The sequence below is a fragment of the Ambystoma mexicanum genome, chromosome 6p (genome assembly GCF_040938575.1).
Source record: "Ambystoma mexicanum isolate Mex_15411 chromosome 6p, UKY_AmexF1_1, whole genome shotgun sequence".
NCBI lineage: Eukaryota > Metazoa > Chordata > Amphibia > Caudata > Ambystomatidae > Ambystoma > Ambystoma mexicanum.
Window position 1 is genome coordinate 917036085 of NC_090935.1, and position 72089 is coordinate 917108173.

Genomic DNA, 72089 nt, shown 5'->3' on the forward strand with positions numbered 1-72089 from the left:
TTTCACTTTTGCAAAGCCAACATTGTTGACTTTGGCAATATCTTTTTCTATTTTGGAGGTAGATTATTCCATATCAAATAAGGAAATATACAAAACAATCATGCATCAATTATAGGTGTTGGAGCATTGGTTCCAAGGAAATAGGTTCTACCTGCAGCTCTTTTGATCACATGGTGTTCAAAGAGTTTGGCCTTCTGAGTTTAATCCGTTAAGTGTTTTGGTATAGCACCAAATATCATCTTGTGACTTTATTTGCATGCTTGCCATTTCTACCTAATATGCAAATAGAATGTTATCAGCATAGCAAGCAACAGAAGGGAATCAAGTCTTTGTTCCATTAGAAAAGAGTGAGAAGGACTGCTTGAGGTCTGGGTAAGGGGTGGGTTGGTGGTTGAAGATCAATCACTGGTGTAGTGCTAAACATGTGCAGTCATACTAATATAAAGATGGGGTAAATGTATAAAGATACTATCCAGTTCAGTGGCTAAAATACCAGCTATAGTTTTAGGACCTTATGCAGGGAGACAACCAGGACCTGCTGCCACTAGTACTTCCTCTGAGCCCAGTGGAAACAGAGGTGGTGGCGTTGGTTACAAGTAGAACTTCAGGGGTAAAGGCGCTATATAAATAACACATCATTATCATTATCATTATCAGTATCAATGGGTAAGTGGTGAAGTTGGGATTTGAGTCATCTGTAATTTGGGCAGTGATGGCATCTTTTCCAGCTCTAGTTAGTTCAAATATTTGCCAAGGTTTTCGTTATAAGAGCAAAATCATTAATACTCAGTTATATGGAACTGAGTATAAAAGTACACAAATCACATTATAAACCAAACTGAAAATATGTAACACTTTGAACAAGAAGACAATGGTGGTAATGTTTGCCTTTCCTGAATGCAAGTGCACAATTACCAGCATGTCAAGTAATGTAATCTAAAATAAATCTCCTTATTTTGCTCCAATGCGATTTTGCCTGCTGTCCATTGATAGGTGTACTGTGGGAACGGATATGTTTTAATGATGCAATGATACTTATCAAATGATTCTTTACTTTACTGTATTATATTTATAATGCACGCCACTGACCACGGGGCTTGATGGCCTTAAGGGTCTTCTCCAACAGTACTTACCCCACACTAGTGTACCCCAGGATTCTTCTCACTGGGATGTTTCCCCATGTTGCACCACTGCTAAAATGTCAGCACTGTTATACCATATAAGATACCCAATTGGGTGGCTACTGCCTGTCATCTTATTAACACACTTAAATTCAACTTTCTATCTAATAATACACATATTTACTATCTACATACAGCAATTGAACACCCCCTCCCAACATTAACTAAACATATCAGAATTCTACATCTCACATACCAACTTTATAACAGTCACAACTAAAGCATCCTCACACTGTGGGCACAGGAGCCTCTCAACAGGATACGAATACCTATTGTGTTCACAACATAAATCGCCTACAAACACTCTGGCATGCAGTACCTAGGTAGTTTTGACCTGCACACAGCAACAAAAGAGCAAAGCTATCTTACATTTCCCCCCTGTCCCTTGTAGTGGTGTGAGATACACAGAACACAAGGGGCACTGAAAAGGAAGTCCTGCAACTTTATAACCCAATAGGCTGGATTGGGAGAATGCCTGAAGGTCCCAGGTGTTTTAACTAAGTTCAAGAGGGAGAGCTTTGCACGAGTTCTACCCCCTCCCCTGTCTGGGATTTTACCATGACTATTACCAGCAAGCATTTCCTGAGTCATGGCAGGGCTGCTGCCATGCTGAGGTTATTGACACTCACCAGCCAGGGGCTGCCCTCCAGGGCTGGTGCCTTCACCAGACTCTGGCGGGATTTATCTTCTGCTCGCTAGCTCCTGCCAGAGACTCTAATATATCCAAAAGGGATAGATGCGTGAGTCCTTCCTTGTTCTGCTTTCCCCCAGGGGCTGGGATAAAGTCTCCAACAGACTCTTGGCAGCTTGTACTCCTTGCACTCTGAATGAATGAGGGACTGGGCCATAACTCTCAGTTAGCTGTGGCTTCTCCTGTTCTACTTCTATGGCTCTCTGTGTGAACCTTTTCCATGGATCAACACCCAAACTCTGCCAGACCATGCTCCCTCCTCACCCTTTTTAAAGGGATCAGGACTTCCTAAGTGGCCTAACCCTGTGGAAGTTAATTGGGCGATTTCAATTTCCTCCATGAACTATGTATGGGGGAGCGAATCGGACTGTCTAGTCCCATGGGGCTGAATGTGGCCAGCTGATCTGGTGTTGCCCCCATCATTGGCATTCTCTGGTGCGTCAGCGCCCTTTTCTCCTGGCGCACTTTCGACGATAGCTGCGTCGTTATCTCTGTTTTGCCCACAGGCAATAGTGGGTGCAATGGAAAGGGCTGCAGGTGTATTTGGCGTTGCCACATACTGTACTGCAGGCGCAGCTTGGATGGTGGTGTCTGTGTCGTCGTGCAACATCACCGTGGTAGATGCTTGTCTGTCCTGTGATTGCCTTGTCCAATGGTCTTGTGCAGTCCCCCTTGCCGTTGGCTGTTGTGCCGAGTCACTGTCGGTTAATGTGCCTGTGGGAGAATGTAGGGCATGCCGTTAGTCATGTGACAGGATGTGAATGGGGCAGCCACATGCAATGCACTCCTCATACTAGGTCCACTTTCAAGTACACACATTGATGGGTGATGCACTCAGGTGTGTAGATCACGGATTGCACACAGTTGCACGCCGTCTGCCTATCAAGGTTGGTGTTGTCACATGGGGGTGTCGTGTGTGGTAGGGTCAATGGTGGATGTGTTGTGTGCCTCTGGGCCCTGGCTGGGGGGGGGGGGTCAATGGTGGATGTGTTGTGTGCCTCTGGGCCCTGGCTTTGGGGGTGGGGGTCAATGGTGGATGTGTTGTGTGCCTCTGGGCCCTGGCTGGGGGGTGGGTGTCAATGGTGGATGTGTTGTGTGCCTCTGGGCCCTGGCTGGAGGGGGGGTGGATAATTGTGGATATGTTGTGTGCCTCTGGGCCCTGGCTGAGGGGGTCAATGGTGGATGTGTTGTGTGCATCTGGGCCCTGGCAAGGAGGGGGGGTCAATGGTGGATGTGTTGTGTGCCTCTGGGCCCTGGCTGGGGGGAGGGGTCACTATGGTGGATGTGTTGTGTGCCTCTTGGCCCTGTGTGGGGGGGTCAATGGTGGATGTGTTGTGTGCCTCTGGGCCCTGGCGGGAATGGGGGGGGGCAATGGTGGATGTGTTGTGTGCCTCTGGGAACTGGCAGGGGGTTTTCCATTATTCGATTTCATGGCTTTGCACTCTGTATACTTACCGGCCTCGCCAGTTGTGCCAGCTCCGATCTCTGATTGACCGACTCCCTCAATCCCCTCAAGGTGCATGATGCTGCTGCACCTTTCCTCCCAGGTCTGGAGCTTCAGTAGGGAATGTGGTCCCCCTCCTGTGCCAGTGCTGTGCTTCCTGTATGCTGCCATCAGGTTATGGACATGCAGACGCAGATCGTCCCACCACTTGTGGCAGTCCTTCACCGTGTGCACTGTGACACCAACTGCTGTGCATTTCTATGCAGCAGCTGACCAGATCTCCTTATGCTTCTGCTGTGTGCTGCGCCTTTGATCTGCACTGAACAGCAGCGCTGCATTGTCCACAATGTGCTCCACGAGCACTATCAGTTCCGCCTGGCTGTAACTGGGTTTGCGCTGGCGGGTGGCTGGAATCCTTGATGCCATCTCAGTTGTTGTTAGTCAGCAGTCACAGGAGCTGTAGGTCTTGTGGTTACTGAGGCTTGCAGTGGATTGTGGTTTAAGTAATGGCCGCAGCTCTCTTTCCGGTTTTCGCAATCACAGTTTTTCTGGCACTGGTATTTCCATATCCAGTACGAACATGGCAGAAACGGTGTACACTGTGCACGGTGCATCCGTCTCCTTGGGTGTTTCCGTTACGTCAGTGACACCGTTTCCGCAATGGTCTGGGGCGCGCGACCAACACCTTACTTCCGCATGCTTGCGGACGTGGAAACGGTGTCACCGCCTTCACTGTAAAACCGGATTCCGAACAGTTGAACTTGTAGTGGGGGCCACTTTCTTTTGGGAAGTGGTCACATAGCACTAACTCAATTTGTCGAAAAACCACCCTGGCAACTTTCAGTTTAATTCAGACCCTCCTTGTGTGTTAGTTTGGCCACCACTTGCCCACATGTATTAAGTGTATCCCCATGCCTGGCCTCTTTATCAATAAATGTCCACCAAGTGACAGGCTGGACAGGTGGGGAGATCTGTGAGACTCGGATGGACAGGGGTGCCCGTAAGTAGTGTGAAGACCACCCGCAGGTGGTAGTTGGAGAATCCCCCAGAGTTTCCCCCTTCTACGCAGCCTCCTATTTCAGAAGGACACAAACTAGAATGAAGTCAGAAAATCTCCCCATCAGCCAAATGCCCTCGCCATGCACGTTAGTACAGATAAGGCCACCAGAGTGTTTTGGCAGCAGGGAGTCATGGGAACTGGAAACCTTGCTTATTCAAACTTTAAGACAATGATCACTCACTGTTACAGAGTGAGGAGCTGTGCAAATGCCATGGCAGTTCCTCTTGACCTCAAAATGGCAGACCAGGGTTTTAAGCCCACAGCCAACTTTCTAACAATCAATCAAGTGGTTACTAGAACCCAAGAGGAAGAAAAGCCCTGGCACCTGAAAATACTAATAAGGGGCTTTGAATTAAATGGAGACAGTTGCCAAAAAGAATCCAGGACAATCACATAGTTCAGCTGCTGATGTCCTCTTCAATGAGAGTGACGATGGATATGATTGAGGCCCTGTCAAGCCGGTAAAATGTATGTATCTGACTTGCGGTCAGGTTCCAGGGTGATGCCCTGATGTGGGGTATTGCTAGCTGCCTGCGGGGTGGCACCTGCTGTACATTGATGTTTTGGATAGCCACTGCGTTCCTGATTTGCCTCCTGCGCCTAAACCGCCTCCTACTCTGTCTCAGTGCTGCTTCAATGTACACTGCTGCTTGCAGGTTCCCTATCCCAATTGCTGCTAGGGCAGCTGACAGCATGTTTGTGTTGGAAGGTGGCTTGGGTTTGGCCTTTTTGTAGGCTCCCAGTGGCCTATGATCTGCAGCTGGCCTGATTGTGCACACCTGAGGCCTGTTTCAGCTCACCTGGCACTGTTTAATGCCTTATCTCGGTGCCGGCGGTACCGGCAAAGTGTTCACAGTGTTTCCATCATGGTTATGATGGTATTTCTGTGTCTGTGCTACTCGTAATGTACCCGGTGTTGCGCAATGCCGGTGATAGGGGGTGCGCCGCCAAGTCGTCCCGCTGTTTACATGCACGGGGTTACCGGGTGCGTTGACACAGCGGGGGCTGCTTTGTGGTGATGGTGTTTCCGGCATCGCGGGTCAGAATGAGCCGGTTCAGTAAACAATGCTGGTAAGGGTTTACCGGCATTGTTAAGTCCGGACCGGCTGATTTGTAATGAGGGCCAGTGCACAAACCTTTCTTTTAGTCCTTCTTATTTCAGGTTTCTGAGGTGTTCCTCAACGGTTTCCCAACACTTCCGGGGGTCTCATTCCCTTTGTTCTCAGTCCTCGGTTTTAAGGGTTATCCCGTGCTGTTTTACACATTTAAAGAGCCTCCCTTCTGGCCTCAGATTTGGATTGTAACATGTCTGACAGACTTTGCAATTTGGCATGTAAGTGGTGGGTTTTCAAAGTAAGCAGCAGAGCCGCAGGGTGACAGAAGGCTGCCCTAAAGCTCGGACTGGCTTATTACTATGTCCCTCACTGCCTCCGTCTTCTCCAGGGTTTTGCTCCTTCAGACAACTGCCCCAATATCGCTTTCTTTCCCTGCATCTCTCCTGAATTCTTGTGCCATTAAAGCTTTTCATTATGGTGTCTGTCTTCCTAGGTATATCCCCTTTAGTTTCAGAGTGCGCTGACACTTCTTTAACAATATTCCACTCCACATCTCTCTCTACCAACTCCTTCCCTCCTCTCCCAGTCCTCTAATGGTCCTCACTTCACTTCTTCATTTCCTTTGACTACCTCCTCCTCCAGCTCCTTCATGTTACCCAATGTTTTCACTTCATGCTTCTATGTCAAAATCTTTTCCATCAATCTTCTCTTTCCTCTATATCAATAGAATCCAGCTGTCTACTCTCTCTCCCACCTTCGTCACCCCTTTTGGCCCATTCTCTACCCCTTTGGCTATCTTGTATGTGTCAACCAGAATTCTGTAGTTCATTACCCTCACATTCACCTTCTGATACTTCCATTCCCCAATCCCCTAGGTATTTCTTCTCCCAGCTCGCTGGGTCTCTTAACTGGCCACCTTCAGAGTCTGTTTTTCTCCAGGCTCCTGTGTCTTGCCTGCAGACTCCTGTCTCCCCTATACTCCAGCCCTCTGAGCCCCTTTTCCAGCATCCTGTCTCCTGCTCACCCCATGCTTCAGGTGCTCTGCCTCCTGTTCTCAGCTAAAGCTCCTGTTCAAGCTTCTTCTCCAGTTTATTTTGTTCATCTTTCCAGCCCACTCAGAATTAACTCTTCCTCTGAACTTCAACACAAACCGAGAATTCGGATTTTTAAAGGGGTTTGGCCCTGCTTCTAGCCTCTATCCAGAGTAAGGGGACTCGGGTAAATGGGGTGAGGATTGGCTCTTGCAATGGTTTACAGCCCTAGTGCAGGAATTGGCATTGGCGTGTCCATCCTTTTCTGTGGTCCTCCCTCTGCCTGCCGCACCCTGCTCCTACTTCCAGCCTCTCTCTGGGATAATGGAGCTTAAGTGATGATGTGTGCTGTAGGGAATTTGGGAGTTGTAATTCTCTGGGTCTGGGCAGGTCTGTAGGGTCTGCTGCACGGCAGCTTCAAGAACCACATTCACCTTCTTGAACTTCCCAACTGCCTCTTCCTCTTTAGGTCACTGGTATAGGAACTGGCTTGCGAATGCTACCCCTAAGGATGGCTGACATTTTGAGGTGGACTTGGAGCTGGCTAGTTCCTCTTTCTGGTTGCCATGCTCTGTCGCGCTCCTCACGGCGGACTGACCCAGCCTATTTGGTCTCAACTATGTGAGTTTGAAGGCTTTGTATGGGGAATAGCTGACTGTCTCTGTTATTCCCCGACCTAGATCAGGTTCCCCTCTTTCTCTGGGTAGATTTAGAAGTGTTTTAGTACTAACAGAAGGGGCGCACAGCGTGCAGGTGCTGCTGACTACATGGGACCCAGGTTCCTCGATTCTCTTAAAGATGCAGGATGTCAGGCCCATCCCCCTGTGGTCAGTGCTCCACACACAGATGCTCTGGGACGCACAAAGGACACATGGGCCAAGCTTGCAAGAGCCTGGACACAGGGAGATCCACGAACCACAACTTCCAGCACACCCTGCATGATCCTGGTGGCCATAATGCCAGCAAGGCTATTTTAACCACTCCCCAACCTGAGATCCGTGCTTAGGGTTGCTTCCTGTCACTAGCCTTACCTCGACCACAGCACACTCTGCCCTCTTCAGTCTCCATTTGTTGACCTTGCCGCAGGCCTCTTGCCTCTGCTTATTACCCAAGCCAGTGAAGTAACTGGACCTACAAGGAATGTTAAACGAATAATGTTATCAGTTATAAATATCACAGTTTATTATGCGGCACACGCCAGCCAGGGAATTCTTTCCTCTACAGTGAATGTGGTGCACAATAAAATGCTTTTTTTTTTAGTATTCTACAGATTCCTTTTCAGTAGGCTTCCAACCCGTCTCACACCCAACCTCCACCAGCACCCGGTGTCCCAATGGACTAGGAACCAGGCTGGTGTTTATTAATAAGATATTTTATTAATTTATTATTCAATGTACATGAGAATAATCAATATCTAGCATCCACAAACATTGTGGCAACACAAATGCAATATCCTATCTAAAGCGACCAAGTTGAAATAGACTGTTACCCTCAGTTTTGTTTTAATTACAAAACAGGAAAATAATTACACACAAAGTAATAGCACCTATAGTTAAGCACTCCTCCCTGCAACACTCACCCCCAAAAATCAATTGGACTCGATTGCTTTGAATGGAAGGCTGTGGCAAGGAGTAGGAATATAGGGGGAAATCGGTTTTGGGGTGAACCCCACCACCACAATATGGGAAGCCAGCAAAGAAAGGGAAAATCTGTTTTTGGAGCAAAATGGAAGTATGGGGTTTAGATTATTTCTCACAGCTTCTAGGGGACAGAATAGACGAACATTCGTACTGCTTACACTTAGGAGACAGGCAAGGTTTTAGCGAATACTAATCAGCACAGCAAGGAAAATAGAAATAAAGTAGGAAAATCGTTTTTTGGGAGATAGCAAATGCTAAGAGAAAATACAGTGGCAAATGGAAATTCGTTTACACTGAGGTTTACAATCACAGGTACGTTCTGGGAAAGGGTTTTAGCTCACAAAAATCAAATCGGTTTTGGTTCAGGCTGACAGATGCAAAGAGGAATGACACTGACAAATGAAAATTCGCTTAGCAGGGCATAATTTAAACACAGGGACAAATTTGTTTTTCAGCTCACAAGATGATTGATTCTTTTGGGCAACACTTTAATGACTATAACAATTAACAACAACACTGGGAAAAAGATTGTTGCTTTCGAACTCCACCAATCCTGATCCTGTGAAATTCAATGGGGGAATTCATTGATTTACTTACAACAATACTAAGGATGTATACAGACAAATGAGGGGCTTTTCAATAGGAATATGCTAACATACACAGGCAAGCACGAGATTCTTCTATGGGGAGATGGCTGAACTACACTCTCACTTGGGGTTATCAATGGGGACATATTGGATGCACTGCTACACAAATGAAGGGCTTATGTAATGTAGGGCTGGGGCTATTGCTACTTACATAGCAAGCCCTTGTTTAAGGACCAGGAAAGCCAGATGCATTTCAGGACACTCTGGGCAGAGAGGGCAGGGGGTCTGGTCACTCTGCTCTCAAAGATGACAAGTTTCAGCAGCCTTCTCTCTGTCCTCCTTTTTCTGTCTTCCCCTGTTGTTGTGTGTCTCTCCTGAGTCCTAGTACAGTCCCCCTTATATAGCAGAAATGACATCACTAATTTTACAATCTACAGGAATTACCCTACAATAATCCCTTCTGCTAGGATTGGACAGTTACCTTCTCTCTCTCCGCCCCCAGCCAGGATTGGTTTAGGGGTTGAGAGCACCATTTGTCTTACATTTGTCACTCTCCTTTGTTCTCTTTTCAACTTTTTGGCAAAAACTAGTTATGTATGACAGCTTCATAATTATACTAGCAACTACCATATGAAACATATATTCTGCTTTAGCTGATTATGGGGAATTAGATAATCTGACCACCAAATCCATACAATGTAGCATGGCCATGTGTCACATTTTTGATGTTTTCATAAAATGTACAACAGTTATGAATATGTAATTATCAAGCACATTCCTAATTTCACTTTTCACCTTTTCACCCATTCTCACATTTTTAACATGTTCAGATCTGCCAGAAACCTAGTTTAACTGGCCATTACAGTTCCCAGAGTCACAGGTAGGTGCATTTTATATCCCCAAAACCACTTGGAAACTACATGAAAAATGGCATAAAAACGAAAACAAATTGCTGCGCAAAATGCATGGCTGCTTCATCCCCACCGCCATCTGTTCACCTGGGTGAGCCTGTAACCAGAGATTTGTATGAGTCTCTTTGAGTTAGTGTGGGCTCTTTGAAGTGGGTGGAACAAGGACTCATGCCTTTTAGTCATGCTTCAACCCAGGATGGCCTGCTCCTGAAGACCCTGCTTTTCTGCCAGCAAGTCTGCAGAATAGTGAATTATGACGCCTTCAGCAGCATCACATTTTATTGTGGGGTTATAAGATGGGAGCTGTGACATCCAGCTGGAGTGGGGCTTTTCATTGTGACATGTTTGCACCCAGCCAGAACAGGTTTTTCCTGAAGTAAGTGTCTCTTCAACTCTCACTGGAGTTTTATGGGTGAAACATCTATACATTGCTTTGGTCAACCCACACACCCTGTTCTGCTTTCCTGACATTTTTCTGTGAGCAGTGATATCTTTTTCCATTGTGGCTTTTTAAGGCGGCTTTATTTTTGTCTCGGGAGGATAGCTCAGCGGCAACATGCTCGCCTTGGAAGCAAGACGACACGCAGCAACACAGGTTCGATCCCCAGGTCCGCGCTTAGAAACCTCTGGGTATTAAGCGCGTTATAAATAACCTATCATATCTATCATATGTATTTGCAAACACATGTACACGCCGTTTTTGCTTCCAATGTTTAAAAAAATCCTGCTTTCCATGTCACAGGATTCTTTGATTCCTCCTTCTTTTGTGAATTAAACTGCTGCTTGTCCATTGATAATGATAGGTAGGTCCCTTTCCCCATGGTTCTTTCAGTTTATATGAACAACAAAAGAAAAAGCCAGGCCGTTTTTGTTGCAGTGTTTAAATTCCTGCGATTCATGTGACAGGGAAAGCAAAAGCCAGGCCGTTTTTGGTTGCAATGTTTAAATGGCTGCTATTCATGTGAAAGGAACTTCTGTTTGGGGCCTTTAAATGCACCCCACATAAAATCCAGTGAAGTAACTGTAGGATACATTGAAGGATCACAGCAGAGATATTCCCTGAAGCCATCCTGAAGTAGCCGGTCTACGTTCAGTCAATCCAGTGCTTACAACTGCTTGAAGGAGCTGGTGGGGATTCTCCCTGCACTCCAGGTAACCCAGGAAAGGGATTGTAAGGGAGGGTTGGTGAGAGCACATTACATGGGGTAGCCTAGCTCCAATAGTTACAGTAGGGTGCATACTAATTTGAGCCTACTTTGTTCACAGCATTCTGAGGCCCATGACACATGGCTCAGAGGATCGGGGGTACAAGAGCAACTTGGGTGAAGAAGGAACACAAACATAACCCCATTCCCTTCACTGGGCCTTCTGGGTTTGTATACTAATTAGGCCATGGGAGACCCGCTGGAGTAGGTTGTGGGTCTTCAGTGCTCCTGTTGGCTCTGGAAGGAAAGGCAGGCGTGACACAAGAGCATCTATGGTTATACTGTGACAAACCCCTGACCTCCATGCATGGTGGGGTAGCCAGAAGATCCTCCATGTGCCACCCCAGGCCGTGTGTCATGTCCCTTTTGATGGCCCCTTTGTTCCTTGTAGACCCCACTTTTTACCGACACAGTCAGACAGGGGACTTTATCATTAGACACATCCTACTAACCAAACCCAGTCCACCCTGTTTCATCTAACATAGCACCAAGACAGATGCAAACGGCCGTGGAGCACAGTATAAAGCCCAGCAACACAACATAACACAACATTTGTCAGTTCCTTTGAGAGCAACGTCCCAGATATTTAGAAGGATGTATTCACTGGCATGCTTTGTGCAGGAGGCAGGCTATAGTTGATTGATAAGACAGTGGTTGATGAGGTGAGTCAGGTGAGTCAGGGGTTAGGTCACAAAAGGTTACTCAAGTATTTCAAATGTGGTGCAGAGCGTAGTCAGCTGGTTTTAGTTGCCAGTCATGGTTACACAACATGTGTGCTCATGTATCGCTGAAGGTAGCTGATCCATGTGCATCTTTGTATGCTTACCTATTTGTAGCTCACACCTCATACTTAATTGCCCCTTGGAGCTACAGCCTCTAGATATCACGGAGTGTTCTAGATTTTCCTGTGGTGTGAGTAGTGCCAATTCAACAATGCTTACTTTAGAACAGTAAAATAGATTGTGATAGCAAAGGACGTTGCTATAGTGGGGTGGTCTGATGGGTGATTGATTTCCCAGTTATTGGGTGCACTATAACAGCTAGTTGGGGTACAGGGAATTAAATGTGACTAGATGAGCTGTGTTTTCACTTTGTGCAGAACCGCAGGGCTTATTGGGTGGCCTGCATACTGTGGCAGGCAGTTCCAGAGCTGGGTACCTATCACCTCTGAGTCTGTGTTTTTATTGGTGTGGGTTCCTGTGGTTTGCGTGAGCTGAGCACTGGCAAGAGGGTATCTTAAGTGCTCGCTTCAGAGGAATGCAGGGGCAGACTCTTTAATGCACAAGGGCAAATGCTGTGAATTTTGCTGAGGAGGTGTCTATGTTCCAGGCTGGGGGTCTCAGATTTGGAACCATTCAATTTGGTGTTGTTTTCTCTTATTTGTATCTCAATAACCATACAACCCCAGGAGACAATGGAGAATTAGTTGGAACTATGTGAAAGGTAAATGCAGATCAGGGTCCCTTCGATTTGGGAGAGAATTTGGAGGTGGTTGTAACTAAGCAGGATTAATATTTATATGTATGCCTTATGTGACGGCTCTGTCGTAAGATTTAGGTTTTTGAATCTAATCCTCTTTTCCTTGTCTTTGGGAAAGAAAGGTAGGGGGGCATGTGTTACGGCCACCAAGCACCTTCCTTAAATGTTGATGTCTACTGTATCAAATGCTGCTGACAGATCCAGTAGGATGAGCATGGAGAGGCTCCATAATCAACTATTTCAAGCAGATTGTCTCATACTGAGACAAGGGCATTTTCAGTTCCTTGGTGTGGTCAGTGATCTATGAATATGTAGGTATACACGGGCGGTTGAGGTTATCCATACTTTCTCTCAGACAGGAGGACGGCAATGGGGATTTATCTTGCTATTTCCTTTTATCAAACTAGTCAATTTTGAAGATTGGAAGACACCTGAGCTGAGTGCGCCTTTAACAATAGTTGTCAGAGGTCCTATTGGAGTTACTTTCTGTGCCAAGTTTCAATTACAAGAGTATAGATTATGGGTGAAGAAAATACTGTAGAATGGTATGAAGGGGTAGAAGTAAGGGATGTGGAATTTGAGGTGACTGAGAGAAAGTACAGTTTCTGCTGAAGTGTGGGTGTTGTGATAGTGAGATATTACCTCTTTCATCTTGTTGACCTTCTCTATGAAAAAAACAGAAAGGATATCACTCAGTTCCTGTATTTTTTATGTTTTGTAGGAACTGTGGGTACATTCATGTCCTTTAAGCGAGAAGCATTGAGTAGGCTGCTGGTCATTTGACCAGGTGCTGCCACTCAGCTGCTCCACCAACCACCAGTTCTCGTGGCTTCCAGGTAACTGCTTAAGGACACCATGCCAGATCTAGGCCGACAGCATTGCGGAGGCTGCTGGTCACGTGACATGACCATGTTACTCAGCTGCTCTGCCCACAAGCAGTTTTACTGCCTTACAGGCAGCTACTTAAAGACTGCATGCCAGCTCTAGTCAGACAGCATTGAGAAGACTGCTGGTGACATGACAAGACCCTGACACTCAGTCTACTCCGCACACTGCATATTTCACCAGTCCTGCTCAGGCATCCTCATCCCCGGTGTCCTCAGGGCAAGGACCTCATCTGTTTGTGCCTGTTCGGGCCTGATATTGCCTAAGGATAGACCCACTATTCTGCATTTCACCTACAAAGCAGTCACTCCTTCTGCTATTCACAGAAGTACTTGACCATGCTTCTTCTCCACCCACAGCCCATCCCCACACTCATTAGGGTTTGAATGGTCAAGGGCCGTGGACAGCCCTAGAAAGATACCCTAGAGAACTGCATCAACATATTCCATGTCGCCATCGAACACCCACGGACCACATGCACATGCCCTCTCATGTTGATCAATGCTAGGTCAGCAGTTGCTCATGCTGCACAGATCGCTGACCTCATCTCCTACAACAACCTTGATGCTTTGTTCATCACTGAAACATCTTTTAACACATCCGACCCCATGTTGCCTTGAGCCTCCTAGGATTATTAAAAAACTCTGCTATGAAACTGGTGGACTCTCATGCCCCACTAAAAACCATCCATCTTAAGAGCAAAGCATCCACCCTTTGGTACACCAACAAGCTCACCTCCAACAAACACTCAATTAGAACCCTAGAGAAACGGTGGCACAAAAACCATAACCCTGGATACCTCACAAACCTCAAATCTCTCCACACCATTCATAGGGTTCTGATTACTGAGATCAAAACTGCTTACTACTCTGTCACCATTGTAACAGCCTCTAACAGGAGCAAAGACCTCTTCAAAGTAGTAAAGCATTGTACAAAACCCTCTCCCGACTACAAGGTACCAGAAATTCCAGAAAAATGCAACACAATCAACATATTTTCTTTCGGAGAGACCATTGAATCATCCTCCCACAGCGTGAGCTCCCCCTGTACCCCAGCATGCACACTGCCCCTCTGGATTGAATTCTTGCCTCTCCCCCCCGGATCTCCTAAAACAAATTGCCACCTTCAAACCTACTTCTTATTCTGACAATATCATCCTGATCTCCATCATTAAACAATTGACTGGTCCGGTGCTCAACACGCTACTTAGCATCATTAATGCCTCTCACACAGAAGGGCCAATCCTGGACACCCTCACGACTGGTCTCATATGACCTCTTTTGGAAAAAACAACCCTAGATCCAGACGACCTGGCCAACTACCGGCCCATTACAAACCTCCTGTTTATTGGCAACATTTTGGAAAAACTAGTTGTTACACAAAGACTCGCCAGAATCAAACAACTTCACTTTCTAAGTGATTATCAGTCAGGGTTCTGCCACAAGTGTAGCATTGAGATAGCCATCATCCAGGTGGTGGATGATGCCCTCCAAATCACGGATAAGGGAGTCTCATGCCTCCTCGTCTTCTTTGACCTTTTGACTGCATTCAAAACCGTCTACCACCACATCCTCCTCTGCCTCCTTGTCAACAGGATGGGCTTCTTTGGCACTGTCCAGATTTGATTGACCTCTTACATCTTGGGCAGACAGCAGTCCACCCAGTTCAACTTGTTCCATTCTAACTGACTCCAGGTTTCCTGCAGAGTCCCTCAAGGCCCCATCCTCTCATCAATCCCTTTTAACCTTCACATGGAGCCTTTGAGCACTCTCTTCAAAGATCCCAATATAGCTATCCACCAATACGTGGAGTCAACTCACTTGTACATGAGAGTGAATAGCGCTCAGAACATCATTTATCTCTGAGATTAGCTAGCCATTATCCAATGCTAGATGCCAACTTCCTATCTCAAACTAAACCCATGCAAGACTAAATTCATCCTCATTGGTCCGCCCTCTAAACAACAACTTGTCCAACAATGGCTCAATCATATGTGCCTAGATGGATTTGATCCTCAACTCTCTGACTCAGTAAAATGCTTCGGCTTCCCCATTGACAAGAGACTGTCCTTCCAGAAACACATAGCCAAGAAGGCCCAAACAGCCTGGCTTCGAATCTCCACCCTACGCAAAATCAAACTGTTCATGCCGCCGCAGGACTTCTTCGTGCAGCAAATCACCAACCTCCTTGAACCACAACACATCTGCAAAGAGAGGACCTACAAACAATCTTTCTCTTGTCACACACCCAATCTCTGGAACTTGATTCCAGCATTGGCTTGGAATACCCCCATAATTCTCCAATTTCACAAATCTCCCAAAACATGTCTTTTTCAACATCAAAGACCAATTCCAACGAATGCACAGACAGGCGCACAGACCTCCGCTCACAGTACTGCGCTCCTGTTAAAAGATGCCAGCCCAAATGCTGGCTACCCATACTCTTTACAGCACTTCACTGATCTCGAGGTCCATGCTTTAAACAATAAAAGAAATTATAAAAAATGAATTTGGCTTGTGTGGTGTCATGAACAGCGCATAACAATATCTGAGTTAAGGTTGTTTTACAGTGGCAGCAGGCAAGCTCTCATTGCTTTGGTATTCATAACTGCCAGGTTGGGCTTTTTTTGTTTGTTTTTTCAATTAATTTTATTTTTTTCAGGTAAAGTTAGCCATAATGTTTGCTAATGTATTTCCCTCAATTTCTATACATTTAAATGATATACGCTTTTATGTTAATGCACCTATTAGGTATGGCATGTGGCATTCCCAGTGGGCACTTTGCTTTGGACAGAGGCTTTTTGTCCTTTCCTGAGCACTGCTGAGCTGCTAGATGGGACAACTAGGCATGGCCTGTGACCAGGCCCAGTGGCCACCTGTGCTGGGGCAGGGCTTTTGCCCCTGTCCTCGGCCACATGATGCACCCATTGGACATTCGATTGTGGCCCTTTAGTGGCCACTTTGCTATGGCAGGATCGTTGTCCCAACGCTGGGAATACCCAAGCCAATGCAAGTGGCCAAATGCAATGTTATGGCTCCTAGAGGCACTGATCTGGCCACTGCCCACTTTGCCTGGGGCATGCCCTGTTGCCATACTGAGGACCCCACAAGTCACCCAAACTGTCCACTGGCCAGATCCCGGTGCAGAACCACTGACCTCTTTGCCCAGTAAATTTGACCTATCCATGGGTCTCCTCTAAGCCCCCAAAATGGCAATGGTTAATGGTTATTATGCCGGGTACAGTTATAAAACAATGTTCAGGGCTACCACGACACCTGAAGTGGCCAGTGACCACTTTAAAATAGCATGTCATGTTATGTTAAGTTGACTTATACCGCACACCGTTACCCTAAGTATGGTCTGCAGTTGCTCACGTGGTTCTGTAAGAAAGTGGGTTGGGTAAGTTAGTTGGGGAAGAGGGATTAGGATAGAGGTTGTTCTTTTCTGTTGGTGCTTGTAGAACCAGGAGAAACTGGCATTTGTGCGATTCTGCTTTCTACGTGTGTTTGGATTGTGTGCACTGGGGTTGTTGTGTCTGCAAGGGCAACGTCCAGTGACTGGGATGTTTGTTTGTGGCAGTTAGTTTTTGGTGGATTTGTGGGTTGTGTATTTGCGTAAGGTGAGACTGATCCGTTAGATCGTGTGAGGTATGTGTGGGGTATGCTAGAAAGGAGAGAGGAGCCGGTAAGGTTAGTGGTTGTTATGGTGTGTTTGATTGTTAGTTTCAGAATCCGTACTGTCATTGGATTATCTCGGGTGACTGGTGATATTGCTGGCAGTCCCCTGTTTATGCTGATCATTGTGAGTTGAATAGCCAGGTTTTCAGTCATTTTCTGAAGGTGAGGTGGTCTTCTGCCGCTCCTATCTCCTTCGGGATTGAGTTCCATAGATTGGCAATTAGACGTGAGAATGCAGTTCCTCCAAATTTACTTTTTTGTATTGTTTCGTTTCGATCTGGAAGATGCCGCTTGATCTTAGGTCTCTTACTGGTTCATAGCAGGTGATCTTGACTTGGAGGAATTCAGCTCCTTGTACATGCAGTGATTTGTGGGCAATGCAGAGTGCTTTGAATTTAATGCATTTTTTACTGGGAGCCAGTGTAGACTTCTAGGGCTGGTGTGATGTGATCACTTCTTTTTAGTCTCAAGAGATTCCTTGCTGCAGTGTTTTGTATGCAGTGGAGCTTTTTAGTGAGTCGTTCTGGAATTCCAAAGCAGAGGCTGTTTGTGTAGTCGATTCTTGATAATACTAGGGAAATGATTGGAAGGGTTCTGTGTGGAAATGAGAGGTCTGGGAGGATTCCTCTTAGTAGTCATAGGAGGCAGAAACATGTATTTGTTATAGCATTGACTTGTGGTCCTAATGCAAGTCCATTGTCCATGAGTATTCCCAGTTTTGTTATCACGGCTGATGCTTCTGGTTGGGTACCCATGCCATGTAGCCAGTTCAGTTGTGTGTCTGTTGCATTACCCTCAGACGGGGAGATCATTGTTTCTATTTTGGTTGGGTTAAGCTTGAGGTTGTTGGTTGTCATGCAGCTATTTATGTCGGTGAGGCAATTGTTGAGGGTGTTGTTTGAGTTTTGGGCTGTGGTTATCTTGATGATGAGTTGGGTGTGATGTGCGTTAGTTGTAGGTGGTCAGTCCAGGGTTTCAAATGGTTTTCATTAAGGGGGACATGAAGATGTTGAAAAGGAGTGGTGGGAGGCTAGAGCCTTGTGGTACGCCACAGGAGATGCTTTTCGTGTTAGAGGTAAATGGGGGTAGGTACGTTCTTTATGTTCTGTTGGTGAGGAAGGATTTTAACCATTGTAAAGCACACTGCATTCCTCCAATCTCTCAATTAGGGTTGAGTGTCTGATTGTGCCAAACGTGGCTTATAGGTCCAGTAGTATGAGGGCAGATAATGTGTTGTTGTCTGCATTTATTTTTAGGTTGTCCCGTATGGATACAAGTGCTGATTCTGTTCCTCTCTTGGGTCTGAAGCCGACTTGCGAGTGGTCATGTATTCCGTTTATTTCTAAGTCGTTGAGTAGGATTTTTGATATGTGGTTCTCCTGTAGCTTTGCTGGGTAGGGTATATTGGATGTAGGTTTGTAGTTGGTGGGGTCTTCCACACTTTATGTTTCGTTTATTAGGAGTGGCTTGATGTAGGCAGATTTGAAGGATTTTGGTACTATTCCTGTGTTTAGGGATAGGTTCATCAGTAGCCGGAAGTAAGATGATTGGTGATGTGGTTAAGGGTTTCTTTTTAGATGCCTGGGGGCATGGGTCACTCAGGGATCTGCTGTGAATGGTGTCAGTTATTAGTGTGGAGAAGACTTTTTCATCTATGAGTTTAAATCGGTCAAGAGTTCCTGTGGTTAGTGGTGTGCCGGTAATTCAGTAGTTGTGGTTTTGATCATGTTTATCTTTGCGTGGCTTGTTTCAGTGGTCTGTTGGATTGTTTCTGTTTTTGCTCTTAGGTAGTTGTTGATATTTTCACATAGTAATTGTGATGGTATGAAGCCTTTGTTGCAGTATGTAGAGTTTTTGATTTCTTTGATGATTTTGAAGAGTTATTTTTGTGGGTTGGTTGCCGATTGGATTCTTGTGGTGTGGTATGTTTGTATTTGCTTTCGGGACTGCTGATGTGTATATTTTGAAGTATCATTGGTATTTTTCTTTGATCAGATTGATTATAATGGCTTCTCCATAGTTTTTCCAGTTTGCGTTTGTTTTTCAGAGATCCCTCAGTTCTTCTATGAACCACCTTGCTGCCATTTTCTTGCAGTGGCTTTAAAAGATTTTTCAGGTGCTAATTGGTCTAGGGCCTCGTGTGATCGAGGTGACAAGTTTATTTACTGCTGGGTCGGGGGTCATTCTGTTTGGCTCAGATGTTTGGTTTCATTGATTCCAGCAGTTCTGTTAAGGATTCCTGGTCATGACTCTTCCGGTTTCTTTTGTTGGTAGGGTACAGCATTGTGTTTATGGGCAGTATGTTGGTAGAGAGTTTGACAGTAAAAGGGATCAGGTAGTGATCACTCCATACCATTGGTACCAGAGGGGCACGGTTGAGAGTCAATTTCTGCAGAAGATTGCGTCCAAGGGGTGTCCAGCAATGTGGGTGGATCTGTTCCCTATTTGCTTGAAGTGGAGTATATCCAGAAGGGCGGTGAGTGAGTTTGTTGTTGTTTTGTTCTCTCTTTTAAACCAAATGTTGAAATCCCCAGGACGATTAAGTTATCATGATAGGTGAAAAGGTTTCTTAATTGAGTCTGTGAGCTTTTTTGCAAAGTTCGGGTTGTAGGATGGCAGTCAGTAGATCAGAAGGAACAGTAGATTGGCTTGGTCAGTGAGCTTGATCTTGATAAGGAGGGATTATCAGTCTTCTATGTCCGTCGAGGAAAGGGATGTGGCACAGATGTGGTCTATGTGGGCCATTGCGATTCGCCTCCCTTTGTTTTTGTCTCTGAAGAATTGTGTGTCAGTTCCGCCCTCGCTTAGGAGGCCATACATTTCTGTTTTGGTTTTCGCCATGGATCTTACATTGAGGAAGCTGCAGTGCAGTGTCTCTGTTTTTCCTTGTTGGTTGTTGCCTGTCCTTTCATGAGTTCATGTAGGGTGTGTGGATGGTTGTTGACTCAATTTTGCCCCTGATTCTTATTGAAGTCTTACCGAAGGTATTTTCCTAGTTGCTGTTTATTGTTTTGAGATGTTTCATTTGGTGTCCTGTTGGGGTCCAGCTTTCCGTGGGTTCCTGCTTGTGGATAATTTGTCAGTTGTTTGTTTACCATTGAGTTGGAAAGGTAGCGTGAGATGTATTTCGTATTCGCTCTTTGCTTGGTCTGTGTCCTCAGTCCCTTTAGTGGTGTCCCCACGGGTTTTCTGGGTGTTTTGAATTCTGGTGGGTGGTTCCCATTCCTTTCTATTTTTTTTGCTTTTCTTGTATCGAGGTATGTTGGTGGTCTGTATTATTGATTTTTGGTTGGGTTTGCGATGTATTCCATGGGCGTGTGCCCTCCTGGATGTCTTTATTACTTGGAGTAAGCGTTAAGACCTTCTGCTGTGGTGCTATGGCTGTTGGTGGTAGCCTACGTCTCGAATTTGGGTTGAGCTATGTTCTGGTGTATGTCCTGGGGCGGGTGCCTTATTGGGTTGGTTATTTCCTCGTCTCCAGTTGGACCAGTGTATTTGACTATTTCCTAGTTTCTTTTTAAATTGCTGTGGTGAGGCTCACTATGGCTGTTGGTGATAATCTCCATTTTGGGTTTGGGTTGAGCTATGTTCTGGTGTATTTCCAGGGGCGGTGCCCTCATGGGTCGGTTAGTTCCTGTCCCCCATTTAAGAACAGTGTATTTGATCCTTTCCCGGTTTACGTTTAAAATGGTGTGGTCAAACTCGCTATGGCTGTTGGTGATGGCCACCGTTTCGGGTTTGGGTTGAGCTATGTTCTGGTGTATTTCCAGGGGCCGGTTTCCTCTTGGGTCAGTTATTTCCCCGATCTCATTTAGATCAGTGTATTTTGATGCTTTTCTTTTAAATTGGTGTGGTCCAATGCTGTCTAGCTTGCTCTGATAGTTGTGTTGTGCCTCTATTTGAAGATTTGTGTTAGAGGTTAATGTGTGTATTTGTGTGCGGTGGATGAGTCTCTGTTTGGAGTCTTTTAGGGCCTTGGGTTTCCTGTCATGGGGTTTTAATCGGAGTATGGTGTGTGTGGCTGTGGGAGCCTCTCTCTGGTGATCGTGTTTCCGTTGTAGGATTTCTTTAGTAATGGCTCTTGGGCCTTCTGTGTCGATGAGTGATTTGGGTAAGGTTTGCTCTCCCGTTGGCTAGTTTGGGGTTGTTCTCTCATTGGTTTGTTCTTTCCTTATTTGGTCCTGTATGGTATCCTTTCCATGATGGCGTGGTTCTCTCTGATGTGGTAGTGTCTTTGTCTAGTAGCTCATGGTCTTGGGTACCTCGGGAAGCCGAGGTTTAGAGTTGAAATCTCTGCTGCGGAGGTTGTGTTTCCATCTCAGAGACTCTTTGTTAGAGGTTTTGATCCCTCTTGTATTGATGAGTGACTTGGGTTGGTTTGATTTTCCTGGCGGGCCCTGTCCTACTCTTGTGAGGTTTTGTGTAATTCTCTACTTCACAGTGGTGAAGGCCTCTCTGTGGTGGTTAGACCTTCAGGTTGGATCAGGTTCACAGTGGCAAAAGCCTCCCTGTGGCGGCTCTGCATTGCTTCACTGTGGCGAAGGCCTTTCTTTGGTGGGTGGGGTTTGTGCTAGTATTGGATTCTCAGAGGAGAAGAATGCTCTGTTCTGGCCCTGTGCTGGGGTTTCAAGATATAGGCAGTCCTCTGTCCAAGTCACGCTTTGGGGGGGATGTACAATGCAATGTAACTGGGTGCAGCAAAGACAGGTGGAGGTGAGGCCCGATATCGTCGTTGTGGACAGAGAGTGTGATATGGGAGGAACGTAGTATTATCTAGACTCAGAATGGTCTGGGCCCTGTCAAATCACCTGAAGTGGCCACTGGGCCTGGCCTGCAACTAGGCAAACTGGCAGCTTCGCCCCCAGTGCGGATTAATGGGCAACTAGAACTAGCCTGCTTCATGGCCACTGGCAATTTTGGCCTGGCCCAAAACCATGCCCCACCAAGCTACAGGAAGTAACAACTGTGAGAGGCTGCAACCTTTTCTCAAGCCCAAGATGCCCAAAGTCCTGTGCAGTTTCAGGGAACGGCTCCAAAGTAATAAATAACCCAAAATGTCTTCTTCCTATGGGGACTCAATTTTATTCACAATTAGAGGGTTGCTATCGCAAGAAACCGGAAACATGAATTAATCATAATTGCAGAGGGGTCAAAAAGAAGCTGGCACTCACTGTAACAGGATGCCATTATCAGCATGTGGACTCTGATATAAAACACTAGCACCTAGGATGTGACATAGACTACTCTCCCAGCCTAACAGGAAGTTTGGAATGCAGGCCTTATAAAATGGTATCAGACTACATTCAGTATCCCTAATGTATGGTGGACCGCCATCTTCCCTCCCAGGCTTATGTTGCCATTTGCTGAAGCCCCATGACACTTTATTTCCCTCTTTTTCCCCATTTCTCAATCTACATAAATGCAGTATGCCTTTCCCAGCTGCCTAACTTGCCCGCTTACCCACCAAGCCTCCTCTTTTCTCTATCACCCATGACCGCCATGAAAAGGGAGATAAGACTAGGAATATCTACCCTCTCCATTTTCATGGTGGCCAAAAAGCTATTGGCACCTTGGAAATGATGCCCTTGTGGTGGGGAGCTTTGCTGCCTGGTAACAGCACTCGGCCATCGGTAAGTCTGGGCCATCAGTACGTCTGGGCTATTAACTGGCAGTAAAATCCCCCACCACAGGCTTAGTTGTACAAATGATTTTCAATATAAAGCAGGAAAAACAAGGCACCGTAAGATGATGCCACAGTCATAAAGGATAGTATGCATTTCTGGAAACAAGTTGCAAGTGGAACCAAAAGGAAGGCTAGTGAGAATGTAATACAGAATAGCATTACAGCCAATCAGTGGATTACACACTTTAACCCAATAACGATCGGTGAAGTAAAAATTAATTTATCTGGTGGGATCAAATAAAAGCCTTGGCGCAAATTATACACCTGCTGCTAGTTCATGCTGTCGTTAATCTAGTGAAATGCTTATTATACGAACACTAGCTACTTTGGTTCCATTGTTCCTACAAGAGAGATGTACCAAGTACTGTTTAATAGACTAATTTGCTACTTCATTCATCAAAATATTTTCTTTCAATTGGTTTTTGCAGTTGAGGCTCAATTGTAATATGCGTTGGGATCTTCAATATGGTTTCACTGGCTACCTACGTAGTACAGAGAAATGAGCACATATGTAAGAAGTATATAATTTAGGCCCTCATAATCTTATACAAAGTCCTTCTTGTACTCCAGCTCCCCTTTTATTCTGAGCCACTGTCCCAGATTTGTGTAATGAGTCAAAAACCTGGGGATTATCTGCTGATCTTGACTCAACATCTAAAAGCACTGCAGTAGTGAAAAGGTCTTTCTTCAAGATCCGTCAATGCATAGATATCTTATTGCTTATCCAACATGGCCTCCACATGTTTTAGTTGTTTCATTGGGAAATGTCAAGCTGGTTTATGTCTACTTGATTGATGGGGAATCCCTTCCTACTAGTTTCATCACCTATAGCCAGTCCAAAGCGCTGTGGTGAGTCTGGTCTTTAAGCTGAATACATTGGACTTGTTCTCCGGACCCGCCACCAACTCCATTGGTTGCGCGTGCCAAGGTGAATTCAATTTGAACTTTGTTGTCTGTTTTTTTAAATGCCTTCATTGGTTGGCCCATTGCTAGCTTGTTCCAAAATTCTGCCCTTTTGTCCATCCGCACAACTTCAGTTGTCTGGTGCCTCACTGTAGCTGCCACCCTGATTTACATTTGAGACTAGAGAGGACTAGAAGCCTCAGTGCCAAAACTCCCATTGTTTCTTCCCGGTGAAATTCATATGATTTCCTGTTGTGCAGTATTTTGTAAAGCAATAAAAATAATGCTATTTCTGCGACTTGATTATCTCATGGCTTTTTGGTCCCATGATGTGGCTCTGCTCCTACTGTGCTGTGAAGATAAATGGAACACAACACTGTTTCTCTAAAGCAAATTGAAGCTGAAAAACTGCAAACTGAGCTGTGTCTTGTAAGTGTCAGGTAGGCTCAATGTTGGGGAATCAAAGACAAATGGAGATTGTTTCACGTTTAAGCGAGAGAGGTGCCAGAAAAATGCACAGTTTAGTTACGATTTCTACCTCTTACTTGTTACACTGATAAGGTGCACCTGCAGGATGCAGGTAATCACCTGCACACCTGAGATATAACACTTGACACATTTGCCCTTTGAGTACATTCCATCCAAACCCTGGGTTGTTACCAATGTCAATACCAATGTCAAAGAAAACATATAATGCATTATGTGGTGCTTCATTTCTAAAAGTTCAAAGAGGCGTGAATTTGTCTAAAATATAATCATGTTACTATGTTACAGAAGCCTTACAATAATAACATTTCAGTGGTATGGTGTTATCATGTATTATGAGTGGCGCACACATGCATTTCTTACGGTACATCAAATGAAGGAAAGGAATCATCATTCCTTCTGACTCTTTTAATGTCATGTTTTATTTCTCCAATAGTGAGATTAATGCAGCCAAGTTAATTTCGTTTTCTGTAGATAAACTGCCTCCTATTGTGTAATATTGTGGTGACTTCCCCTGCATAAACCACCTTTAATTCCTGTATTTAAATGAATTGGAGTTTTGAGCAAACCTGTTTCTTGCCCAGAATTATGGTATGGTATTATATCTGGGTGCCTAAATAATGAGCAACACAAATATTAACATATTAATCACAAAAATATCTGTCAGTTCCTAGATATGATATGATAAGTCATTTAGAGGTCTCACATTCCCTGTCCTGGATAGGATGCCCTAGGTTTGCCGCTAACCCTCCATGTACCCTGGTTTTTGCACAGCGTCACATGTGCTTACACTAACCTCCCCTTATGCTTGAATCTCGTTTCCATAACTAACAGACTTAACTCTTTGCACCCTGCACCGCACTTGCATTTAACCTACGTGTAACTACCGTATTTGATTCTTTGCAGCCTACGCTGCTCTTGCATTTTACCTATTTGTAACTACTGCATTTGACACTTTGCAGCCAAAGGAGTCTGCCCCTCGTACCTCAAGTTCCACCGAAACATAAGAACAAGACTGCCTGAGGGCCACACACAAACACAGACAGCACCCCTGGAACGCCCGACGAGGAGCGAAAGAGTGCGACATAGAACCGGGAGTCTATGTGTTGGTAGGTGTTGGTAGGTCAACCGAAAGTACTAAAGGAGGACCCCACATTTGCACCCAAGCGGCTGGTCATACACAGCAAAATGGGTAGCATTATAACGGCAAGCTGAGATCAGCAGCAGTCCATAACGAAGAACTACTCACATTTCAAGAACCTCAGGGGCACCACGCCCCATATGTGGGAACACTCGTACAACAGTTAAAGTGACCCGCTTTCAGATGACCCCTATCAAGGGGACGGCAAACAGTCTGAAGAAGAAGCCAGCAGTGAAGAGGAACAATTATCCCCACAGACACCGCATCTTCCCATGAGACCTCAATGATGTCACATAAAGCCTCTGAGACTGATCGAAGAAATGGGTTGAAATCGTAAGTGATCTGACATGTTAAAAAGGGGGCAGATGTCATGTTGTGATGTTGGGGATATGGCACTCTCCTACATCGTTATGTGGGACGGTCCAAGTTTGGGCAAGGGTTGAGGGGAAGTGACGTTGGGCTAGGTAGGGTGTGCGGGGGAGAAAGGTATTTGACGAGGCAATAAAGCCTCAGATGGTGTGGAATAAAGACGTTCTTGTTCCACTGGCCTTCCTGGATCTCTTATCTTTATTTATCGAAGGCTCCCACCTGCAAGGACGGGCGGGTAACGCTCGAGTTCACAGCACCCAGTTTACAAGGCAAACGGCAGAATGATGTAATCCCCTAATCACATGCCCAGTGGGCAGCCGTGTAAGTATAAAAGTGGACAGTGTGAAGCTGGAGGTGTGGGAGTTACAGGTTCATAGAGAGAGGAGTTGAAAGAAGTTGCAGAGATGCGCGTTGCAGAGGTTGGCCAAGATAAGGAAGTGTTGAGCAGAAAGATGAGAAGGAGGCAGCATCAGGAGGGGGTTGAGGCAGCCGTTTGAAGGCAGGAGGCAAAGAGTAGGAAAGTGATTCAAAGGGGAGGAAGATGGTACAACAGGTGGAGCAGAAACGGTGGCGAAGGTGAAGAGAAGTAGTTCAGAGGGGGCGAGTGAGACAACACCAAGACAAAGACAGATGAGGTAATTTTGTTAAAAGTATTAATTGCATGCAGGCAACTTCTTAATGACCACTTACATGCTGTTGGGTCCCATTCATGCAATGTTCACCTTTTGCAAAACAGAGTGGTAAATTAAATTGTCTTTTCACTTTCCTTCCTGGCACCAGAGGCGCATGAGGCTGCCTTTTGGCCATGCATGCCTTTAGGCTTTTGACACAGAACACCTAGCAACAGCTTGCATTTTTCCCTCTCTCCACTCTCTCTCCACTAACCTCGCCCCCACCATCTTTCAGATCCGATGGAGCACCTGGAGACCATGCAAATGGCAGCAGAGTGCAGTATAATACCAATAACATAACATACCACAACAGAACAGGTAGAGCATTGGCCTCCTCAGCAGTGCAAGTATCACTTCCACAAAATTGGGGATAGCAAGGGCCACAGCAGGGCAAGCATCCATCACACAGAACAAGTACAGCCTCGGGCAAGCTGCAACCACACAGAATAGGCACAGCAGGGGCCACATCAATGCAAGCTTCACAATCACTGAATAGGTTCAGCACTGTCCACAGATGTCTAAGCATCCCTTACACAGTGTTACAACATGCACCACAACAGGACAAGCGTCACTGTCACATAACTGGTAGAGTGAGTATAGCATGTGGTCGGCAGGCACAGCACAGCCCACAGAGTGCGAGCTTTACTCCTACAGAATGGGTACAGCATGGGCCACAGTAGGACAAGCTTCCCTCACACAGAACAGGTAGAGTAAAGGCCACAGCAGGGTAAGCTTTACCTTCATAGAATGGGTACAGTGAGATCTTAGTAGTGTGAGCTTCACTTACATATGATATGATTCAGCCATCCCCCAACATTTCACATACTGCACCTTACAGAGTCAGGCTTTAGAAATCAGTTATATTCCCCTATAATGTGAATAACGTAGACCCAGAAGGGCCGGCATGTCACAAGAAGTGAGAGCAGGCACAGACCAAAGGTAAACATGGCATTGAAGATGTATGTGCAAAGAGGGAGACCATAAAGAGCATGTATATCAACAGAAAGCAGAGCATGTGCTGACACAAGGGAGAAAAGGTACTAAAGCAGTGAGGGGAAAGCTGCAGACCACATTCTGCTGGTGTGTCAAGAGAAGGCAGCACATATGCAGACGGGTTTGACCAGCAATTGTCACGCAAGGGCAAGCTAGGGCAAGCTAGAACCAGGAAGGACCCACAATCCATAAAAAGACATAAAATGACCCAGCAACCGAAAGGCTCCCACAAGAAATAAACATATATATTTTTGTAGCTTTTGGAACTACCTTCGAAATTATGCAAGCTCCACTTTTGACACTCATCCCAGAAATCATATCAATTTGTGTAAAAGTGTAAATATCAGGGCACAACCCAGTCAACCTCTCCTTCCTATGGAATTTCAGCCCACTACCTTAAGCCCCTTTTGTAGTGCAGAGATCTGTTGATGGTTGAAGCTGTTCCTTCCTGGCTCCGTGAGAAACCCTGCGGGGGCATGTCACATCTTCTGCATATGATAATCCCTGACAACCTTCTCACTCTAATAGGCAGCCCCTAAAGATAGTTAAATACTGCAAACCTGCTCCTGGCCTGGTATCAAAGGTTAATTGTGGCACAGTGCTTCCCTGGGAGCTTGGGCATAGGACAGTACCTAGTAAGGGTGAACTGGATGGATCCCAGTCGGCCCATGAGACTGGGGGTCTCCAAACAGCCCTTTAAGATGAGCAGCTGCACCCTTGAGATAGATGGGGATGCAGATTCATACTCTCGCATCAGACAATAATGACAACTCAATAGTTTGGCAAAGGGGGTCCATTTAATGACAAGTACAAAAAACGGGGAGTTCAATGATCATCAGCAACTGCTCGATCTTCCTTCTCGCTTAAACACTGATTAATTTCAGAAAAACAACAACCTTCACTCGTCAACATTGACGTGTAATCTTAAAAACCTAACATGCAAGTTGATTGGTTATAGGAAGGTAACTTTAACATAGGTACTATATCTGTATATGGTAACTGGGAGAGGGGATTGGATAATAATGTCAGGTGGGGCAACTAAGCCCTTCCTTCGAACTGGTTACTGTAAATGTCACGAAAAGTACAACGTCCCATTGGCTATACTTTCTATAGGACCCTAGATTACATGGTATACTATGATTGCGTTGGCATTGATCCCACACATTCCTTTCCACTTGAGCATAGCAGCATGCAGAATAATTAGCCAGGTGCAGGGAGTAAGCCTGCACCTCAGCTTCCCTTCAATTTATGGTACAACCATTCATCACCTCAGTGGCCGTGTGTCAATTACTGCTTTGTAGTTTGGCCTTGAGTCTGCTTCTTGGTCTGAGAAAGTTAAGGAGTAATGAAACGACAAGGCTCCATGCATAGGTGTGAAAGTCTCATCCCTTTCTGCCGCCTTGCCACGTGACTAGGACACTGTGAAATCGGCCTCTTCTTCATGCAGTTTTGTGCATTTGATTTCGTTCTGTCAGTCGTATGCCATCTGCGGCTTATCTCGACCTTGCTGAACAGGAGACTGTTATTCTTCTCTTTAACTGTAGGCATTGCTAGCCTGTTCCAGCCCGATACGACTTTGGCCTCTTTTCAGGGTTATCTTCAGTGGGATTTCTCTCCGTCTTTCCTTCTTGATTTGTGGTTGTGGCTCTCTCCTTTTGAGTCCTTTACTATCCTCTATTCAATTCTGCTCATGTGCCTAGTGGGTTTTCGCTCATCTAGAAAGTGCTTTTGAGGTAGATATATGTATAGTTGGCGCCTGCTGCAATCTATTTTTCTACTAAGTGTAAGCAAGCTGCACAATTTCTTTGCTTCTTGTGGTTTCTTGCGTATGTAGACGTTTTAATTGACTTAATGTCTTCATCTTGAAATCAACTGTTTCACCTTCGGCTCAAGATTTCACTTATCCTTGGTCTTTCATCTCTTTATCAGCATTCTTAGGTCATTATATTCTATATGTGCGTCAGTTCGATTTCTCATGACGTCATCAGTCATCGTTTTTAATATCTGCTTGGTTTCTTTGGATATTCCCTTCTGACAAACAACCTTTTGTCGTGTCTGTAGATATGGATTGCTCAGTGGGTACCTTACTGTCCAGGTTTGCTTAGGTGTCGGCACTTCAATAGGTGCTGTTATTCTGATAGGCACTGGGCAGAGCCCACCTGCGGCTCTCTGCTGGTTTAACTGTTCTCCATACGTCACATATTTTGGCGTGAACGTTCCTGGCACTTCGAAGGGGTTGGCTGGCATGCAGACGAAGTCTGACACTTCCTCTTCACTCCCCCTCTGGGCGATTCATCGACCACTCTTACTTCTTTCTCTGTATTTACTTTTCTGTCATCCTCTGTTTCTAGGCATCTAGGTCTGCAGAACTGTTCCTTTGGGGTCCATATCTTTATCACTCCCTTTAAACATCCTGCTGTTCTTACATGCTCATGTTTGTTCCATGTCATTAGTTGACATTCTGCACTTGGATTGCAATAGATCCATTTTCCCCACATATTTTCTCTGTTTCTTTGGATACCGAAACTTTGTTCCTTCTGGTGCATAAATGCTGGCCTTCACAATGTCTCCTATTTCTTTGTCATTCAGGTCCTTAGGTTTCCATCCTGACTCGACGTCGATCATGATTTTAATTCCTATGGCCTTTTTTGAAGTTTTCTGGCACTGAGAGATTATTATCTTAATAACACAGAATCCAAGCAATGTCATCACCAACAGGGCTCCTAGGAACTTGAATGTATCTGCCATCCATTGTGGAATCCATGAAAACAGTGATCCAAACCAACTGTCATCATCAACTTCGTCGGCTTCATCAATCATCTGATTCTGTAGTTTTGTCAGCATACCTATGTCCTCTGTTAAGGTTCCATTTCCGTCATCGTGAGATGGTAGAAATGTGCAACATGATTCTTTGATTTTTGCACAAACACCTCTATCCATAGCTGTGATCATGTCTAGGACATATCTGTTCTGTAGAGTCATTAGTCGGTTCTCTCTTAACTCTTCTTTGATTGCATTGAATCCCTTTATTGTTGTGTTGATGGTCTGCAGTAACTCCCACCTGGTTATCTGCAACCATTTAGTATTGCCTCCAACCTGAACTCTTGGCATCAGGATTGTCGTGAACACTGATGAGGTCAAGCTAAACAACCTGTGTTCTTATGGGATTGCATGAAAGGCTTCTTCTGACTTGGCAGAGAAGTCGTTTTCTCTCTTCATTTGGCTCATCAGTTCCACATAGCTCTTCTTCCTCATATGAGCATCTGCTTTCGGGAAACTGTCAATATTCAGGTCACCTTTTGGGATCACCAACGCTGGAACATGGACATTTACCAATGTGCAAATTCCTCCCCAATCTTTAGGCAGTCTGATGTAGGCTTTTGATCCACAAGCCCAATAGTGATCCATGATTACTTGCTTCTCCATGCATTATTCCTGGAGCGTCGAATATTCGTCCACAGATCTGATTTTCGCCCATTTTCCTTGTACCATTGTTTCTGAAGCACAGTTTGGAATTCTCCAATGGCACTATCTGTAGGTGTCCTCCTCTGTCTTCAACCCATGTTAGCAGTTTTTCCAGTCTCGGCCATAATGGCTTGCATATCCTTTATAGTATCCAATTATCATCCATGCTCTGCAGATCACTATTCCTTTCTACCATCCGTCTGGCGAAAGTACTGTTCCCCAGATTTGCATCTGACCTCTGTTCTTCCATCTTGGTGCTTCTTCTGGAAATTTCCCTTCGACGTTCAGTTTCTTGGTTGTTTCTCTTCTGATTCCTGCTCCTTTAACTCCAGGCTTTTCATATCTTATCACAATATTCATTGTTTTGCTGTTGTTTCTTGTCTTTGTCTTGTACATAATCATCTTCATTTGGATCAGTCGCTTCAGTTGTCCACTTGAGTGAAGCATCACTACCCATGAATTGACCTCTGGTCTTGCACATTGCTATGTGTGACAGACAGTGTGCTGTCTGCACATCTACTTCAACAGCTACGAAGATTTTTGACTTCCCCATGGAGTAATGTAGGAGTACACACACAAATCATTCTTCCTCTAAAGTTCGTCTTCTCACTTCCTTCATGTGTTGGTACCATATGTTGTTCCCCAAGTGTGCTGTACTGTCCAAGTAATCGTTCAATTCATTATAGTCTTCTTGTGTGCTCCTTCTAATTCTTATGGTCTTCCTGCAGTTTGCTATAACCACATCCTTAAACACATCTGCATAGCTTCTTCTTGCTGGAGGATTCACAGGTATAGTCATCTCTGATCCAGGCATTTTCGTCTGTATCATTTGAGTAGGAGAAAGTTCAGTGAGTCTTTCTTTATCCCTCTGCCTCTTTCTGGCAATAGCTATAAACGGCCATGTTGATTCTGCTATCATTTCTGCATGTGATTGTCTTGTAGGCTTTGTGCTCGACCCTTTCATTACTGGATGAGGCGTGCTCGTCGGTGCTGTCTCTTCTCATTCATTCTCTAGAGTCTTTTGTCTCCTTAAAGGTTCAGCTTTCTCCATTTGTCTCTCAACTTCTCTTGATGTGGAACTTCTCATTGTTGTGTGTCCAAGCTTCTCCCTTTCTCTGGAATGTGATTCTGCAGTTGTTGACACTAGACCAAGTGTGTGCGTACTCATTATTTGTTTATGTGTGTCTTCCCCCAACCCCTTCTCGGGTTCACTTTCCCGACCCTGTCTCCGGCGTGGAATTCTTTAGTTACTCCAAGTTTCATGTGTGTGTCATTATTTATCACATCCATTTTAAGTTCAGTCACTCTGTCATTCTTTCTAGGAACTGGAATGACAATGTAAGATCTAGGGTACCTTCGTAGGTTGCATGCGTACATCATTAGGTGGGTTCACGGGAACCTGAATGCTCTGTGCACCAATGAAAAATGCAGTTCTAATCGTCAATGACAGTAATATGATAATGAATACTATACACATGTAAATAATGCATTTATATGTGAGTTTACAGCATTTGTTCCTTTGCCAATATGAACGTCTCTCCTCATGAGGGAGAACAACGTTACTGTTCTGGTTTCCCATCTCGATCATTTAAAGAGCAAAACTAACTTTTAATACATGCTAACTTTTGCCATTTTTATCTGGATTCTGCTGTGTCTGTTTGCAGGTTACAGATTCTAACTGCTTATCCTTTTTGTCTGAATAATGGACTGTCTCTTGTCTCTGGAAACAGTTCCTTTTCTAAACACGAAAGTTCCAACTGAGGCAATAAGTTCAGCAAGTCTTTTAATTCGCGTGGTCAAAATAGACCAGTTCCCGGTCAATGGGCCTCATTACGACCCTGGCGGTAAGGGAACAACGGCACCAGTAGTGCTACCGGTGCCATTGTTGCCTCACCGCCTCATTACAAGTTCTGCTCGTGGGCCCGCCCTGTATGCCTGGTCAGACCAGACATGCAGAGCGGCGCCCGCTAGCAGAACAGGATGCTAAGAATGGCCCCGCCCGTCATTAAAAGGACCTTTGTTAGCATCCTTCCCATTCCCATTGAGCCCTATGGGAATTTCCAGGCCCGCAAAGGTCGGAATGGCCCGGTAATTCCCATTTTTTGGGACCCGGACCCAAGTTTGGGGGTAGCCATGCTGCTAAAAATGGCATGGCTACCTCCAAACTCGTAATGAGGCCCAATGTCTTTTTTCTTTTCACTCCGGATGACATCCGGTTCCTTTTTGTCTGCATAAACAAAACCCAAAGTCCTTGGCAAAACCTTCATGATCTGTCCCTCGATGGAAGGTTTCACAATCTTCTCCAGTGATTCTGCGGATGATTATAAAGTTCGACCTGCATTATGATACCATGCATGATCATATGCATCTGTACAGAGTTCGCTGTGTCTCTAATGAAAGTTAAAACATCAAAACCGGCATGTCTCCCCACAAGTTCTGGAAAGTCTTCAATTAAGCGAAAGAAAACATTACTAGCTAGTCTGCTATCTTCTTGTGACAGGGGCATTTGTCTTGTCCTTGCTGTATTCCAGAAGCAAAAGGAACTGCTCTGTAATCACTGTGAGCAGTCACCTGATTGTCTTTTCGTTTTCAGGGTCTTGAAGAAACTCTGTAATGCTCCTGAAACTTCCTACCAACGATGGGTATGACCTCAATATTAACTCAAAATAGATCCGAATGTCTTTGGTGAGGTCACTATTGCGTGACACCATGAGTAAGTCCAAATAAGGCTTCTGTATCAAACGATTCAGAATATTGTATTCTCTTCCAATTTACCTGTCCCCGATCGAAATCTGGCATAATTTTTCTTTGGAAGGCTTCATTGTGCCTCAGTCCAAATTCCAAATCAACAGCTACTTTTGTGGCTTACGTGCAATTCTTCTTCTTCACCCTGCAACTAGGATGCACAGAGTGTCCGTGTTTTTATGTCCCTTTTTTCCCTTATTTTTCTCAAAGGAATTATCCAACCTAAGCCACAACTTGCACAAAATGTTCTTTGTCTCTACTTTGCTGGTCATGCGTCCTTCTTCCTCGTTATGGATCTCGTCTGCACGTGCTGTGCTTCTTCCTCGTTGTCAGTAGTCTCTACGCGGTGGGGTGCGGGCAGTGGGTCTTCTCCGATGTACGGCTTGATGCCGCCCAAAAAGATCCAAGCTCTTCTTCCCTGTAGTTTGATGTCATGATCACTGCTTCCAAGGAGCCAGGACCAGCCCAACGTCCTTGGAAGCAGGCCCCTAACCTTAATCCTAGGCACCAGCCGGTCCCCACTGGGACCTTTTGGACCTTGTCCTGGCGTCGGTGGCGCCAGGCTCATCAATGCCATCGGTCCCGGCACTGGAAGCGCCGGGCTCATAATATATATGAAGATGCTTGGGTGGACTTACCTGCAGCAGACCATGCTGCTTACTTACCAGCTGCATAGGAATCCTCAGTAAACCGGAACTACTTTCTTACCTGGGTGGGGCAAGCTCCACTCCCTGGATACAACACTGGAACTCTTCTGGAACAGGAACTCTTTTCTTACCTAGGCGGGGCCTTGGAGGAAGACGCCTCATCACTCCAAGGCTATTTAAACCACACCCGATTGATGAAACGTGCTTCGCGTTATTCTGCATCCGCAGCAGAACGCTCACCGAGTCTGTTCCAGCTTCTCTTCTTCCGATCCTGAACCTGCAAGAACAATACTTACCACTCCTGTATCCAGTCTTCAGCAGATCCTGCAAGAACAATACTTACCATTCTTGAATCCAGTCTTCAGCAGCACCTGTAAAGATAAGAAACAACAGGTTAGCACGGCAACCTTCACATGCAGCGCATTCCTCACCTGATTCATTGGCAGCAACCATTTCTTCACGCTGCATCTCCGCCTGTGAAAACAAAAGCATAGTTATTACTTACCAGCACTCCGTGCATTCCGGATGTTTTCAACGCTGCGACCCAGCATCTGAAATACAAAAGAAAAGACATTAGACAGGTATTTACTTACGCCATTCGCGCTCGCCACAATAGAACGCCTGCAAATACTCCGGCGTTTTCCAGCAACTCTTCAGCACGAACTCACAGCTGCAAGAGAAAAGAGACAGTTAGAGCGCTTGCAATTAGTTACGCATTTCCAAGCGCTTCGTCCCAAGGCTCTGGCTCCAGCTTCGGCTCTCTTCACACCATCTTCTATTCCAAGAGCCCTGCAAAACAAATAGGAGAAAGCATCATATCAAGCCCTGGTCTATATTACGTGCCCACGCACCTAAAGACTATAAGGACTAAAAAGGTGTCCGGAAATTCACCGCTCGTGCAGTTAACGGCGGTAGCGATCCTCTGATGTCAAGAGGCCTACGTTTCACCCAGTGAAGGAACTGGCAACGGCACCCTGCACCAGACGCAGATGGAGAGTCCAGCATTCACCTATCTAAGGTGAGCACGTTGACCTGGGGGCTCTACGGAGAAGCTAGGAAGAGAGAGAGAGGGAGAGAGGGACACTCAACAGCCCAGATCATTAACCCCCATATTCTTTCACCTGCAGAAATCTCACCCTTTGAGTTCGACACACAGTGCGAAGAGGCTCAGCCCCAGAAGCCAATCGAGTCCTGCACATCACTTTTCGAGTCACAGACACCTTCCTGCCTAGACCAGCGCCTCCGTGGGAATCAGGTGAGCGTTACAGAACGCGAAGCCCACCACAAAACTCCTACCCAGGCGCAATGGAAACCTCGGACACTGATCAATTGGCCCAATTGCTTGGGGAACTCAGAGCAGAAGTACATGCGGCTCGTCAGGAAACAAACTCTCTAAGAAGAGAGCTGATAATATCCAAGGAGCGAACAGAGGACCTCGCTAGGCAATTGCTACAAACGCAGGCAGGACAGACACCTTTGCCCGCTCCAGGAGGAAGTTATCCTTCAGCATCCTCAAATCCAGTGCAAATCAATCTACCTGGTAATGTGCCTTTGGCTCTGCCCGAACGCTTTTCTGGTGACCCAAAGAAATTTGCAGTGTTTATTAACCAGTGCCGCCTACACTTCTTATGTCGACCAGCTGCCTTCCCAACAGATCAGACCAAGGTGCCTTTCGTGCTTTCTTATCTCAGTGGCAGTGCCGCAGATTGGTCGATCCCTTTAGTTACTCAGGACGATCCGGTTCTTCATGATTTCCAGGCCTTCCAGTCCAGCATGGAGAAACTGTTCGCAAGACATGCACAAGGGCAGGCCTTGGACAATGAACTCCTTTCGTTACGACAGGGTAATCAAGACCTCTTGACTTATATTGCTTCTTTCAACAGACTTATAGTGGAAACTCAATGGCCTGAGGATAAAAGAATAACGCTTTTCTACAGAGGCCTGCGTGGAGAGCTCAAGGATGTTTTAGCTCAAGTTGTGAATCCTCCACAAGAATGCTCAGACTATATTGACTTAGTTGTCCAATTGGACCACAGATTACAGAACAGGAAGGCTGATCGTTCCAAATTCGATACCCGAGTGTTTTCTAAACCACAGACCTCTACTAGGGGAGCTGACACCGTGGATCCCATGCAAATAGGGGGCATGAAAGGACCTTTAACCCAAAAAGAGCGGGAAAGAAGAAGACAGCTGCAATTATGCCTCTATTGCGGAAACTCGGGGCACTTTCTTCGAGACTGTCCAGTGAAACCAGCTAAGAAGGCTGTAGGAGCTGCAGATACCAGTACCACAAATTCTGAGCAGGGAAACGACCTAGCCCGACAAGTGTAGAGGTCCTCTTGCCGAGCGTTAAAATCTGTCCCGTGACCTCGCATTTCGTGGTGCCTATGGTCCTCATTAGCCCTGAATGTCCGGATTGTTTACATGCAATTGAAGCTTACATCGACAGCGGCGCAATCGTTAATTATGTGGACCGTGAAATGGTATCAAGGATGAATCTACCTCTTGTCCCTAAGGCAGTAAAAGACGTCATTACTACAGTGGATGGCACGGAGATAGCCTCCGGACCAGTAACGCACGCCACCCAAGAAGTGACGTTAGTGAGCCAAGATGGACACTGGGAGAAAATCGTGTTCGATGTGATCAAGGCCCCTCAGTTCCAGATCATTCTGGGAATTCCTTGGTTAGAGAAGCACAATCCTCAGATCGATTAGCGAGCAAAGACGGTTCAGTTTCCAGAATATTTTACCACTTTTTATCCTCGGCCTGATGTTTCGCTGGCGGCAATCTCTTCCGAGGTTCCCAAATTACCTCCCGAATACCAGGAATTCCAGGACATCTTTTGGAAGGACCAAGCTAACACCCTGCCTCCTCATAGGTCTCACGACTGTCAAATAGATCTGATACCCGGAACAACTCCCCCTTGCAGTAGGATTTATGCCCTCACCGAGCCAGAGAATATTCACCTCAGACAATATCTGGACCAATACCTAGCTAACGGGTTTATCCGTCCTTCTAAATCTCCAGCTTCCTCGGCTTTGTTCTTCGTTCCGAAAAAGGAAGGAGACCTTAGAACTTGTATAGATTACCGCGCCCTGAATCAGATCACCGTTCAAAACAGATACCCGTTACCTTTGATCCCTGAACTCCTGGACCAAGTCAAAGACGCATGTATATATACAAAGTTGGATCTCAGAGGAGCCTACCACTTGGTACGAATAAAGGAGGGCGATGAATGGAAGACGGCCTTCCGCACCAAGTATGGGCTGTTTGAGTATCAAGTTATGCCCTTTGGACTTTGTAACGCTCCTGCCGCCTTCCAGTATTTTATGAACGATGTCCTTAGAGAACTCATAGATGTGTGTGTTGTTGTCTACATTGATGACATCCTCGTCTATTCATCATCTGAAGAAGAACATCAGAAACACGTTAAAGAAGTCCTCGAGAGATTACGTCAACATAACCTTTTTGCTAAGCTTGAAAAATGCGTTTTCAACGTAACTGAAGTTGAGTTCCTGGGATTCATATTGTCACCTAACGGAGTCCATATGGATTCAAAAAAAGTCGATACGATCATCAAGTGGCCTTCACCAACCTCTGTAAAAGGAGTTCAAAGCATGTTAGGCTTTGCTAACTTTTACCGTAGATTCATTCCTGAATTCTCTCGAATTGTCCAACCCATCACCGCTCTGTTAAAGAAGAACAAACGTTTTGAGTGGTCTACCGAGGCAGAACAAGCCTTTCAGGACTTAAAAGCTAAATTCATTTCTGCACCTGTTCTAAAACATCCTCGCCCAGAACTCCCCTACATCGTGGAAACGGATGCTTCTAGTCTAGCTATGGGGGCAGTTTTATCACAAAGAGATCCAGTCACACACCAATTACATCCTGTAGCCTTTTGGTCTCGCAAATTCTCGGCTCCCGAGATCAACTATTCAATTACAGACAAGGAACTTTTAGCTATCAGATCGGCCTTTAAAGCCTGGCGGCATTATCTTTTGGGAGCCAGACACACAGTCACCGTAATGACAGATCACCGCAACTTACAATATCTGAAGACGGCCAAAGCTCAGTCTTCCAGGCAACTTCGCTGGGCTCTGTTTTTGGCTGAGTTTGACTTTATAATTACTTATCGACCTGGCAGTAAAAACGGAAAAGCAGATGCCCTCTCCCGGATGGGAATAGATGAACACTTGACCAATCCAGAACCAATACCCATAATTCCAGAACAAAGGATTTTGGGCTTGGTCAGCGCTCAATCCTTTGAAGACATCAAGACTACAGTCAAATCAATCCTAACTCCGGCCGAATTACAGGACTGGCAATTAAAGGGAAAAGAATTCTCTGTGGATCAAGACCTTCCATATTTCCGAGGACGATTGTACTTGCCCAGTGAGAAAATACAAAAACAAGTGATCTCCTGTTATCACGACTCACTAATGGAGGGTCACCCTGGCATTACCAAAACCATGGAAAAGGTCAAAAGACATTTCTGGTGGCCATCATGGAAGAAGGATATTAGAGACTTCGTAATCTCCTGCGGTGTATGTGCCCAAAATAAAAGTCAGAAGGAGAAACCAGCCGGCCTCTTACATCCACTTGACATCCCTCCCTGTCCATGGCATACCCAGTCCATGGATTTCATCACAGACTTACCTCCATGCTCAGGGTATGATACCATTTTAGTAGTCGTGGATCTATTCTCCAAGATGGCTCACTTCATTCCCCTGAAAGGCCTACCTTCAGCTTCAGTATTGGCCCGAGAATTCTTAGAAAACATCGTTCGGCTACACGGTTTTCCCTCGGTTTTGGTCTCCGATAGGGGAAGTCAATTCATCTCCCACTTTTGGCGAAGTTGCTGTCGTTTAGCCCATATTGATGTGAGACTTTCAACCAGTCACCATCCCCAAACCGACGGACAAACCGAGAGGACAAATCAAACTCTAGAGCAATATCTACGTTGCATGCTCCAACAAACTGAAAACCCTTGGAAGGACATTCTTTGGATCGCGGAGTACACTTATAACAATTCGACTCATTCTGGAACCGGGAAGACTCCCTTCTTCCTATTATATGGACACCATCCTAGAACCTCGAACCTGGATCCTCCCCAAGAATTCGAAGCACCTGCTGTGGATCACTTGCACTCTGAGATCACTCATGCTTTTAAGGAAGCCACTGCCCATCTGCAAAGAGCTAAAGCTCAATTCAAGAAAGGAGCATATCAACACCGTAAAGAGGCCCCTCACTACGCAGTAGGAGATCAGGTCTGGTTATCCACTAAGCACCTGCCTCTAAAAGGACCCTGCACCTTCATTCCGTGATACCTTGGACCCTATCTCATCTCTGCTATAATTAATCCGGTGGCTGTCAAATTGGAATTACCTTCGCATATGAAAATACATCCAGTATTCCATGTCTCCTTACTAAAACCAGTACAACCAGAAACCCGATTGACCGAACTCCCAGAACCTGTTTTAGTAGATGGAGAACTCGAATTCGAAGTAAAGAACATCCTAGACTCCAAAATCTCCAAATCTAAATTATATTATCTGGTTGATTGGAAAGGATACGGCCCCCAGGAAAGGTCTTGGGAACCCTCCGAATATGTCCATGCACCTCGTCTGGTCAAGAAATTCCATCTGAATCACCCCAACAAACCAAAACCCCCGGAGAAGACACGCTTGGGAGGGGCCTTGAGGGGGGGTACTGTCATGATCACTGCTTCCAAGGAGCCAGGACCAGCCCAACGTCCTTGGAAGCAGGCCCCTAACCTTAATCCTAGGCACCTGTGATGTTCGTGAGGACGAATCATTCCTCTCCTATCTATTCCAAGAAAGCCGCACCGGATTATGACCGCGGCAACCCTAGCAACGGTCTCGTTGTTTCCCCGCATTCCTCTACGACCTACTCCAAGATGGCCGCTCCGGGTTATGACCGCGGCAGCCCTAGCAACGGTCTAGTTGTTTTCCTGCCTCGAGCCACGCAGGATGCGGAAGTCGATCGTTCTTCGGCATATCAACAAGGAAGTCCTGGAGACCGGCGCGTTGCTACTCTCTTAGGAGTATACGGACGCTCAGTGAGTATAGCTAGCCCAGCCTTTAAATCTCATTGCCTCCCTTTCTCTCGCTATCCGTACCTTGTTTCTTTCTCAGTCTTACATCTACTTGTTCTTAGAATTCGGAACACGATCAGCGGATCGAAGGTATCGCTTTGGCAACCACTAAGCCACGGCAACTACTAAACCACGTCTCCACAGAACGCGACACATCGCGACATTATCCCGTGTTCCCCTCGAAGGTAGAATTCTTTTCTCATACTCTCAAATCTGTACCATCCGTATTTCTTGATCCTTGAATACTTGATATCCTTGCTTCCCAGAAAATCCCTTTTCACAATAAGGAGTACTTCTTGAACGGGCTCGAATCCCCGGGCGCCGCATCTACTATACTCCCCGTCTAGATGTGTGAATGGTAATCTCTGTTCTTACAAACTTCACCTCCGTTCCTTATTGTGTTGTTTTCTCTTGACCCTCATGTTTCTACCCTTATACCTCTCCAGCATCTAACCAACACATAACGCTGCCATCGGATCGAGGCCCTTCAGTTTCCTCCTATCCGCCTCGCCTGTATCAACGCTCCCCAGCAGCTCTCCATAGGGTTTTCTCCCCCATGAGGGTTTCCCTGGTTTCTCCACGGTCCCCAAGTATTTAACTAAGCTCCGAAGGGTTTGCCAGGGGGATTCCTATTCTCTACTGGGACATAACATTCCAACCTTTCTTCTTGAAATCTGGTACACCACTGGAAATACGAATTGGTCGTTCCTCTAATTCCAGGTAGGAGATTCTACGCTTTCTGTGTTGCAATGCATGAAAACTGTTTAACTGCCGGATTCGGCTTGTAGTGATCATTACAGATAGCAACGCCCGAAACAAACTATTGTTTTTAGACATTGCACCTAGAAACCTAGAATACCCTCATAATGGACCCTCAACAACAACAGCAGATCCAACAGCTGATCGCTGCGGTGCAATCCTTAACCACAGAGGTCCAACAACTCCAGCAGGAGAACACTGCCCTAAAGCAGAATCAACAACAGGCAGCTCAACAGATAGCCCAACAAGTAGCACAACATACTGCTGCCTCACGAGTTCCTCACTGTTCAGAGGTCCCTCCAGGGCCTCTTCCTGGAGGCCAATTCGATGGGAATCCCCACAAGGTGAAAGAATTCCTAGATTCCTGTTACGTTCAGTTTGCCTTCAAAAACGCCTTTTTTCATACTGATCGGGATCGTGTGGGTTACATGGTTTCCCAAATGACTGGCCCAGCTTTAGCCTGGGCCACACCCCTAATCACTAGTAATAATCCTATATTAGACTCCCACACGGCCTTTTGTAATAGTATTCGTACTATGTTTGGCCGACAGGAGATCCGAGTAGCTTCCCAAGAACACTTACTAGACTTAAAACAGGGAAATTCTGACATTCTGGCATATATAACCAGATTTAAGCAAATGGCCAGCGAAACTACTTGGGCCGATGACGCACAGATAACCATCTTTAGGAGAGGACTGTCGGAAGAATTGAAAGATGAAATATCCAGGGTTCCACGTTCTTCTTCTTTAACTGAGTTTATTGCCCTAGTCCTTCAGATTGATTACCGAATGAAGGAACGCATCAGTGAAAAAAGGAAAGGACGGATACCCCGTTTTCCTGTGAATCTGCCTGCTGCTCCACGGGTTCCATCCACCGAGGAACCTATGCAACTAGGTGCAACAGGCAGGGGACCCCTTTCCCTTGAAGAACGGAGTCGAAGGCGATCCCTTGGTTTATGTATGTATTGTGGTTCTAATAGCCACACCGTACAGGAGTGTCCAATCGCACCACCAAGGAGATCGGGAAACGCAAACGCCCGACCGTAAGGGGAACCACGGTTCGGGATCCTATGACCAAGCAAGGTTCCTCACAAGTTGTCCATACCTCCACTTGTAACAATCCAGCGGATACTACCATGGTGGTTGTAAAGGTTTCTCTAACCTTTGGGAAACAGGTCATACAAGATATCCCGGTCCTTATTGACAGTGGGGCTGCCGGGAATTTTATCGATGATCACTGGGCCTCTTCGCATGGTATCCCTCGGTCTTGTAAGATAGAATCCATTCCCGTGGAAAGTGTTGACGGCAGTCCTTTGATATCTGGACCCATTACGGATCATACTGGTCCTCTGCTTATGTCTATCTCTTCTCATCAAGAACTCATAATTCTAGACATCATCCGGGCGGCACACCATCCTATTATTTTGGGGATACCATGGCTCAAGAAGCATAATCCCTTTATCAATTGGACAGCTGGGTCCTTCTTTTTGGGTTCCGAATTCTGTCTTGGCCACTGCATAAAAGATCAACAAGAGGTTCTGTTGGACACCAGCGCTTCCTCTCCTGACTTTCAGGGAATCACTACTCTAAATCAAATCACAGGGCTCCCCAAACTGTATTATCATTATAAAGAAGTCTTTTCCACCTCTGAGTACTCGCAGTTACCACCTCATAGACGAGACGATTGTGCCATCGATCTGATACCTGACCAACCTTTACCCTTTGGTCGAATGTACATCCTATCTCAGAATGAAAAAGAAGTACTACGAGAATATCTCAGAGTAAATCTTATGAATGGGTTGATCACGGAATCTACTTCACCGGCAGCCGCTTCCCTGTTTTTTATATCCAAACGGAACACAACGGAACTTCGCCCTTGCATAGATTTTCGGGGTCTCAATAAAATCACTATACCAGACAAATATCCGATGCCCCTGATACCAGATATTCTGGAAGCAGTCAGGGGGGCAAATTTATACACCAAACTGGATCTCAAGGGAGCGTACCATCTGATACGGATCAAGGCCGGAGATGAATGGAAGACGGCATTCCGGACACCATTTGGCCATTACCAATATCATGTTATGCCATTCGGTCTCTCTAATGCCCCGGCGATATTTCAACGCTTTATGGATCATCTCTTCGCTGATCTACTCTTACATAACGTAATAGTGTATCTGGACGATATTTTGATTTTCTCCTATACTCTACAGGACCATGTTAAACATGTGGAAGAGGTTCTTCGTCGTCTTCATCAGAATCACCTGTTCTGCAAATTAGAAAAATGCTCTTTCCACCAACCTCAAGTCACTTATCTAGGTTATGTTCTCTCGGCCAGAGGTGTAGCCATGGACCCGGAGAAGGTTTCTGCCGTATTGGACTGGCCTATCCCGACCTCAGGGAAAGACATTCAGCGGTTTATCGGCCTTGCCAATTTTTACCGGCGGTTTATTCCGGGATTCTCAAGCCTGACTAAACCACTGACAAATCTGTTAAAAAAGGGAGTATCCTTCTCATGGCCTGAGACTACAGATCAAGCCTTTAGGAGACTTAAAGATCTGTTCACGTCTGCACCTGTTTTACAGACCCCTGATCAGAATCGTCAATTCATAGTGGAGACGGATGCTTCTCAATATGCTTTGGGAGCAGTCCTTCTTCAGTCGGATGGTTCCGAACAGGAACATCCAGTGGCATACCTATCTAAGACTTTAGTACCTGCAGAGTTGAATTACACGGTATTGGAGAAGGAGCTGTTAGCCATCAAAAGGGCTTTTGAAGAATGGCGACATTTATTACTGGGAGCTAAGTACCCGGTGGAAGTTCGAACGGACCACCACAACCTTCGTATATTACAGTACGCCCAGACTTGCAATAGTCGTCAGGCTCGGTGGGCTCATTTTTTTTCCCCTTTTAGGATCACATTCTCCTTCATACCTGGGAAAGATAACGTGATAGCTGACGCTTTATCACGTAAAGAACAGCTCCCCAATGATTCCTTTAGATCTGAACCAATTTTTCCTAGGGTGGCATTAGAGTTACATACCCCCCATGACTTCTTGGCGCGTCTAAGGTATCAATACAAAACAGTAGGAAAATCAGGAATATCACTCGGGGCGCTACCTACATTGGTCAAGGAAGAAGGATGCTATTTCCTGGGTCATCGGGCTTTCATCCCTACTATCTCCCTCCAGAAGGAAGTATTGGATATGTGTCACAAATCTAAGGTAGCGGGACATCGAGGAATCACTACCACACAAGAGATGGTTTCACGCTGGTTCTGGTGGCCATCTCTACGGGAGGACATAAAAAGATACATTGGATCTTGTCCAGATTGTCTTCAGAACAAGTCTCCCCGAAGGTCTCCATTGGGACTACTGGTCAAAATGCCAATTCCATCACGTCCTTGGCAGATAGTCTCAACGGATTTCATCGTTGACCTTCCCCCCTCGAAGGGGTGTTCGACGATAATGGTTGTGATCGATTCTTTTACAAAGATGGCTCACTTCATATCTCTTGCCAGGATTCCTACAGCGGCCGGTATGGCCCGTATCTTTATCAACCACATTTTCGCGTTGCATGGCCTACCAGATACTATCATTTCTGACCGCGGAACACAATATACCTCTCTCTACTGGAAGCACATATGTCAACATCTTGGGATTTCCCGTGCCCTCAGTTCCGGTTATCACCCCCAATCCAATGGACAGACGGAACGGCTCAATCAAACTTTAGAGGGATATCTAAGGAATTACATTTCGGCAGCTCAGGATAACTGGACAGATCTACTTCCATTGGCAGAGTTTGCTTACAATAACTCCTATCACTCCGCCATCCACACTTCTCCCTTTTTCTGCTCCTATGGGTTTAGTCCTTCAGCATTCCCGATACTAAAAAGATCGGAACACAGATTTCCTGATGTAGACCACTTAATGAATCAAATCAGACAAGGCCACAAGAGGGCTAAAGATACCCTGTTACAAACCCAGGATAGAATGAAGAAATTTGCAGATCGCTCCCGTTCTCCAGCCCCTATCATCAAAACAGGAGACAGGGTATGGTTGTCTTCACGATTTCTCCCCAGACACCTGGTAACCTCCAAACTGTCTCCAAGATACTTTGGTCCTTTCCGGGTGGATAAACCCATTGGCTGTGCTGCCTTTAGACTTATTCTTCCTAAAACCTGGTCCCGAATTCTCCCTGTTTTTCATGTTTCCCAATTGAAACCGGACAACCGTAATTCATTTCATCCATCGATAACGACTCGTCCTCCTCCCATTTTGGCCTCATCTGGTCCTGAGTTTGAGGTGAAGGAAATCTGTGATTCCCGTATTCATCGAGGACATTTGCAATATTTGATCGATTGGAAGGGTTACTCCCCTTCAGACCGCACCTGGGAGCCGGTTGACGCTGTACATGCTCCTCGTCTCATAAAATTGTTTCACTCGAGACATCCCGACAAGCCGGGAGGGGATGGACCTAAGAAGGGGCATACTGTGATGTTCGTGAGGACGAATCATTCCTCTCCTATCTATTCCAAGAAAGCCGCACCGGATTATGACCGCGGCAACCCTAGCAACGGTCTCGTTGTTTCCCCGCATTCCTCTACGACCTACTCCAAGATGGCCGCTCCGGGTTATGACCGCGGCAGCCCTAGCAACGGTCTAGTTGTTTTCCTGCCTCGAGCCACGCAGGATGCGGAAGTCGATCGTTCTTCGGCATATCAACAAGGAAGTCCTGGAGACCGGCGCGTTGCTACTCTCTTAGGAGTATACGGACGCTCAGTGAGTATAGCTAGCCCAGCCTTTAAATCTCATTGCCTCCCTTTCTCTCGCTATCCGTACCTTGTTTCTTTCTCAGTCTTACATCTACTTGTTCTTAGAATTCGGAACACGATCAGCGGATCGAAGGTATCGCTTTGGCAACCACTAAGCCACGGCAACTACTAAACCACGTCTCCACAGAACGCGACACATCACGACATTATCCCGTGTTCCCCTCGAAGGTAGAATTCTTTTCTCATACTCTCAAATCTGTACCATCCGTATTTCTTGATCCTTGAATACTTGATATCCTTGCTTCCCAGAAAATCCCTTTTCACAATAAGGAGTACTTCTTGAACGGGCTCGAATCCCCGGGCGCCGCATCTACTATTCTCCCCGTCTAGATGTGTGAATGGTAATCTCTGTTCTTACAAACTTCACCTCCGTTCCTTATTGTGTTGTTTTCTCTTGACCCTCATGTTTCTACCCTTATACCTCTCCAGCATCTAACCAACACATAACGCTGCCATCGGATCGAGGCCCTTCAGTTTCCTCCTATCCGCCTCGCCTGTATCAACGCTCCCCAGCAGCTCTCCATAGGGTTTTCTCCCCCATGAGGGTTTCCCTGGTTTCTCCACGGTCGCCAAGTATTTAACTAGGCTCCGAAGGGTTTGCCAGGGGGATTCCTATTCTCTACTGGGACATAACATTCCAACCTTTCTTCTTGAAATCTGGTACACCACTGGAAATACGAATTGGTCGTTCCTCTAATTCCAGGTAGGAGATTCTACGCTTTCTGTGTTGCAATGCATGAAAACTGTTTAACTGCCGGATTCGGCTTGTAGTGATCATTACAGCACCAGCCGGTCCCCACTGGGACCTTTTGGACCTTGTCCTGGCGTCGGTGGCGCCAGGCTCATCAATGCCATCGGTCCCGGCACTGGAAGCGCCGGGCTCATAATATATATGAAGATGCTTGGGTGGACTTAACTGCAGCAGACCATGCTGCTTACTTACCAGCTGCATAGGAATCCTCAGTAAACCGGAACTACTTTCTTACCTGGGTGGGGCAAGCTCCACTCCCTGGATACAACACTGGAACTCTTCTGGAACAGGAACTCTTTTCTTACCTAGGCGGGGCCGTGGAGGAAGACGCCTCATCACTCCAAGGCTATTTAAACCACACCCGATTGATGAAACGTGCTTCACGTTATTCTGCATCCGCAGCAGAACGCTCACCGAGTCTGTTCCAGCTTCTCTTCTTCCGATCCTGAACCTGCAAGAACAATACTTACCACTCCTGTATCCAGTCTTCAGCAGATCCTGCAAGAACAATACTTACCATTCTTGAATCCAGTCTTCAGCAGCACCTGTAAAGATAAGAAACAACAGGTTAGCACGGCAACCTTCACATGCAGCGCATTCCTCACCTGATTCATCGGCAGCGACCATTTCTTCACGCTGCATCTCCGCCTGTGAAAACAAAAGCATAGTTATTACTTACCAGCACTCCGTGCATTCCAGATGTTTTCAACGCTGCGACCCAGCATCTGAAATACAAAAGAAAAGACATTAGACAGGTATTTACTTACGCCCTTCGCGCTCGCCACAATAGAACGCCTGCAAATACTCTGGCGTTTTCCAGCAACTCTTCAGCACGAACTCACAGCTGCAAGAGAAAAGAGACAGTTAGAGCGCTTGCAATTACTTACGCATTTCCAAGCGCTTCGTCCCAAGGCTCTGGCTCCAGCTTCGGCTCTCTTCACACCATCTTCTATTCCCAGAGCCCTGCAAAACAAATAGGAGAAAGCATCATATCAAGCCCTGGTCTATATTACGTGCCCACGCACCTAAAGACTATAAGGACTAAAAAGGTGTCCGGAAATTCACCGCTCGTGCAGTTAACGGCGGTAGCGATCCTCTGATGTCAAGAGGCCTACGTTTCACCCAGTGAAGGAACTGGCAACGGCACCCTGCACCAGACGCAGATGGAGAGTCCAGCTTTCACCTATCTAAGGTGAGCACGTTGACCTGGGGGCTCTACGGAGAAGCTAGGAAGAGAGAGAGAGGGAGAGAGGGACACTCAACAGCCCAGATCATTAACCCCCATATTCTTTCACCTGCAGAAATCTCACCCTTCGAGTTCGACACACAGTGCGAAGAGGCTCAGCCCCAGAAGCCAATCGAGTCCTGCACATCACTTTTCGAGTCACAGACACCTTCCTGCCTAGACCAGCGCCTCCGTGGGAATCAGGTGAGCGTTACATTTGACTGCAGAGGGTGTCACGTCCTCTACTTTAAAGGTACTGTTGAACCTTGCCTCGTCCCACTTTTTTCTTGTGTGGTTTCTCACCAGGACTGCACCCTTCTTGTTGTTGCTGCAGCAGTCCTGAAATTACAGTAAGACAAGATGTCATGCAATTCAAGTAGTTTTGAATTTCCAATCCTAACACTTCTCCTGTTGGCTGGGCATCACATCTAGCTCTATTTTGAGGGGTCAATGGCGTGCCAATTCTTCTACCTGTCACAATTTCATGCAGCGTCAGAATATGGTCAGAACTAGGCTGGTTTCCGAGTCCATACAGTGGCAGTGGAAGACAGTTTACCCATCCCTTCTTCAGAGTAAGCTTCAACTTGGCTATCCTTTCCTTTAACAAGCCGTTGAGCTTCTCGCATATGCCATTCCCTTGAGGATGATACGCCGAAGAAAACTTGTGCTTTATACCAAGCAACAAGCTAATCTGTTCAAATACTGTATTAACAAAATGAGGACCATTGTCTGACCTCACGACTTCACACACTCTCCATCTGGGAAACACCTCCCTCACCAAGAATTTAGCAGCACCGGTACAGTCTGGGTGTGTACATGGACCTGCTTCTATCCATCTAGAGAATGGACACACCACAACAATTAGATACCTGTACCTGTTACATACATCATTGATATGCAAGTGCTAAAAAGGCCCAATAGGCCTTGGGATATCTCCTCTAATCACACGTAGTGTATGCCCAGCCGTGAACTGCTGACAAATTATACAGTTCACCATAAAAAAAATCAACGTGTTCTGCCAAGTTCGGTATAAACCAGTCTTCAGCGATAGTTGCTGCTAGATTATCCTTCGTCATGTGCACTGGATAATGCAACTGTTCCAGTGCTATCTTTAATATATAGGCAAAACCGGTTTAGCAGTGCTGTCTTGCCTCAACAAGCTCTCGAGGGGTTTAAAGAACACCCTTGTTACTTCCATAAGTTATTTTCTTCCTGTGGTGTCTCCCCTTGAAGCTCTACTAACTGAGTTCTTGCCAGATTGCTATAACCTTTAGGCTCGCTTCGTGTAACAGTCATTCTCCTATGCACATCAGTTATTTCCACACTCATGATTATCTCGTCTTTAGCCGCCACACGCTTGGCTTCAGCATCTGCTGCTTGATTTCCATGTGAGATCAAATCTGTCCCTTTCATGTGGGTGGCACAATTCACGACTGCTATGCCCACTGAGAGCTATATTACCTTGATGAGCCTGTCCAATAAGGCTGCGTGTTGCACTAGTGTGCCGTCCGCTCAGAGGTAGCCCCTCCTTTTCCAGCACGCTAGGCCTGTGTGCACTGTTGACGTCACATAGGAAGAGTCACTGTACACTGTCACTTCCTGGTCTGTGTGATTCTCGAGTGCGAGTATCAACGCCAATAATTCTTCAGCATGTGCTGACTAGTATGAGGGTAATCATGCACTAATGAGTACTCAAAATTTCCCATTTGCCATGTGTTTCATCACAGCTGCGTCTGTATACCTCTGTCCGTCATTTTGCATTTGGGAATCTCATCATAGAATTCCTCATAGTTCGCGCAATCATGTATTGGCTCTCCTTCAGTGACTGGCTCTGCTATAAACATAGCTGGGTTCACTATTTTGCATCAAACTATTTTAATCGTTGGATTTGATATGACCACTTCATAAGCAGAAGCTCTCTGAGATGTCAATGTGCCTTTTGGTTTCTCTAGAATGGCAAATAATGTGTGCTTGACAAACAATGTCATTGGGCATCCCATCACAATGGTTGTAGCCTTCTCTATGACGAACGCTGTGGCAGCTAAACTGTATGCACAGGAAGTGAACCCTCATTACTGGGTCTACATTCCCACAAAAGTATGCAAGGGGCTTGTACCCTAACGTGGTTCTCTGTGTGAGTGCTGCTGTCATAACACTGCCATTTGTGTGAGAAAACAGGTGAATTCCTCTGCATAATTGGGAATCCGTAAAACTGGTGCCGTGCAAATCGCCTTTTTTAGTTCAACAAACCCTTCTTACATGGTCTCGGTTCACACAATTCTTTCTTTCATTGTCTGTGCTTTCTTCAAGGCTTGTAACAATGGTCTGGCATATGAACTGTAGTCAAAGACCCATGCACTGACATAGTTGCATAATCCGAGAAAGCTCTGCATTTGTTTTATCGTGTGTGGTTTGGCTGTCCTTAAAATGGCTTCAGCTCTTTCAGGGGTAACCCTTTTCCCCTCATGTGAGATTAGTTGTCCTGTATACAGCACTTTTTATTGACAATATTTTAACTTCTCCTTGTCAACTTTATATCCTTTCTCAGCCAGTATAGTTAATAGCTGAATAGAATTGTGTCTGCACTTTTCCTCTGTCATGCTGCAAATTAGAATATCTTCCACGTATTGTAAGACAACACTCTCTAATGCGATACTGCTCAAGTCCATCTGCAGGACTCTGTTGAAAATCGAAGGAGACTCACAGTACCCCTGAGACAGCCTTGTGCTTTTCAGATGAACTTGTCTGAATGTAAACAATGTCAAATCTTGTGAGTCTTTGTGCAATGGGATTGATAATAATGCATTTTTCAAGTCAATCACTGTGAAATACCTTGCTTCAACGGGTATATTACATAAGATTGTGGACGGGTTAGGGACTAAAGGGAACTCGGCCTCGACTATCTGGTTTATTGGTCGTAAATCTTGGATTAAACGCCAAGACCCTCACTTTGATTTCTTAACTGGATAAACCGCAGTATTTCATGACGACTGTGACGTCAGTAAGATGCCCTGCTCCATCATGGCAGAAATTGTCTTAAAAATCCCTTCATCTGCTTCCCTAGACATGGGGTACTGTCGTGCTTTTGGTAGAATTGCTCCTGGTTTCAATTTAATTTTCACTTCTCCAACTCCTTTCAGTAAGCCTACGTCATAGGGGCTTGTAGTCAATACTGAGACAGGCACCTTTGCAATGTCGTCATCAAAATATTCAGGATGTTTTTGTGCCAGCATCATTCTCTGAGGCACTTCCCTTTTGATCATTTTCACCAAATAGGTGAGATTAACCTCAACTGTCATCTCATCTTCAACTGTTTGTTATTCAAACAGATCGTCATCAGTGATGTCCGTCAATCTGTAACCTTCCCCAATGGCGATTACTGCACACCATTGTCTGCCTTCATCATCACAACCGTCAAATAGAGCCATTTCTCTTTGCACTATGGCTGCTTGTAATGTCAAGGGAAACACTTGTCCCTTTTCCTCATGCATAGGTATCCTTGGTCTGAATAAAAACTCATCTGGCATTCTCATGTTTTTGACTGCAAGGCCTGGTAGCCCTGACCTTAATATGCATACTCCGTAAGCGAATATTTCTTGTTCCAATGGAATAGCTCTCATAGCCATTTGTCCTGTGTATGTTCTAATCATTTTGCACACGTTCAAATAATGAATTCCTGGAGTTGAACATACTATTACCTTCTCCGTGAAGGAGATTGCCATGTTTAATCTTGTCATCAGATCTCGTCACAATATATTCACCGGGGCTTGCCTTGTATATAGCAGTGGCACATTCATGTCACATTCTCCTATGGAGATTGGAAGTTCTGTTGTAAAAGGAACAGGACTTGTTGCTTCTGTGAAGCCCTGAGTATTTGTGGCATTGCCAGACAAAGAAAACTTGCCTTCATGTATACACGAGCATATCGCACTGTATCAATTTAGAAAGAATATTCTTTATCCCCTATACAGACATCTACACTTGGTTCCTGGTGAGGGTCTGGTGTCACTGATAGGATAGAACACATCAGGTCTCCCTGTCCTAATTTATATATATAATCTTGTCCCATTTTGAGTGAACAGATTTCCTCCGTCACTTGTGGCATTTCTCATTCCTGAATTCAGCATCTGTCCCGTACCTGTTATTTGTGACAGTTGCATTGGCGACTGTTGAGACTGACCCTGTGGAAAATTTGTGACATTCTGGGGTTGCAGAATCTGCTGTACTCTTGGTGCTTGCTACTGCACCGTGTGGTTCTGCGCAACTCCATTTCCACCTGCTGTGAGAACTCAGATGGATTCGCCATCCGTCCTCTTGTAATTTGGTCATTCTGAACCATGCCTTGACTTCTGCATGTTCATGCTAGATGCCCTGTCATTCCACACGTCCAACATGTTGGTGGTGGTCTGATTGTTTGCCCATTTTGCATACCCTGGTTTCCATTTTGCATATTCTGAAAACCTCCTTGATTACTCTGCCTCTTCCCCTTGGGTAAATCTCATTATTGTTTTGATAAACTGTCTTTGGCTATTGGCCTGCTGCATGTTTGATCCATCTGTATTAGTTATCATTGCCCCCTCAATAGTGCGCGATGGCCAACTGTATTTCAGACCATGGCTTAGCCTCAATTGCTACCAATTTCTTGAGCTGCTTCTGCACCTGTTCTGGCAGCCCTTGGCATAGTATATGATAAAACACGGGTATAGATTTTCCCCAAGATTCACGAATTTACAGCACCCAGGTGTCTTGGAAATTCTGAATGTAAAGCAAAGCAAAGGATCCTTCACTTGCGTTTCATTAAAGCTCCCATGTCAGAAGTGTCTGCGCATAGCACTCAAAGCGCTTTCAATACCGCGGTTCTGCAATTATTAAACGGCACGCGGTCATGTGCGGTATTAACTGTAGTCACTCCAGGGTAACCTGCTCGTGCCCACACATCGTCAGCTCTATCACCAAGTATGGTGATTAAAAGACCCTTAATATCCCCTATAGCTAACATGTTCCCTCCTGTCATTTTTTCTAACTCATGTATCCATTTTCCAGCTCCCGATGTCAGCATTGGGAGCATATTTTTCAGATTCTCTCTATCCATGTGAGGCCAGGGTATATATTGTGGCCTCACACCTTTTTCTAGTAAAGGGAACTGTGACACATGACCCTCCTTTTCCTCTCTCATCAGTCTTCTGTCTATCGCAGGGGTGTTATTCCTGCATCGCTGTCTAGCTGGCAATGTCCTTAGTCTGCTCACATAGGGTGGTGGAGACAGCCCCCTCTGACCGTATGATGCCAATCTGCTGGTGTGGCTGACTCTGATGTCTTAGGTGCAGAACCACTAGAATCTGGCCATCTTACTCCCTTTCCCCTCGAGAAGTGTTTTTCGCGTCTTCTCTCGTCTTCTCTTTCTTCCCATTCTTTCTTTTCTGCGTCCGATATTGTCTGTGCCCAACTCATGCAACTTCTCTTATCCTCCTCATTTCTGGTTAGGGTTAGCTTATCTAATGACAGGTCTCTGTTTCTGCCACTTCATGAGGCGCCCTTGGTATCGTAAAACTGAATGCTCTCCAGATGCTCATCCTCTCCTTCCCTTTGGGGTACTCTTTCTAGCCCCATCTAATCAAATATTCTATCGATCGTCTCTCTGGTGCTTCTGGTGTTGAAATCATCTTCGATATTTGCCCTAGACGTGCCTGGTACTGAATTGTACTCAGGGAAGAATTCTTCTATATCTTCCCAGTCTACTACTGGATTGGTTTTTTTAACCTCTCTTTCCAGATATTCAAGATCCTGTGCTCTTTGTCTTTGCTTACATTCTATATCTTCATTAAACTCTCTACGCTTTCTCGCTTCCTCTCTGACCCTATCTTCTTCTTGTCTCCTCACATCTCTTTGTTCATTTGCCTTTCGCATTTCCTCCTCCCTTCGTCTTTTTATTCTCTTCTCCCGTATCTTTTGCTCTTCTTCTTCTATCCTTCTTTGTTCTATTCTATCTCAGTCATCAGCTGTTCTCTGCTTATGATCGCGTTTTCTCTGTTCTTCTGCCTTTTCCTGTCTTCTGACCTGTTCATCATTATATAACTGTTCTCATTTCTGTCTATTCTTTTTCTTCGCCCCTTCGTCTCTTGATCGTTTTTCCTTTTCCCTTCTTTCTAATTCTTCCCGTTCACCCTTTTGTCTCATATCCTCAATGCCTTTACCATCGAGTTTCAATAAAATCTGACCTCCCATCCATTAGTTCTGTGCAAATGCCATCTCATCAGTCATATCCTCATCTCCTTTCCATCTCTTTCCCACTCTTTCCGTATCTAGAGATGTACTTGCTGGTGTTTGGTCTCCTTTTTCCTTTTCACACCTCTCCTTGTCCCTCAGGACTTTGGAGTTAATATCTCTGTCTTTGCCCTTTTCTTGGCTTTTGTCACTACTTTGCGTACCTGACTCATACGCTGGGTTGCTATATCCCGTGGCTGCTTTAAGTTCCCTCAATGGGTATAATACTTCGTCTTTACTAGTTTTGCTTTCCGCTTCAGACGGGGCGGGTTGCGCAGAAGGCTTTTCACCCCCCTCTGTGCATATATTCAGTATCGAATCTGACAGTGGCTCCTCTTCCTTTTCTTGTTGGTACATTTTCCAAAGTTCTAAACTAGCTAGGTATTTGTCTAACTTTCTGCCCATGTATGTGGTGTTCAAATATGTCATCATGCAGCAGCAGGACCGTTTTCGATAGTGATCCTTCCTGGGGCCATTTTTTCTGCGGTCCCTTTAACCCATTCTGCATTTTACTGTTTAAGCTTAGGTGCATGTTTCGGCAGCTGTTTGCACATGTGTGCCATTGGGGTAATGTCTTCCATACTTAACCTGTTTATCTTATCCTTATATAACACTTTATTATGCCCTACGTTTCACAAACAAGATCAGCAATATGAGCAAGCACCAATCGTCGCAAGTTCCAATCCTGTTTTTTCAACAAAAATGTACTTTTACTTTCGTTAACCACAACCATCAATCCATGCCATGCAACATCAAATCATTACAATCACGCAATTTTTCTGCTATCTTAAAAAGTTTGTTACCTTATAATGTCATAGAAGAAAAAACATAAAACATAAAACGGACAAGACAGACTCCGGCTAACTACACAAATCTCATGCCATCTGCTTCCTCGGATGCATTCTGCCCCCAGCTGTATTCCGACATGGAATGTAAGCCCATTTCTTTCAGATCGTCTTTAATCAATTCTGGTCTTCTACACCGTCCTAACAATTCAGGACCTTAAATGAAGGCTTCTTCTAGCACTCTTTAAAACCTAGGGAACTGGGTGTATACTCTGTTTTCCTCGGTTACTCCCGGTATCTCTCTCTCTTAATCGACCACCCTCGAGTGAGTATTTTCCCCTTATAGTCATTCTACTCTTATTCTGACCTTATTTTTGTTCCCGCCTCCCTCCGTTACCATCCCTTTACTTGCTTTAAGGCATGCACTTTTTGCCAAGGCATTCCGTCTTTTTCACTGACCGTTCGCTTTTATTTCCTCTACGGATGCTTGGGATGACTGCCGTCGTTATTGCCTTTCCGTGCTGCTCATCCGATCGGCTGCTCGTAGAAGTGGGAATGGATTGTTGGGGGAAAACAAAGGTTCCTTCAGACTTAAACTGCAGGTTTTTAATTAAACTAGCCACTATCTACGGGGAGCTTCTCGTTTTATCAGCTGGATGGCAAAGGACTCGTGATATTGCAGAGGACCCGAAGTTTCTTATGTCGATGATCAACGGGTGTCTTATCTAATCTAATCATCTAAACTCTGCTACCAAGTGAACTGGATGGCCCCAGTCGGCCCATAAAACTGGGGGTCTCCAAACAGCCCTTCAAGATGAGCAGCAACACCCTTCAGATAGATGGGGATGCAGATTCATACTCTTGTATCAAATAATGATGACAACTCAATAGTTTGGCAAAGGGAGTCCGTTTAATGACAAGTACAAAAAACGGGGAGTTCAATGAACATCAGCAACTGCTCGATCTTCCTTCTCGCTTAAACTCCGATTAATTTCAGAAAAATAACAACCTTTATACCAAAAACTCATCATCATTGACGTGTAATCTTAAAAGCCTAACATGTAACTTGATGGGTAATAGGAAGGTAACTTAACATAGGTACTATATCTGTATATGGTAACGGGGAGAGGGGATTGGATAATAATGTCAGATGGGGCAACTAAGCACTTCCTTTGAACTGGCTACTGTAAATGTCACTAAAAGTACGACGTCCCATTGGCTCTACTTTCTATAGGACCCTAGAGTACATGGTCTGGTATCCAGTCATTGCATCGACAACCAGACCATCTAACACCAAACCATCACACTTTTTCCATCGAAATACCATTCCATAGAATGGCCATTTCATTAAAAATAAAATTTGATGGATCCATCGAAATGTAATGTTAAGATTAGGGGTTACATTAGGGTTAGGAATGGGGTACGGTTAGGGTTGCAGCAAGGGTTAGATTAAGGGTTACATTAGGGATAGGGCTGGGGGCTAGGGTTGGGGCTAGGGTTAGATTAAGGGGGACATTAGGGTTAGGTTTGGGGCTAGCGTTAGATTAAGGGTTACATTAGGGTCAGGATTGGGGCTAAGGTTAGATTAAGGGTTACGTATGGTTAGGGTTAGATTAAGGGTTATGTTAGGGTTAGGGAACCCCCCTAATATACAAAAAAAAAATCAAACGTTACAAGGAGCTGGCCAGTGCCGAAATTTCAGCACTGGACAGCTCCATGTAATGTTTTAACGTTACAAATAAATGCATTGAAATGCTATCTTTTACTTGTAAAAGTGCATTTCCATTGAAACCCGTCCATTTATATTTTCAGTGGACTGGTTTAGATGGAAAGTCACTTTTCCATGTTAAAGATAGACTGTCGATGCTTTGCCATTAGATGCTTTGTTTTCGATGGTATGTCAATCCTTTTTTTCGATGCAATAACTATAAACCCATGGTCCACTATGATTGGATTTGCATTGATCCCACACATTCCTTTCCACTTGCGCTTAGCAGCATGCAGAATAATTAAACAGGTGTAGGGAGTTAGACTGCACCCCAGCTTCACTTCTATTTATGGCACAATCATTCATCACCTCAGTGGCCGTGTGTCAATTACTGCTTTGTAGTTTGGCCTTGAGTCTGCTTCTTGGTCTGAGAAATTTAAGGAGTATTGGAACAACAAGGCTCCATGCGTAGGTGTGAGAGTCTCATCCCTTTCTGCCGTCTTGCCATGCGACTAGGACACCGTGAAATCGGCCTGTTCTTCATGCAATTTTGTGCATTTGATTTAGTTCTGTCAGTCGTATACCATCTGCGTCTTATCTCACCTTGCTGAACAGGAGACTGCGTTATTCTTCTCTTTAACTGTAGGCATTGCTAGCCTGTTCCAGTCTGTTGCGACTTTGGCCGCTTTGCAGGGTTATCTTCAGCTGGGTTTCTCTCCGTCTTGCCTTCTTGATTTGTGGCTGCGGCCCTCTCCTCTTGAGGTCTTTAGTATCCTCTATTCAATTCTGCTCATGTGCGTAGCTGGTTTTTGCTCATCTAGAAAGTGCTTTTGAGGTAGATATATGCATAGTTGGCGCCAGCCGCAATCTATTTTTCTACCAAGCCTAGACAATTTCTTTGCTTCTTGCGGTTTCTTGCATATGTACACTTTTTAACTGACATAATGTCTTCATCGGGCATATGGCCTAAGTTTCTTCATCTTGAAATCAACTGTTTCACCTTAGGCTCGAGATGTCACTTATCCACGGTTTTGTCTCTTTATCAGCATTCTTAGGTCATTATATTCTATATGTGCGTTAGTTCGATTTCTCATGACGCCATCAGTCGTCTTCTTTTAATATCTTCTTGGTTTCTTTGGGTAGTCCCTTCTGACAAATGTCCTTTTGTCATGTCTGTAGATATGAATTTCTCAGTGGGTACCTTACTGTCCAGGTTTGCTTAGGTGTCGGCACTTCAATAGGTTTTGTTATTCCGATAGGCACTGGGCAGAGCCCAGCTGCGGCTCTCTGCTGGTTTAACTGTTCTCCATACGTTCCATATTTTGGGGTGAACGTTCCTGGCACTTCGAAGGGGGTGGTTGGCGTGCGGACGATGTCTGGCACTTCCTCCTCAAGATCATGAGATATTACAAATTTGAGCTAGCATTGTTACTGGTCTGATCATTCTACGCCCTCTAACCAAGCCCCCTCTCTGTCAGCATGCCTCCCTTCAATCTACCTGGATAATCTTCTAATAAATTGTGATGGTATACATGCTTTTGTGTATCTCTTGCTATGCCTTGTTGTGAGATACCCAGGTGAACTTTTTAAAATGTCTTTATTTACAATGTGACTGATCCATGACGAGAGTATAAATGTCCTTGCCATTTAACAAGGTAAACACATTATCTTTGTAATGATCCACTTGTGTAACCCTGCTACTGTACTTTTTCCAACAATTACGAGAATGTTAATGAAGATGTTTTTGCAACTAATCCAACCTGTATGCCATTTAACGACCTCTGTGTCATAAATTGCTACCCGTCTTATTTTAGATCTAACAAATAAGGATGAAATTGCCTCATTGATATATTGTTATTAACGTGTATGTTACTTTCTGAATTTTATACTACAAACAGTAATTTTGCAAGACGCCTTTCATGAATTTGGACAGGAAATAAAAGATATGAATGAGATCTTCTAATATATATTTTTGAAATTGTGTCTGTCTGTTCACTTTAAAAATTGTGCGAGAAGGGGCATAGTAGTGGTAACGTTTTATGAGGAATCTAATGGTGTGGTTGAAAGTTGCTAATGTGACGACCCTGATGGAAAGAATTCGCGTTTTTGGTGAACCGGTGCCCCTGCTGGATGAACTTAGAACTAATGCTTCTTTTGCTTAACAAACGACCATAGCTATTTTGCCTGACACCGGACCATACCAAAGGCTAACAATATGCTCAACAAATGACCAGAATAAAAGCAGCTAAATGCGCCAAAGATTAGTACAAGAAATCTGTGTAAACTGAGACTAGAGAATCCATGCAATTACTCTTCTTGACACTCAAGAAGTACACATCCCCAGTGACAAAAAACCTGTAATTCAGTGATCATGCCACCAAAGAAACAATTTACTACTGGGGAAACCAGAACAGAGACAATCAAAACAGGCTGGTGCAGCCAGAGAGGCAGCACCAACACAGCAGGAAACCCCAGAACAAAGGCGAGCCATAAACAGCTCAATGCAGCTAGGGATGCTTCAAAATGACAGCAAGAGACGGTATCCCAACAAAATATCCCCACCAAAAATATTGCCGTACATATGGCCGTTTGTCTCGCCATAGCAGATATTTTTGGGGTGGATAATTTATGGGAGCGGGTGTTGCGGGGGTGCCCCCCGTACATTTTAAAATAATGTGGGGGTTGCAGGAGTGTCCCCTGCAGGATCCATGGGTCAATATTGTCGCAAAAATATGGTGCTAGTTTTGTATCGCAATATTTTTGCAGGGATATTAACACATGAAACCCAAGAGACACTAGAACAAATTCGAGCCATAAAAAGCTTGATGCAGCTATGCATGGTTCAAAACGACATCAAGAGACACCATATCAAAGATGAACCAAAAACACCTTGATGCAGCTAGGCATGCTTCAAAACAACAGCAAGAGACACCAGAACAAAGGTGAACCATAAACACCTTGATGCAGCTAGGCATGCTTCAAAACAACAGTAAGAGACACCAGAACAAAGGTGAACCATAAACAGCTCGATACAGCTAGACATACTTCAGAACAACAGCAAGAGACACCAAAACAAAGGCGAACCATAAACAGCTTGATACAGCTAGGCATGCTTCAAAACAACAGCAAGAGACACCAGAACAAAGGTGAACCACAAACAGCTCGATACAGCTAGGCATGCTTCAGAACAACAGCAAGAGACACCAGAACAAAGGTGAACCATAAACAGCTCGATGAAACAGCAAGAAACACCAGAAGAAAAGTGGACCATAAACAGCTTGATGCAGCTAGGCATGCTTCAAAACAACAGCAAGAGACAACAGATCAAACAAGACTCCAAAGTAAAAGGGCCAGGCAGGCTGAGGTAATCTTTTTGTTTATGCCCCGACTGGGAAGGCACACAACACTGTATGTTCTGAGGTGTTCAGTAACAATGCTAATAATTCCTTATTATGTACATGCATGACTACGCATTGATAAGGAATACCAAGCTATTTAACCAATATTGCCGTCTCTTTGTTTCATGTTGGAAAACCATCTCAAAGGTTTAATTACTTTTTAGCCCGGGCAACGTCGGGTATATGTGCTATTTTCTGATAAAAGTGGTGATGTACAATCCCTCAACATATGAAAATAGGTTTTCAAAGCATTTGCAGTGGTGTTGTGAGAAGCATCCCACCCTTTAAAAAACATTTCTGCCACATTTCAATTGTACAGTAGACTTAGACCATTCCCCCAAGCAGTGGAAATGCAATAAAAAATGTAACGTGTTTGCTTCAAATTACGTTTGACGTCACGTTGGGCCGAATTATGAGTATGGTGGTAATATATATATATTACATGGATGCGGTAGCGTCCATGTAGTTATGGTTAAGTTGGTGTTTCCATAGGAAGAGCACTTTTTGGGTGGCTTATAACTTCGCTCCCTCTGGACGAATCCTCACCAAACTTTGCAAAAAAAGTATATGGCCCACTCTGAATTGTTTTGTAAGTTTGGAGAGGTTTGGTCCGGGGGGGCAAAGTTATAGGAGGGGGGTCCCAAAACTTTTGTTTTTTCCCCTAGACATAATGGGAAAAAACTTTGCGCACGCCTACAGCCCAAACCGCTGGACGGATTTACACCAAATTTGCGGCAGGAGCGGGGGCTTGGTCCCGAAAGCGTGCTTTTGCAAATTTGGTGTAAATCCGTCCAGTATTTTTTTTATAAATGACCAAAATGTAAGGCAACAAAATTAGTGATATCTCAGTTCGCTCTGCGGACGGACTTCCCGGTTCGCTCCGCGGACAGTGCCCTGATTGGCCGAGCGGCTTGCGTGATGTCCGCGGACATGCAACGTGTTCGCTGATTGGACGACGTGGTGCGTGAAGCGCGTCAGATTTTCTGTGGCACCCGCCATCTTGCATTCGCCGAGGACCGTGGACAGTGCGGTGAAACTTGGATTAAAGATTGTATTTAGTGGAGTGTGTTGGTGTGTAAAAGTGTTGGGGAGGGTGGGGGAGTATGAGATAGGTTCAATGTTCTGTTTTTTTTATGTGCTAGACACTTTTGTTGTGTTCGATTTGTTTGCGGACAACACGGCTGTTCTGAAATTTTCTATATAAACAAAATGGTGGGGTGTTCTGAGGATGGAGTATGTGTCCGTTTTCTTCGCAAGCAAGCTAAAATTGAGCTAAGAACACTCGCGGTGTCCTTAAATGTTCGTACATAAACAAAATGGGGGTGCCCTGAGGACGCTGTCCGTATTGTACTCTGGGAAGTTGAATGTGTTCTACGAACACTTGCGGTGTCCTGAAATGCTCTGATTACTTACCGGTAATCTTTATTACTCCTAGTCCTACTCCTCCTTGTCACAGTACTGACGACCCTCCTCACCCTCCCTCCGGGGAAGGTCCCATGCTCCGGCTTGGTAATATGAAACTGAGTGATGTGGATGTGGGGGAGGAGATATAGGAATTTAAAGAAATAGAAGAAGGTCCTGTGTCGGAGGCAGGGGCCTCATGAAGTAAGTACTGGGACGAGGAAGAGTGGACGTGGAGGTAATGTTTGCAATTAAACAAAATGGGTGTGTTCTGAGAACACTGTTCGTATTGTTCGTTGTTAGGTTGAAAGTGTTCTAAGAACCCTCCTTATGTCCGTTGACATTACAATTTCCTATGGGCCTTACCCGACTTTTTGTCCACTAAACAATTGATAAATCAGGCTGCTGTGCGCCGACATTATTTGATAATCCTATCACTTGCCCCATCGACCTGGCTGACCTGCTTTTGCGACACTAAATCATATCTCCCGCCCCTAAGCCTGACATTATCAAAGCATTAATATTCCCCGTCTCTCTCCGTGACGTTACAGGGTGCGTAGCCAAACGCGCCCAGTCGTCTCCAGTCCTACGCGACTTTACACAGAACCCGGAAAACAACACAGATCATCTCACAACACAGCGCGCCACAATTTGGTATATGAAACTGTGATTTAAAAGCAAACAGCAAAATTGTCCATTTGGTAAAGTACTTTTATTTGACATCAAATGTTTAGAGAATATTCAGCAATTTGCATTTGTCTTTGCTGTCGATCCGCAAAAGTTCATCTTGAGTCACGCGCTGTTCCTTTGCGGTACACAGGGTGTTGGTTTTAGGCTAAAAGAAGCACTATGGTCGCACTGATAATCGGAAGGCTGTTCCAACAACGAGGCATTAGACCACCATAATGGTTGGTATGTTGCTTCTAGCCGCTAGTACCGCGTAAGGGCATATTGGTCCTTGGTGATTGTCCATAAAATGGTGAGGGTCATGAAGTTGTTTAGAAGAAGCTGCATTTGGCAGTTAAAAAATCCATCGGCCAGGGCCTGAAAATCGTGGCATTGACAGTAGGGAAGGATGTACCCGTTTTAAAAACATAAATTAGTCTCACAAGCCGATCTTCATTAAAAATATTAATTTTATTTATTAGGGCGTGAAACTATTTGCTAGCAAGGATAGGGCAACGGAGTATGTTAACTTATTCCCACTAACCCACCCTCTCTCCTCTGCCTTTTTCAGAGCCGTATGAGCGCCAGGGGACCACTTCGGCAGTGACAGTGCGCAGTACAAAACAATATGCCACATTGAACGAACAAGTACAACGTAACCAGGCTTTAACGCCACGCTATTGTTATTATATTCCGGTATAAAATAATCTAAAGGGTTACTTACATTATATTGGCATTTTCCATTGTCTACGCGTAATGCAGTCCCTAAATACGACTCCGTCTGTGCCAACGATCTTTCTCATAGTGATATAACATATAAAAGAGGTTTAGTTTCAGAAATTTCATCCTTATCGTCTCTCACGTTTTTGCACCCCTCCTTCAAAAGAAGTCTTTTAGCACGATCCCTGTCTGACAAGGTCAAAAAACAATAGAACCTTATAGTGCGAGTCGTGGGCCACTCCGGCCAGCGAGCAAAAAATGGAAGCAGCTGACCTTCACTGTGAACGAGCATACATTCTTACTTTGCAACATTCTGTGTAAAGCCATCCCTGAGAAATTGCCTTTTACACTCCATCTTTGTATATTGTCTGCGTGCTAATGAAAAAAGTTTGTTAAAGGGAGTTTATGGTTAACTTGCGCTACTAAAAACCTATGAAATTCAGTAAAAAAACTTTGTTAACAGGACGTTATGGTTAAGTTGCGCAACTAAAAACCTATGAAATTCAGTGAAAAAACTTTGTTAAAGGGATGTTATGGTTCCAAGTAAAACCAAAAAACCCCTGAAATTCGCCAGTTATGGTAAGCTAAGCAACCTTAACTCGCGCCACCACCGTGCACTGCTAAGCCTAACACCCAGGAAATCTAAGATGACGTCACAAATGTCATTGATGACATCACTGATGACATCACATGTGCATTTACCTTTCATGAAAAGTCTGTACAAGGGATTCTTAGTGTAATGTTAATAAAAAAAGTGTCAAAGATTATTGGAATAAATATCAAGTGCTAATCAGTGCATTAAGCTATGCATTGATATAAATAGCATTTCATTATTAACTTCAATCCAGTATACTAAGGTACTCATGTAGAATAGTCATTGTGTGCAGCATATATGATGGAGGTGCAATATTCATAAGCTTGCCATGTTGAATAGTGAAATGATAACTGTTTTCATATTCGAGTTTTGCGTAAAGTGAAACTTGTGATAAGTAGGTAATAAAACCCACTTACTACATAATTGCATTATTATAGACAAATCACAAAGAGACAACACCACATACAAATATGAATATATACAAGGGAATTGAAGTAAGAAAAAGAAACAGCAACAGTAGCAGAAAGTGTTCATAACCTAACTGATTACCTTTATGTAGAGAAATGATTGCTCTGTTTCAAAGCTGTTACTTACCCTATCTATATATATCACATGGTGTGTCTGGACCCTAAGGAAAATAGTGTGAGTACAACATATAAAAATATGAGCATATACAGGGAAAGTACAGTAATAAAAAAAACATCAAAAGTATCAGATAGTGCTGATAAATCTACTGATAATTTTAATGCACAAAAAGGATTGCTGTCTTTCACGGTTGTGTCTTCCCCTATGTATATGTTTCATATGATATGACTGGACCATAAGGGAATTATTCTAAGAACATACTTGAAGGATAAATCTACGAATACAGTAATTTACAATTTTTAGTTCCTGACTGTAACTGAATGTGGCCTAGATATGTCAGGAAAGGAAAAAAGGGGGAGTCAGACATGTGATGTCATCAATGACATTTGTGATGTCATCTTTGATGTCCTGGGTGTTAGGCTTAGCAGTGCACGGTGGTGGCGCGAGTTATGGTTGCTTGGCTTACCATAACTGGCGAATTTCAGGGTTTTTTCGGTTTTACTTGGAACCATAACGTCCCTTTAACAAAGTTTTTTCACTGAATTTCATAGGTTTTTAGTTGCGCAACTTAACCATAACGTCCCGTTAACAATGTTTTTTTACTGAATATATATATCTCCTACGTGACCAAGCGGTTTGTTTACCGTGAAACGCGTTGTATTCTGTGCTTTTTCCTTATCCATGCTGACTTTAAAATAAAGGTATGTCAGTCTGGACGAACTCTGTTTTTTTTGCCTCGTATAGAGGGTCATTTTGGCTTTCTCTATTTGTTTTTGGGAGTGCATTCCGCTAACCTTATCCCGTTTCCATCACGGATCGGGTAATGTGTTTTAAAAAAAAAAAAAAAAAAAAAAAAAAAAAAATATATATATATATATATATATATATATATATATATCCAGCCACGGTAGTATCTGTGTAGTTATGGTTAAGTTGCTGTTTCCATAGGAAGAGCACTTTTTGGGCGGCTTATAACTCTGCTCCTCCTGGACGAACCCTCACCAAACTTTGCAAAAAAAAGTATATGGCCCACTCTGAATTTCTTTGTAAAGTTTGGTGAGGTTTGGTCCAGGGGGGAAAAGTTATAGGGGGGGTCCCAAAATGTCTTTTTTTCCCGTAGACTGAATGGGGGAAAAGCTTTGCGCATGCCTACAGCCCAAACCGCTGGAAGGATTTTCACCAAATTTGGGCAGGGGCTTGGTCTCGAAAGTGTGCTTTTGTAAATTTGGTGACAATCGGTCCAGTAGTTTTCTTTAAAACGACCAAACAGTATGTCTCAAAAAATGTGTGATATCTATGTCCGCTCCGCGGTCACACTTCCCTGTTCGCTCCGCGGACAAGATAACGATTGGCTAAGGGGCTCGCGTCATGATCGCGGACACACAACATGTCCTCCGATTGGCTGGAGTGTGGCGTGATGTGCATCAGATGGTTTGGATTCGCCCGACATCTTGGACAGACAGCAGCGCGACAGCGAACAGAGGCAAAATGCTGTTTTGGGAAGTGTTGTGGTGTGTCAGAGTGCTTGGGGAGGTTTAGAGAGTAAGAGATGGGTGAAATACTGTATTTGTTTAGGCAGCAGGTGATAATGATGTATTCGCCGGGATGTTTGTAATTACTGAAAATGAGGGGTCTCATAAGGATAGTATTTATGTCCGTGCTGTGCGCAGACAAGCTGAAACTGTTCTAAGGACACACGTGGTGTTAGCGAAAGTTAAAATTGAGTACATGCTGCAGTTAAAATGTTTGTTTCTATGGGTGTGGTCCTGACTTATAAGTCGCCATGTCTGTGATATGCTGCGGTGGTTGTGGCCAGGGCTTAGAGTCTTGGGTGCATGGCAGCAGGCTCATATTTAGTTTACAAATCAGTGTATTGTGCATTTTGCTCAGTTTCTGTGTTTGTTTTTCTAATCATTGGGTCTGTGGGAAAAAATCCTTGTTGGATTAAAAAAAACCTTTCTTTGCTATGCTACAAACTATTTCTTTGTTTCCTTTGAGTGTTCACTTGTTGTTTCTGGTTAATGTTCTATATGTTGACTTGTTGCAGATTTTTTAATCAGTTAGATACCTGTTGGCGTATTCTAACTGTGTATTTTTTGTTACAATTCAGTGGTATTCATTTACCTGTGTGGTTGTTATACAATCTTGGGCAGTTAGATACCTGTTGGCGTATTCTAACTGTTTATAGTCTTTTAATTGAATTTGTGTTAATGTTGCAGTACACATTAGTTATTAAATATTGGTTTTAAGAATATTAAATAAGCGTTTGTAAGATTTGCTGGTAATCTCTGCTTTAGAGTAATGCTACTATCATTACATTGGAACCATCCACATTTCTTTTTAATATATGCAGTGTAGTGACCTGCATTGGTTGTGGCTCCTGCGTGGTAGATAATACCTATTGTTTCGAAGGTTTTCTTACCAAGTGACACTTGACCGTGTGTGAATCCAGTCAGCTTGCAGTTGTTTTTGGTACCCTCTGCATTGTAACGTAGAAGCATTAGTATTATGTAGTTACTATGTGTTTGTATCAGTAAGGTGGAGCGATTATCTGAATTGCAGATAGTACATAATCTGCCATGGTTTGCATTTTGTACAAGTTGCTGAAATGGAATGGATTCACAATTAGGTATGGATACATAAACAAATCGCTCATTAGGGATTTGTTCCTGTGTCACATTTCTGCAGAGAGTGGAAGATTTCATTTATAGATATGTTTTTGTTTTCCAGTACTTGTAGTAAGTACATTAGAAATTCTTGTGGATCTTCTTGTGAGTTTATAGTGAACCTCACCATTCCAGCACAGTAGTCCAATTCTTGTCTTATTCCGTGAACACTATACGTGTTGTCAGGATTGTTTGTTGCATTCTATGAAGGACTAACATTTGCAAACACAATTGGTCTGTACTGTGTAAGTAAATGTTGTTAACAATTGATGGCAATTGAAATAGAATATTCATTGCTACATTAGCGTAGCAACTTACACCAGTTTCATTTGAAAATTTGAATGGACCAGATAGTTCTGTGTCTGAGTGATTTTTATGGAGTTTGTGTTCCTTCTTTGAAGAAGTACCTGATTTACTTTCTCTAATAGGTTCTTCTTTGGTCGTGGTAATTGATGAAGTATTAGCTTCTTTTACTCTCTTTGAAGGATTTGCAGTCAGATTATGTTGCATTTCTGTTTGAATTAGTTTTCTTTTACAATGTTTTCCTTTTTGTGGAACAGGATATGATTTTAGAGGGGGGGTGTACAGTGAACATAGTCTATTGTATTCTAAAATGCAAGGAATATCAGCGTTCACTTTACTTGCATCGATGTTGATTAGAAATAGACAATCAAGTGTACGTAAGCATGATAATGCTACGTAGCTTATGCCTTCTTTAAAGACTGTGGGACTCATTGCAAGTCAGGCGGAATGGGTTAACGGGCTCCGCTAATGTTGGTGGGCCCGTTAACACCATTCTGCCTGATTACGAGGTCCCCTCGTGGGACCCGGTAAGGACGCCTGGTAGAACCAGGTGTCGTTACCGGGTCCCACGAGGGGAAGAGGGAGCTAACAACGGGCCGGTCGTAATTGCCCCGTTGTTAGCTCCCTCTCCCATTCCCATTAAGCCCTATTGGGGCTCAAATGGGAATGGGGAAGGTCCGGGCTCCCTGAGGGAGGAATTACCAGGCCCTCCGAACTCGGAATGGGCCGGTAATACCCCATTCAGGGAACTCGGTAAAGGAGCCCGGTTTGGAGGCAGCCATGGAGCTAATAGCTCCATGGCTGCCGCCAAACTCGTAATGAGGCCCTGTGTTTCGAATATCTATCAATGCTTTGTCTAATGTAAGACCTTGGGATTTATGAATGGTGACTGCATATGCAAGAGTTAGAGAAAATTGTTCTCTACGTACATAAATGTCTTTGAAGAGAAGGAATCGAGCTTTTGAGCACCCTATCCTTTTTACTTCTGCAAGCTTGTCAAAGAGAATATTGACAAACTGAATGTTGTTGTCACATGGGTATGTTTGAAAGCCAACAACTGTACCCAGTGCACCATTAACTAGTCGTTGCTCCACGTCAAGGTTACCTTTCAGCATTACTCTACAATTTAAGGATTATTTTAATACTTTTTCCAAGCCATCTATGTTGGAGATTTAATTTATTTTCTAAGGTATTTAAGGGCCGATTCATGGAACAAACGTGCGCCGAACATCTTTCCACAAGCAGGCGCAAGCAGGCGCAAGCAGGCGCAAGCAGGCGCAAGCGCAAAAAAACAGGCGCACGCGCACGCGTGCGATTTATGGAAGTCCCTGCGCGTGTTTACCTCGGGATGTGCGCCAAATCCGTGCATGGCGCACAAGTCACTGCAACATCCCGAAAGGCATGCGCGGCGCGCACAGTGAAAGCGCACAACTTTGGCGCATACACCAGAAAGTGGGCAGAACACGGGGCGTAACGCGCGGAATGGGGAACAACGCGCGAAAATAAGGGCGTAACTGGGGATGTACTGCAGGGAAGCAGATGGAACGCCCACACGCACTCGAACCACACGTATTCATGGAATCGAAAAGGGCAAAGCCACGCACAGCCAAAGACACGCACAAGCCGAAACACGTCCGCCACACGAAGGCAGGCGGTAGCGTCCCTGCGCACTACAAAAGTGGCAACATACAGCAATTGGGCCTGTGCGAGCGGGGCACGTGTATTTCGGGGGTGCGCGGGAAGTTACACACACGATTGAGAGGTGTACGTGTATTTCGGGGGTGCGTGGGAAGTTACACACGCGATTGAGCGGGGTACGTGTATTTCGGGGGTGCGCGGGAAGTTACACACGCGATTGAGCGGGGTACGTGTATTTCGGGGGTGCGCGGGAAGTTCCACACGCGATTCCATCAGGGTACCTGTATTACAGGGGTGCGCGGGAAGTTCCACACGCAATCTCATCAGGGTACGTGTATTTCGGGGTGCGGGGGAAGTATCACACGCAACATCAGCAGGGTACGTGCATTCCAGGGGTGCGCGGGAAGTTCCACACGCGATTCCATCAGGGTACGTGTATTACAGGGGTGCGCGGGAAGTTCCACATGCGATCTCATCAGGATACGTGTATTACAGGGGTGCGCGGGGAGCACCACACGTGAATTGCACGTGTGGGTCCTCCCAGGTGTTAACTCTACACCCTCCATGGCCCCTGCAGGTGGCTCACACCACAGGGGCCTACCCTGCACATGTCCTGCAGGCACCCCATCCACCATGGCCATGCCCCCCAGCCAACCCACATGTCAACTTGCACTACTGCCCATCAACGCATGTCCCCCTGCACCCCCAGCCACCAGGGTCACCCTCCACCAGGCCCCCACCCATGTCTCCCACCACCCCCACCCCCCAGCAGTGCAGGGTCACCCTCCACCAGGCCCCCACCCATGTCTCCCACCACCCCCACCCCCCAGCAGTGCAGGGTCACCCGCCACCAGGCCCCCACCCATGTCCAACTCATGTTACCCACCCCCCCACCCCCCAGCACTGTGGGGCATCTGCCAGCAGGCCCCCACCCATGTCTCCCACCACCCCACCCCCCAGCAGTGCAGGCTCACCCTCCACCAGGCCCCCACCCATGTCTTCCACCGCCCCCACCCCCCAGCAGTGCAGGGTCACCCGCCACCAGGCCCCCACCCATGTCCAACTCATGTTCCCCACCCCCCCCCCCCGCCCCCCAGCACTGTGGGGCACCTGCCAGCAGGCCCCCACCCATGTCTCCCACCCCCCCACCCCCCAGCACTGTGGGGCACCTGCCAGCAGGCCCCCACCCATGTCTCCCACCACCCCACCCCCCAGCACTGTGGGGCACCTGCCAGCAGGCCCCCACCCATGTCTCCCACCACCCCCACCCCCCATCCACCAGGGGCAGCCTCCACCAGGCCCCCACTCATGTCCCCTATTACCCCCACCCCCCAGCAGTGCAAGGGCAGCCTCCACCAGGCCCCCACTCATGTCTCCCACCACCCCCACCCCCCAGCAGTGCAGGGGCAGCCTCCACCAGACCTCCACCCATGTCCCCTATTACCCCCACCCCCCAGCAGTGCAGGGGCAGCCACCACCAGGCCCCCACTCCTGTCTCCCAGCACCCCCACCCCCCAGCCACCAGGGGCACCCGCCAGCAGGCCCCCACCCATGTCCAACTCATGTTCCCCACCCCCCCACCCCCCAGCAGTGCAGGGGCACCCTCCACCAGGCCCCCACCCATGTCTCCCACCACCCCCACCCCGCCAGCAGGCCCCCACCCATGTCCAACTCATGTTCCCCTGCACCCCCACCCCCCAGCACTGTGGGGCACCTGCCAGCAGGCCCCCACCCATGTCTCCCACCACCCCCACCCCCCAGCAGTGCAGGGTCACCCTCCACCAGGCCCCCACCCATGTCTCCCACCGCCCCCCACCCCCCAGCACTGTGGGGCACCTGCCAGTAGGCCCCCACCCATGTCTCCCACCACCCCCACCCCCCAGCACTGTGGGGCACCTGCCAGCAGGCCCCCACCCATGTCTCCCACCACCCCCACCCCCCAGCAGTGCAGGGGCAGCCTCCACCAGGCCCCCACCCATGTCTACCACCCCCCCACCCCCAGCAGTGCAGGGCCACCCTCCACCAGGCCCCCACCCATGTCTCCCACCACCCCCACCCCCCAGCACTGTGGGGCACCTGCCAGCAGGCCCCCACCCATGTCTCCCACCACCCCCACCCCCCAGCAGTGCAGGGGCAGCCTCCACCAGGCCCCCACCCATGTCTACCACCCCCCCACCCCCAGCAGTGCAGGGCCACCCTCCACCAGGCCCCCACCCATGTCTCCCACCCCCTCCACCCCCCAGCACTGTGGGGCACCTGCCAGCAGGCCCCACCCATGTCTCCCACCACCCCCCAGCAGTGCAGGGTCACCCTCCACCAGGCCCCCACACATGTCTCCCCCCCAGCACTGTGGGGCACCTGCCAGCAGGCCCCCACTCATGTCCAACTCATGTACCCCTGCACCCCCACCCCCCAGCACTGTGGGGCACCTGCCAGCAGGCCCCCACCCATGTCTCCCACCACCCCCACCCCCCAGCAGTGCAGTGTCACCCTCCACCAGGCCCCCACCCATGTCTCCCCCCCCAGCACTGTGGGGCACCTGCCACCAGGCCCCCACCCATGTCCAACTCATGTTCCCCTGCACCCCCACCCCCCAGCACTGTGGGGCACCTGCCAGCAGGCCCCCACTCATGTCCAACTCATGTTCCCCTGCACCCCCACCCCCCAGCACTGTGGGGCACCTGCCAGCAGGCCCCCACCCATGTCTCCCACCCCCCCACCCCCCAGCACTGTGGGGCACCTGCCAGCAGGCCCCCGCCCATGTCTCCCACCACCCACCCCCCAGCACTGTGGGGCACCTGCCAGCAGGCCCCCACCCATGTCTAACACCACCCCCACCCCCCGGCCGCCAGGGGCAGCCTCCACCAGGCCCCCACTCATGTCCCCTATTACCCCCACCCCCCAGCAGTGCAGGGGCAGCCACCACCAGGCCCCCACTCCTGTCTCCCAGCACCCCCACCCCCCAGCCACCAGGGGCACCCGCCAGCAGGCCCCCACCCATGTCCAACTCATGTTCCCCACCCCCCCACGCCCCAGCAGTGCAGGGGCACCCTCCACCAGGCCCCCACCCATGTCTCCCACCACCCCCACCCCGCAGCAGTGCAGGGGCACCCGCCACCAAGCCCCCACCCATGTCCAACTCATGTTCCCCACCCCCCCCACCCCCCAGCACTGTGGGGCACCTGCCAGCAGGCCCCCACCCATGTATCCCACCCCCCACCCCCCAGCACTGTGGGGCACCTGCCAGCAGGCCCCCACCCATGTCTCCCACCACCCCCACCCCCCAGCACTGTGGGGCACCTGCCAGCAGGCCCCCACCCATGTCTCCCACCACCCCCACCCCCCAGCAGTGCAGGGGCAGCCTCCACCAGGCCCCCACCCATGTCTACCACCCCCCCACCCCCAGCAGTGCAGGGCACCTGCCAGCAGGCCCCCACCCATGTCTCCCACCACCCCCACCCCCCAGCAGTGCAGGGGCAGCCTCCACCAGGCCCCCACCCATGTCTACCACCCCCCCACCCCCAGCAGTGCAGGGCCACCCTCCACCAGGCCCCCACCCATGTCTCCCACCCCCTCCACCCCCCAGCACTGTGGGGCACCTGCCAGCAGGCCCCACCCATGTCTCCCACAACCCCCCAGCAGTGCAGGGTCACCCTCCACCAGGCCCCCACACATGTCTCCCCCCCAGCACTGTGGGGCACCTACCAGCAGGCCCCCACTCATGTCCA